The sequence below is a fragment of the Brassica napus genome, chromosome C4 (genome assembly GCF_020379485.1).
Source record: "Brassica napus cultivar Da-Ae chromosome C4, Da-Ae, whole genome shotgun sequence".
Lineage (NCBI taxonomy): Eukaryota > Viridiplantae > Streptophyta > Magnoliopsida > Brassicales > Brassicaceae > Brassica > Brassica napus.
The window spans coordinates 41,337,377-41,408,707 of record NC_063447.1 but is presented as its reverse complement, the minus strand read 5'-3'; the positions used below and the strand labels follow the sequence as shown (position 1 = coordinate 41,408,707).

The 71,331-nt window shown below is 42.8% G+C and overlaps 4 protein-coding genes and 3 non-coding genes across 7 annotated transcripts; 4 read left to right on the top strand and 3 right to left on the bottom strand.

Annotated features, from left to right (window-relative positions):
- The first annotated feature begins 494 nt into the window (after positions 1-494).
- On the top strand, positions 495-3,317 carry LOC106390800 (cytochrome b561 and DOMON domain-containing protein At5g35735-like). The gene is made up of 2 exons (XM_013831336.3): positions 495-1,272; positions 2,493-3,317. The coding sequence occupies exons 1-2, from the start codon at positions 649-651 to the stop codon at positions 3,081-3,083; spliced, it is 1,215 nt and encodes a 404-aa protein (XP_013686790.2). The 5' UTR covers positions 495-648; the 3' UTR covers positions 3,084-3,317.
- Positions 3,318-9,089: 5,772 nt separating this feature from the next.
- LOC125586654 lies at positions 9,090-9,196 on the top strand. Its single transcript, XR_007323190.1, has one exon. It is a non-coding gene; the product is annotated as a small nucleolar RNA R71 (small nucleolar RNA).
- Positions 9,197-52,989: 43,793 nt separating this feature from the next.
- On the bottom strand, positions 52,990-54,036 carry LOC125586078. The gene has a single exon (XM_048755879.1). The coding sequence runs from the start codon at positions 54,034-54,036 to the stop codon at positions 52,990-52,992; it is 1,047 nt and encodes a 348-aa protein (XP_048611836.1).
- Positions 54,037-57,057: 3,021 nt separating this feature from the next.
- On the bottom strand, positions 57,058-58,304 carry LOC125586077. The gene is made up of 3 exons (XM_048755878.1): positions 57,989-58,304; positions 57,702-57,947; positions 57,058-57,632 (listed from the first exon to the last, which is right to left on the bottom strand). The coding sequence occupies exons 1-3, from the start codon at positions 58,302-58,304 to the stop codon at positions 57,058-57,060; spliced, it is 1,137 nt and encodes a 378-aa protein (XP_048611835.1).
- Positions 57,986-58,094, top strand: LOC125586733. The gene has a single exon (XR_007323268.1). It is a non-coding gene; the product is annotated as a small nucleolar RNA R71 (small nucleolar RNA).
- Positions 58,305-61,954: 3,650 nt separating the features above from the next.
- LOC106393766 lies at positions 61,955-63,201 on the bottom strand. The gene is made up of 3 exons (XM_013834436.1): positions 62,886-63,201; positions 62,599-62,844; positions 61,955-62,529 (listed from the first exon to the last, which is right to left on the bottom strand). The coding sequence occupies exons 1-3, from the start codon at positions 63,199-63,201 to the stop codon at positions 61,955-61,957; spliced, it is 1,137 nt and encodes a 378-aa protein (XP_013689890.1).
- On the top strand, positions 62,883-62,991 carry LOC125586732. Its single transcript, XR_007323267.1, has one exon. It is a non-coding gene; the product is annotated as a small nucleolar RNA R71 (small nucleolar RNA).
- Positions 63,202-71,331: the final 8,130 nt, after the last annotated feature.

Here is a 71,331-nt window from a genome sequence, read left to right as displayed (position 1 = left end):
CCGTGGAGTATTACGACACGTTTGACTATCATTTTCTGAAAACCAACGAGCAATAGTTCTTATAAAGAAATTAAAAAATTCATCATGATATCTTGTGATTTATTTATATAAATAATGCTCCAGGAAATCAGAACCGAGGAACGTGGGTGTAAATTTGACGCTAATTTCCAACTAATCTACCTAATCCGCACTTCTGTTTATTAATGAAAAACTGTTTAGTATTTCTCCTTTTCCTTTTCTTTGAGAACCGAAGGAGACGTCAACCATGTTTATTCTTTCTATAACCTCCAATATATTTCATATTGACTATTATGGAAGTTCATATTTAGGCTCCAACTATAACCATCTACTTAAATCATCTAATAATTATCATTTGATAAAAAGGGTAAAAAAATAAAAGAAACAAAACCCTGAAATTATGACAAACTGTGATGTTTTTCTTACGCCACAATTGAAAAAAAGAAAGAGAAAGTAAACAGAAGGGAAAGTAATCGTTAGTCAACAAAAAACGGCTTCCGACTTCCGTAGACTTGAAAAAAGCATCCGCGTTATATATTTCTATAAAGTATCTTAAGAACCCCCGAAATTCCCAAATCTCATCCAACTTTCGAAACAGAACACAAAAGTCAAGAACATAGAGAGAAATAGATGGATCGAACAAAGTCTGCAAAGGTATCTCTGTTTGCTGTTTGGACAATACTCCTTGTCTTAAATGTGAACGGCCAATCAGGTTGTGATACCCACAGGTTCGCCAATAACATCGCTTTCACCTCTTGCACTCCCCTCGCGGCCCTTGGCTCGTTCCTTCACTGGAACTACAACGGCCAAAACAGTACCGTTTCAATTGCCTATCGCCACCCGGGAACTTCCTCTTCTTCATGGATTGCTTGGGGACTTAACCCAAGCGGGGCTCGGATGTTGGGGACGCAAGCTCTCGTCGCATTCACCAATTCTAGTGGACAATTCCAAGCATATACCTCTTCGGTCGATGACCTCAACACCCAGCTGCCACCTGGAAGCCTTAGTTTTGGGGTCAGCCTCGTCTCCGCGACTCTGGTCAACGGAGAGGCTACCATTTTTGCGACTCTTGAGTTACCGGCCAATTTGGTCATGACCAACCAGGTTTGGCAAGAAGGTCCGGTCGCTAATGGTGTTCCTCAGATTCATCAAAGAACAGGAGATAATATCAGATCGATAGGTAGGATCGATTTCAGGACAGGTCAGTCATCGGCTAGTGGTGGAGGTTCTGGTAACAGGCTGAGGAGGAGAAATGTAAGTTCAACTTTCTTTCTCTTTGGCTTCACTTTTTCAGTTCGCTTGTTTGATTGATAATTGCACGGATCATTAACAAATAACAACGAACCAAAACAATATTTAAATTTATAATGAGTATACCAAAAAATAGTTTTAGAACGCCTAAGTTGATCAACATATGATAAAAGATCCCAAAAGGTTTAGTTCCAAATGTTTTAACCATTTTGGGGAAAGTTACAAAATAACAATACATTTAGGTTTTTATATAAAGGATTCCTAAAATTAAATAATTTAATCTTTCTCCAAAAAAAATTAGTCTTAACATTTTATCCAATATTGTTTAAATTATTTGTTTTTTTCTTCTAAATTCGAATGATTTATAAGAAACTTTAAATTTTTTATACCGTTTCGATGGTAAACAAATTTTGTTGATATTTTGAAAATAGCCTATTAAAAATACCTAATATATGATAATTGTGCGCATAATATATTTGAGTGTAGGAGACGAGTTTTAAATTTAATGAATACTTATATAAGACAAATTGACGTGTTTGTCAACAAACCAATCACTCAAGATAATGAAATGATGGCGTATTTTAAGCTAAGCATTAAATCTAATTATTAATTTATTTCTTTTAAGTTATCAGTCAAATATCAACGACGCATTTGCTAGACTTTCGTTGAAAAAGAAGTGGCCTTCTCGTCACGGGTTTCACTTTCACCGAACTTAAATATCTGTCTCCACTTTCCAAGTGTCTAGTATTATTTTACCACAAAAAAATGTTTAGTATTATTTTACCACAAAAAAATGTTTAGTATTATTTTACATTTTACCCCGAAAAAAAGTTTCCATAATCAAAATGATAATTGAAGACTTATTTCTAGAATTAAATGATGCAAAAAAAAAAAAAAAGAGAAAACTTTTTCAAAAAAAAAAGAAAAAAAAGAGAAGACTTATTTCTAGAATTCATGAAAACTCAGTTACGGGTCCTTATTTATCTCTCACAAGTCTTTAAAACAACTTTTGTTCTTTGTCGACAACCATTGAACATTCTGAGCTATTTTAATTGACGAAATTAGACAAAACTAAAAATGATTTTGTATAAATCGACATATAATTTGTGTTATTTGCTAGAAACCCGTAATTTTCAATTACTTCCCTTATTTTTCTCTTCATTTCTGAAATATGAAATTTATCTCCAAAACTAACCAATGTTAATAACTAATTGACATAACAGACACACGGAATACTAAATGCGGTTAGCTGGGGAGTGCTATTGCCGATGGGAGCAATGATGGCTCGGTACATGAAAGTCTTCACCGCCCCAACCTGGTTCTACCTCCACATCGTCTTCCAAGTCTCCGGCTACGTCATTGGTGTATCCGGCTGGGCTACAGGTATCAAGCTTGGCAACGATTCACCAGGCACATCTTACTCAACCCATCGTAACCTTGGGATAGCGCTTTTCACATTCGCTACACTTCAAGTATTTGCTCTGCTTCTAAGGCCAAAGCCAGACCACAAGTATCGATTCTACTGGAATGTGTACCATCACACAGTGGGATACGCAACAATTATCCTATCCATTATTAACATCTTTAAAGGATTCGATATCTTGGATCCAGAAGATAAATGGCGATGGGCTTATATTGGAATTCTCATCTTTCTTGGTGCCTGCGTCGTGATTCTTGAGCCACTTACTTGGTTTATCGTTCTTCGCCGTAAGAGCCGTGGAGGTAACACAGTTGCTGCACCGATTTCAAACAAGTACTCCAGTGGCGTCAATGGTACCACTAGCACCACCGGGCAGCATCACCAAGACGCCTAGTTTCACTTTTCTTTCAGTACTTGTTTGTTCTACTTCTACCCATTTTTGGATTTTTTTTTTCAGTTTGAGATCTTTTAGGCCTATGCATGTATTATGATTTTATTCATTGTGTTAGAGGTATATTAATTTACTGTGTAATTAATCATTTATATGTGTGTTTCGTAGTTGTTCTGTGCTTCATGTATACTTTGTACTTGAATAACGTTTTGAGATTATAGTACTTGAGTGTTTTCTGTTGCGGTGTACTTTAATTTGAAACCAAGAAATAAAGCCTTAAAGGCATTTCATATCAAGCTAACAATCATTGAAATTCCCTGTTGGTTCAAATTTCTCTTCAAAAAAAATAACAATTAGTAAAAACCTTCGACTTAAGAGATAATTTTTTTTTTTTTAAAACTAGCCGTCAGCAAAAAAGAACCAAGATTATTGGCAACATTTAACCAAATTTTGTTCTTGACTGCATCATTAATTTCTTTTGTAGTCGTACTTGTCACATCATATTTTCTAACTTGTTAAATTGTCGATCAAGAGCGCTTTCTTGATGCAATATATCCTATCAAATTTAATATTATTATCTTTGATAGACGATATTGAATAAAAATATTTAGATAAAAAAAAGATAAATTACATCATCATAATCAAAATAAGACTCATAAGGATTTTATTTCCTAATTCAAATCATGTAGTATTTTAGATGTCAATTCATTTCTAAGTGTTTCAATTCAATGAGAATACATGTTCATACTTAACCTAAGTGCATTCAATGTAATGAAGTGATTTGAGTAAACTAACAAGACTCTAACACAATTAACTAGCAACTTTCAAGCAAATGGATAAAGGAGGAATCATGGGTATATGAATTTGATTTCGAATGACTAAGATTCAATCTAGAATGACAAGGTTTCAATCAACACATTTCCTTAAGTCTAGATAACAATTCTAAGCAAGTTCTTTGTCAAGAAAAATGCTCATTTACTCTCATTGATCAAACATCAAATGCCTTTGGTTTGTGTCAATCAAGCAATCATTAAGGACAAATCATTCAACTTTCTAAACTCCCATAACATCAAATGCCTTTGGTAGCGTAAGCTAAGAGCATGTTGAGTTGGCTCAGACATTTCATCGAACACCTTTCGGGCAATGAAATGTCTAGATTTCTAATCTAAAATGGCCAACTCTAGATTAGCATTAAGATCACTCAATCAAGCAAGGAAACATATTAATCTAACTCTAAACACTCTAGATCATCACTTAATCATCCTAATCATCCTAACCCATGAATCCAAAAGAGTAATTACTCACTAATCATCTTAGTTACACTTAAACCCATGATAGATATAAGCATAATCAAGATTGAAAATGAGATAATCACAATAAAGGAAATACTAAATTGCATAAACTCCAAAGATCCCAAAAGTTTTTGTGTTATACAATAGATAAAAGGATGTTCTTTCTCAACAAAGAGAAGTTCTATTTATACTAGGAGGCTAAAAACTCGAAATCTTCTTAGGTTAAGTGAACGTAGCGGCCTTTGTTGAGCCAGCTAGGGTGGCCGCTAGGTGCTGAGGGGCGTAGCGGCCCTTGTTATGGCCGCTAGGGTGGCCGCTAGGTGCAGAGGGGCGTAGCGGCCTTTGTTATGGCCGCTAGATCAGACCGCTGTGCCCCGGATTTTCATGGAATTAAATGGAGTTTTCCTCGGATTGATTTGGAGTTTCCCCAGCGGCCTATGCAGTGCCCGCTAGAGGTGGCTGCTACGGATAGGTGAATCTAGCTGCCTTTATTGAGGCCGCTAGACGTGGCCGCTACGAGCTCCTCCGACTCTTAATTCTTCATTTTACTCACTTCATCTCTCCAAATGCTCCATTTTGCATAAGTACGTGCTCCAAAGGTTCCACAATGCAAATGCAAATGCAAAGATACTAAACACACCTAAATGCAAGCTAATTGGATGAATACATGAGAAATAACAAAACTAAAACTATGCAAAATCACAATACATCAACTCCCCCAAACTTGACATTTACTTGTCCACAAGTAAATTTTCAAGGCCAAGAAGGAGATGAGGTTTGAAGGAGAGAGCATATAACCAAAAGAAACACTTTCTAGCCTTCAATATGACATCCTAAAGAAAATATAGCAAATAGCATGAGCAACTCTCTTAGTGCACTCTAGCTTCTCAAGGCTTATCAAAGCTCTTATCCCTCTACACAAGTTGTAATGCCATTCAATCAACAAGTTCCTTAGTCAACCCTCACATTTATTCAAACACACAAGTGAGTTCTTGAAAATGGATATTTGATCACAATCATTTGGCTTGGTGAGGAAGATGGTCTAATGTGAAGAAAAATGGGTTTCAAATGCATTTTTTTAATAGTGACTCACACTCAAGAATAGGAGCAAGATTATTATGCAAAATTTATCTAAGAAAATGAGCAATTCATGCATACAATGTCTTGTTCTCATCATTCTACCCTTTTCCTAGATGATTTCAAGTTCTACCCCTTCTTTTTCATCATTCTCAAACCCAAAATACACCCACTTTCATCTCTCACCCAACACTCTTTTCTCTCTTTTGATTTAAACCAACTAGAGACAATCTTTTTGATTTTTACTTAGCTTAACTCTTTTCTTTTTCTTTTCTCCACTCATTTATTGTTTTTTTTTCAAGGGGTTCTATTGATACTTAGAGCTTTTTCTTTTCTAATTTTCGTTATCCCTAGAAGTTTCTTTCTTTAAGCACTCTTTTTGATTCATTTTCTTTCACTCAATCTCTATCATTCCCAAGATCAAAAGAATTTAAACTCACAAACCTAACAACCATCCTAGAGGCTAGCCTACATGAGGTCCTAATGCTAGCCAAAGATGAGAACAACCCATTGTCGCTCCTAATACTCTCAAGATTTTGCACATGACATGCTATCAATAAAAGACCTCACTCAAGCAAATTAATGTTGGTTTCAAAGAATGGTTAGGGTTAATGGGTATGAGAGTGTCATTTGGGTTAACAAAGATTGGTACAAAGAGAGAAATATAACCCAAATGTGTATAATATCCATGATCAAGTATGCAAATGTCCATATGCAAGAGATATTAAGTTCATTAAGCCTTAGTTCATTTGAAGTTGGTTTCAAGAACAATGCCAATCATCAAGCAAGCAACAAGTTTCAAGAAGAGTTTTCAAGGCTCGAAGCTTACAAACTTTTTCAAGATATGCTTAAGCTACTTGATATGCTTAGCTAGGATGTCAAATTGAGTTCTAGACATGTGTTCTTGACAAGGTTTCTCCCTATGCATGAATGCAATCTAAATGCTTCTAGACTCAATCCTAAAGATGCAAATGATGCAACTAAATGCTTCTTTTTTGTGATTTTCGAAAATTTTCAATTTTTGTGGGTTTTCTATGCAAATAAATATGCACAGTGGAATGCATGGGACTCAATGACAAGTAGACAAAACAAAACACAATCTGAGATAGTAGTCTATCCCCCAAACTTACTTCACACAGACCCTTGTGTGAGAATAAACTCAAAGAAGAGATCTAAAGGAAAGACATAAACATGATAACTAAGTATTTACAAAGGTAGAATGCACTTACTTGAAGTTGGCTTTGATGATATAAGGGAAATGAGGAGGGAGGGCTTGTTGTCACCTTGGAATTTTCGACATGATTTTTGGGAATTTTTGAGAATTCCCCCAAACTTGGCCCTAAGCTCATTCAAACACACTAAAACAAGAAAAAAGATATATAGAAATATATACAAAGGATACCATGGGACTTTCTCCCAAGTGAGCTTGTTTTAAGTCTCTAGCTTGACTTTCCTTCCAATTGGCTAGTGAAGAGGATGATCTTTCCCACCTTCAAGGGTGATGGTGAGGACTTGAGAGAGGAGCCCTTGGAGTTTGATTGGGTCATCTTGGAGCTGAGGAGTGATGATGGCCTTTGCACTTGAGAATGGTGTAGACTTTCCTTTGTATTTGATCTTGTACTCAATAGCTCCATCCTTTAACTTCATTGGGTGAAGAGTGAGAGTGTGTGGCAGCTTATCAAGAGGTGGAGGGTGAGGTTTTTTCATCATCTTCTTCTTGTCATGAGCAGCCTTTGAGGCTCTACTCACCTTCTCCGTTGTAGCACTTTCCAAGTGCTCATCACACATATCTTTAGATGACTCTCCATCAAGACCTTCTTTTCCACTAACAACCATTTCATCCTTGATCTTTTCAATGGAAGGTTCCCTACAAGTGATGGTTCCACAATACTCAACATTCATCATTGGAGACTTGATTGGATAGGAGACAGCTTTGTTCACATTGAGGAGTGTGACCTTCTTGTTGGCAAAATCAATGCAAACTCCTACTGTTGTGAGAAATGGTGTGCCAAGGATCAATGGGACTCTCTTCTCAATTGCCATCTTCAAAACAGTGAGATCAATATGGGTGGTGCAGTTTCCAATCTTCATAAGATAGTGCTTGATTAAGCCTAATGGAGTTGTGAAGAAGAGTCTCCAAACATGAGTGAGGATGTGTTTGGCTCCATGTTCTCAATCCCAAGACTCTTTCACTATCTCTATTGAGATCACATTCACACTTGCACCAGAATCAACAAGAGCATCATCAAGTGTGAACTTACCAAGGGCGCAAGACAAGGTGAATTTCCCTTGGGTTTCTAGTTTTGGAATAGACTTTGGTGTGACTGGTGGATCAAGCTGCAAAGTAGAGATGTCAGAAGCTCTACTACTTCTTCTTTGTGAGCTAGAATGTCCTTGATGAGCATCATTTGGACATGAGCATCACGCATATGTGAGATCTCTGGAAGCTTGACTCCTACAGCACTCATGTCCTTTCTGAACTTGGAGATCACCTTCTTTTGAGCTTTGGTGAGGACCCTTTGTGGAAATGGGAGCTTATCATAAGGTGACTGCTCAACCTCAGTGGTTCCTTCCAACTTAACTTCCTTTAGCCTCTGCACAGCCTCTCTTTCAACTTGTTTCTCAGCGTTGTGCTCATCTCTTTTCAGAATATCTGCTGCAACCTTCAGTTCAGCTTGTGCCTTAACCCTCTCCATAGTTGTGTTCAGTCTTATCCACAAGTTGTGCTGCAGCCTGGGAAACAAATTATGTTCCATACAAGAGGCTTTCAATCTGATCCACCTCTTTCTCATGAACACTCAACTCAATCTCAGAAGAAGTAGTAGAGAGGATAACATTGGATTACTCTTTGGGATTCTGCTCTGATTTATTTGGTAGAGATCCCATTGGGAGCTTGGAGGTTGAAGGCATAGAGGCAAACTGATTCTCCAAAGCCTTGAAGTGAGAGGCAAGGTTTGAGAATTTGTTGTTGAGATCTTTGTAGCTTCCATCAACTTTGGTGTGAAGGTTCTTCAACTCATATCCAATGTGCTTCTCACTTCTAGTTTGGGACTCCAAGATCTGTTTCAACATTGCATCAGTGCTACTCTCTCGTGGAGCAGAAGTAGAAGATCCGGGTTGGCCTTGTGTAGACTGATTTCCTGTGGAGGAGAAACCTTGAGAGTAGTTTTGTCTAGCTTGGTAACCACCTTTTTGGTTGTTGTAGAAGGGCTTTTGTTGGTAGTTGTTGTACTAAAAGTTAGGCTCCTTCTTGTACCATGTCCCATTAGCATTCACAAAGCACAACTCTTCTTGACCTTCTAGACCATCAACTTCATTAAGCACATCAATCTCTTCTTGTTTCTGCTCACCAACAAAGTTCACCTTCTCTTGTTTAGCTCTTTCTAAGAGAAGCATATCCATCTTGTCTTGTAGAGCCTTTAACTCTTTCTTTGTGTTTGTATCATCTCCTCCACTGCCTCTGTTGCTTCTATCATGCTCATCACTGTAGACTGAATCACTCTTAGCCATATTCTCTACAAGCTCCAAAGCATCTGCTTCAGTTCTCCCCGAGAAGAAACCATTGCTAGTAGTATCAAGCTGGCTTCTAAACTTAGGCAAAGCACCTCTGTAGAAAGTACTAAGCAAACTCTCCATATTGAAGCCGTGATGAGGACATTGAGAGATGTAGCTGTTGAACCTTTCCCATGCTTCTCCAAAGCCTTCAAGATTCCTTTGATGAAATCCAGAGATTTCATTCTTTAGCTTAGTAGTTCTTGAAGTAGAGAAGAACTTGGTGAGGAAAGCTTTCTTGCACTCATCCCATGTAGTGATTGAATCTCTTGAAAGACTCTTCTCCCATGTGTGAGCTTTGTCTCCCAAAGAGAATGGAAACAGTCTTAGCTTGAATGCATCTTCAGAGACACCATTGATCTTTGTTGTTCCACACAGCTTATCAAAGTTATCCAAGTGATCTAGTGGATCCTCCAAAGCAAGACCATAGTACTTGTTGCTCTGGATCATGTTTATCAATCTTGACTTGATCTCAAAGTTGTAGTTTTCCACAGCTGGTGCTCTAATGCCAGCTCTATGCCCATGGATATTGGGCTCATCATGGGTGCCAATAGCTCTAGCTTGGTGCTGTGGGTATTGTGGCCTAATGTTTGCAGCTCCTTGGCCATTACCCTCTCCATCTTGAGGATGATTCTGATGTTGATCCATCACAAACCCCAATCTGTCTAAGTGAGCCTGTTGCTCTTCTTCTCTTCTCTTCCTTGCTATCTCCCTTTCAAGTGCTCTAATGTCTTCAACTCTTGGAACTAGGTCTGTTGGTCCTCTGCTCCGCAAGTTCATACACCTGAGATACAAAAGGGCTAGGAGAGAGAATCAGTAACTAGATACAAGAAAAAATAAGACTTAGTCTCAAGTAAGGACCAAATCTCAATGTCAAAATAAACTTAGAATTGGCAATGGCGCCAAATTTGATAAGGATTTTATTTCCTAATTCAAATCATGTAGTATTTTAGATGTCAATCCATTTCTAAGTGTTTCAATTCAATGAGAATACATGTTCATACTTAAGCTAAGTGCATTCAATGTAATGAAGTGATTTGAGTAAACTAACAAGACTCTAACACAATTAACTAGCAACTTTCAAGCAAATGTATAAAGGAGGAATCATGGGTATAGGAATTTGATTTCAAATGACTAAGATTCAATCTAGAATGACAAGGTTTCAATCAACACATTTTCCTAAGTCTAGATAACAATTCTAAATTCTAAGCAAGTTCTTTGTCAAGACAAATGCTCATTTACTCTCATTGATCAAATATCAAATGCCTTGGGTTTGTGTCAATCAAACAATCATTAAGGACAGATCATTCAACTTTCTAAACTCCCCTAACATCAAATGCTTTTGGTAGCGTAAGCTAAGAGCATGTTGAGTTGGCTCAGACATTTCATCGAACACCTTTCGGGCAATGAAATGTCTAGATTTATAATCTAAAATGGCCAACTCTAGATTAGCATTAAGATCACTCAATCAAGCAAGGAAACATATTAATCTAACTCTAAACACTCTAGATCATCACTTAATAATCCTAATCATCCTTATACCCATGAATCCAAAAGAGTAATTACTCACTAATCATCTTCGTTATACTTAAACCCATGATAGATATAAGCATAATCAAGATTGAAAATGAGATAATCACAATAAAGGAAATACTAAATTGCATAAACTCCAAAGATCCCAAAGGTTTTTGTGTGTTTACAATAGATAAAAGGATGTTCTCTCTCAAAAAAGAGAAGTTCTATTTATACTAGGAGGCTAAAAACTCAAAATCTTCTTAGGTTAAGTGAACGTAGCTGCCTTTGTTATGGCCGCTAGATCAGGCCGCTGTGCCCCGGATTTTCATAGAATTAAATGGAGTTTTCCTCGGATTGATTTCAGGCCATTGTGCCTATGCAGTGCCCGCTAGAGGTGGCCCCTACGGATAGGTGAATCTAACTGCCTTTGTTGAGGCCGCTAGACGTGGCCGCTACGAGCTCCTCTGACTCTTAATTCTTCATTTTACTCACTTCATCTCTCCAAATGCTCCATTTTGCATAAGTACCAGCTCCAAAGGTTCCACAATGCAAATGCAAAAGCAAAGATACTAAACACACCTAAATGCAAGCTAATTGGATGAATACATGAGAAATAACAAAGCTAAAACTATGCAAAATCACAATACATCAGAGACTAAAAGAGATTCATAGTTGTATTGATATAAAAACATGAGTTAGAACAATCAAATGGTTAGCTGGTTCATGATTCCCTTCTGGAACCATCTTAACACTGGTGTTGTCTTCATGTTGTTCTTCAGTATCAGCATCGTGGTGAAGTGTGTTCCCCTCGCAATCAACGTAAGTTATGATTTAAAATAAAAGTTGATGAAAACCCTAACTCTGGAAAATTATAAAGTTAGACTGTCATAAGTTATTAAGTCGTGAGCAAAGAAAATATAACTATAGAAAAGTTTAAGAGGTTTTCGTGTGCAAGTTGTGAATGAAATCTTCATATATCATCTTTCCTTGATTCCGGAATAGGTTTAACCAAAGAAAAAGATCTATCTTTATTTGAAGAACTTTTAATGTGTAGGCAATGAAGATGACTTGAGCCCGTTGTGACGCGGAAAAGTACTTCGATTGTTAAAAGCATGGAACAAGATTATTGGCAACATTCAACCAAATTTTGTTATGGACTTTTGTAGTGTATTTGTCACATCATATTTTCTAACTTGTCAAATTGTTGATCAAGAGCTTATTGTGACTTTCTTGATGCAATGTATCATATCAAATCCCCTATATATTAATTGAGAAACATTTGAAAAGATGTAACCTCAATTTTGTATTAATTAAAATAGGCTCCAATGTATATTATAGGAGGCACTCAATTAGGTAGTCAATTACATTCAATTGAAAAATAAGTAGGTCCACATTCGATTTTTATATGTTGTTAGATACATAAGTTGGTCAAACTATATGATATAATGATATGATATGCTATTTTCTTTCCTTAAATAAAACCTACGGAATTACCATAAATGACTAATATATATATGACAATTAATGATTTTAATAATAAATATTTGATAACAATTTATATCTCCTCCATCATTTTTTGTTTAATTTTATATTATTAAAATAAATTAAACAATCAAATTAGATATAAAAGTAAAATTTAGATTTTTTCGTATATGTTATATTTTGAATTTTTAAAAACGACAATAAATGACTAAAACTATTAAAATTATTATGTTAAAAATTAATGATCAATGGTTTAACATTTTTATTATAATAAGATACACATGATTTTAAAACCATATGAGTAAAAAATATCATTTAATAATAAAATAAATAAATATATATATATATATAGATTAAACACTATATACCATAAGATTACATAAATATTTTAATATTAAAACTTTCAATGAATTTTCAAGAACATTTATAAATTATAAACTTATTAAAGATTTCAGATTGAAAATTTTGTTATCGATGATTTAAATATTTTGTTATAAAATGATATGAATGATCATAGAACCGTATGATTATAAATTCTTATTTAATAAATAACTATATAAAATATACTATTCTTAGAAAAATAGGTTGATCCATCTTAACTTAGATTACACTTTTTTATTAAACTAACTATCGAATTGATAAATAATGTACCAAAATATGTTTTGCACTTTCCTTAAATAAAAGCTATGAAATTACCTAATATGATTAAAATATATGTGAAAATTAATTATTATGAATAATAAATATTTGATAACAATTTTTGTATCTTAGTTCTTTTTTAAAATTTTGTATTATTAAAAGATATTAAAATCACATTAAATATATAATAAAAACAGTTATATTTTTTTTATATGTTATATTTTGAATTTTTCAAAACGTCTATAAATTATTAGAAATTTGAAGATCCCCACTCTTAAAATTTTGTGATCAATAGATTATTTTTTTTGTCATAATAAGTTAGAAATGATCATAAAATTGTATTAATATGAAATTTTATTTAATATTATAAGAAGATACACATGATTTTAAAACCATACGAGTAAAAAATATCATTTAATAATAAAACATATATATATATATATATATATATATATATAGATTAAACTACATACCATAAGATTACATACATATTTTAATATTAAAACTTTCAATGAATTTTCAAAAACATTTATAAATTATAAACTTATTAAAGATTTCACATTGAAAATTTTGTTACCGATGATTTAAATATTCAGTTATAAAACGATATGAATGATCATAGAACTGTATGATTATAAATTCTCATTTAATAAATGACTATATAAAATATACTATTCTTAAAAAAATAGGTTGGTCCATCTTAACTTACATTATATTTTTTATTAAACTAACTATCGAATATTCGAATTGATAAATAATCTACCAAATTTTGTTTTTGCACTTTCCTTAATTAGAAGCTACGAAATTACCTAATATGATTAACGTATATATAAAAATTAATTATTATGAATAATAAATATTTGATAACAATTTTGGTATCTTAGTTCTTTTTTTAAATTTTATATTATTAAAAGATATTAAAAAATCACATTAAATATATAATAAAAACATTTATATTTTTTCTTATATGTTATATTTTGAATTTTTCAAAACGTATATATATTATTAGAAATTTGAAGATTCTCACTCTGAAAATTTTGTGATCAATAGATTATTTTTTTTGTTATAATAAGTTACAAATGATCATAAAATATAACGCATATGAATTTTTATTTAATAAATATTCAAATTAAATAATATATATATATATAAATACTAATGATTTAAAGCAACAAGATTGGCTGATCAATTTAGTTGTCCAGTTGAAATCTTTCAAAAGTACGTGAAAGATTAAAGTCAAAGTAAATATGGATTTAGAATAGTAGTTATATTTTACTAACCAAAATACCGAAAAAAACCGAACCGAACCGAACCAAAACCAATCCGATATCTGGATTGAACACCCCTAATCCAAATGAAGCCAAACTATTGTTTCATTCTCCAAAATATAATAAAAATAATAACTTAATTCCGCGCAAGGCGCGGGTCTTATCCTAGTTTAATGTTATTATCTTTGATAGACAATATTGAATAAGAAATTTTAGACGAAAAAGAGATAAATTACACATACATAATCAAAATAACAATGTGGAGACTAAAAGAGATTCATAGTTGTATTGATATAAAAACATAAGTTAGAACAATCAAATTGTTAGCTGGTTCATGATTCCCTTCTGGAACGATCTTAACACTGATGTTGTCTTCATGTTGTTCTTCAATATCGCCATCCTGGTGAAGTGTCCCCTCGTAATCAACATAAGTTATGATTTAAAATAAAAGTTGATGAAAACCCTAACTCTGGCAATTATAAAGTTAGACTGTCATAAGTTATTAAGTCGTGAGTCTAATGAAAGAAAATGTAACGACCCTGATTTTTCTCCTTTTGGCCTTTATTAAAAATTAAAGCATAATTCCCTATTTTACTTTGTCCCACATTGGAAGTTTAGAAAATCTACCTCCATTCCCTTCCCATATATAAGAAACTCCATCCCTTTTCTTTATTCTCATCAAGTCAAAGTATTTCTTTGTGCGTTGCTGGGGTCAAAAACGGACACGACGAAGTTAACATCCAAATATCCGTAAAAATCGGCATGAACGCTTTTACGAAAAAGTAATCTTCGTAAAGAAATCTTTACGAAGAACCTTGCGGTGAAATTTTGCACTAGTCTCGGTTGATCCATCAAAACTAAACACCCATAGCCCAAGAACACGTTCATAGAACGTAAAAAAAAAATGATCCAAACAAGGTCGTCACGTAGCGACCGGTCCGCTAACGAGCCGGTCGCTGCGTAGCGACCAACCAAGCCATTCGGTCGGTCGCTACGTAGCGACCGACCAAGCCCCTCGGTCGGTCGCTACGTCGGTCGTTCGCTACGTAGCGACCGACCCGCAAACAAGTCCGTCGCTACGTACCGACCGACCAAGCCATTTGTTCGGTCGCTACGTAGCGACCGATCCAGCGCGGATCAAGTCTCTACGTAACGACCGAACTCTCTCGAACGTCGATCAACGGGTACGACCCAAATCCGTGAATTCTCGTATGTTCCTTAATGCTAGCTCCTATGTACCGCAACCATATCATTTCTCACTCCCATCGATTGGAGTTATCACTTAAACTTTATGTTAAAAATCGCAGAAAGTTTATTTTTATCGATAAAAATCGTAATAAACGTTTCGAGTCGAAAGACGGCCCAAATTGGTCTAAAACGTGATTAGAAACCCACTTACGATTTCTTAAGGAAAATCCCATTGATACTATGGCGGTTTATACTTAGTCCGCAAGAAAAGATAAATATCAAATTTCCGTAGTTAAATGTTAAGTTTCCGCGGATAATCACGAAGATCGAAAAAAATGAAATATCTCCATTTTCGAGTTTAACGGCCTAAGGGTCGAAGAGGAAAGCTCAAACCGACCTTGGAGGGAGTATATAAGGAGTCCTAGGCGAGAGGCACAAGCGTGAACTTTTCCAGAGCAAACTTAGCACTTAGAGCAATTAGGCAACTTTCCTTTTTTTGTTATTTCGAGCTGCGACTCAACTAGGTTGTGCAGTCTTAGGTTATTAGAACTAGGGAACTCGCCGATAGCTCTTGCAGCCGAGGCTCCTACCTTGTTGTAAACGCTCATACACAAATGCGGAATAAGACTTCTTTTTGCTCTCTTTTTACGATTTTTTATTTTTCTCGTCTTTATTTCGTGTTCTGATTGCTTGGCGTGTGGTTTAGCAGATATCCGGGATCTATGGGAAATTAGGGTTTTCCTAACTTTCCTAATTTAAACGAAAATCGACAGTGCGAATTTTGGTTCCCACAGTTTGGCGCTAGAAGGACGGGGGTACGGATCAATCTAACTCTCAGCCATATGACGCTCAACTAGACATGAAAACTGACGACACGAATAACCTGCAGACTCCTCTCAACGGAGGAAGCAACACCAATCTCAACACTCCAGCGGCGGATGTCTCCCTGGCCAACGCACCAGCCAACGCCAAAACGCTCGAGGAGTTCAAAAAGATGTTCACCACCTATGAAAAAAGGTCGGAAGAACATGATAAACTCTTGAACACCTTGACTAAACAGGTTGAAACCTTAACAGCAAGGACTCGAGCAATCCGTCCCCGCAGAACCACAAAGATTCTCGGGAAAAGACTTGACTTCACAACTCCACTCGACAGGTTTGGAACGTCGCGGGAACGTCCTTCGGGTCAAAACCCCAGCGAAACATCCCCTACTGAGAAACAGAACTCTGAAAACCCTCTACCTCCCGCAAGGGTGATAGACTATGGATTGACTCATTTTCATCCATAGTTTATAGGTGTTTTTACTAATAATTATATTATTATAGAGTCTATTTATTATATTTATAAGATCAGGAATGTTTTGGAGATAAGTGATGATTTTGGAGCATTTTGGAGATATTTGGAGCAAGCATCCGAGATGACTATCGAGATCGACTATCGGTCGATATTCGAAAGCTAGAATCGATCGATACACAAGACATGGTGTCGATCGACAGCAAAGCGCGCAGGAAGCATGTTTGGTCACAGCCAACTTGAAGCCCAAGATTTCACTATTTTACAAGATTGCCCCTGACGAGTTTTTACCCTAATAATATAAGCTTTGCCGCCATGTTAGAGAAAAAGTGTGTTTCTTTGTGTTTCATTGTTTTATTGATAAATAGGAGAGAAGATCCAAAGTTATAATTTGTGATTGAAACTCCATTGATATCTATATTATTATTCTATGAAATTTTTATACTTAACTGCTGCTATGAATTGCTTAGCCATGTCTGAGTAGTTCTCTTGTTAGATTTTAGGGTTTAAATAGGTTAGGAGGGATTAGCCCCAACTATAGATTGCTGAGTTGTGATAATCATCTTTAGGATTGTTCATTAATGCATGTGTCTAGATTAGCTACATAGAACCTACCCTTGGATTGATTGATAAAAGCAATAGCTTAATTCTCATCCTGAAAACATTCTAATAGAACTATGTTTCTTGCTATGAGCAAGGCGAGAGCTGATCTAGTGAGCTTAGTAAGCATTCATTCAACTTGCGCATAAAGCTTGACTAGAACGCGTCGATCGATATCACACTTGAATAATCGATCGACGGTGCAAAAGGTGTATCGATCGATACGCCCATTGGAATATCGATCGACACTTTCTATAGATCAATATAACGAGAGTTGAGATCATAGATCTAGTTAATAGACAACAAGTCAATGCCCGCAAGAGCCGAAAGACTTATTGATCAAATAGTTGAGCTTTACATTATCATGCATGCAACTCATTAGGCATCTATAGGATTATAATTCCAACTTTCCTGAATACAAACCCTAAGTCTAGCTATTTCCTTTTTAAGTACCAAAACCCCAAAAACCTGCTATTGAACAAACACTTGTTCAATATAAAACTGCAATTTACTTTTAAAACTCTTAAAACATCTTTGCTTAACAAATCATATTAGAATCCTTAAGTTCCCTAGCTTTCTGTGAATTTGATCCCTAAGTACTACAACTCGACCTCTTATTTGAGAGAGAGTATAAATCACTCCTTAGGGTAATTTGAGTGGTATCAAATTTGGCGCCGTTGCCGGGGAGCTTTGATCGCCTATTTTCTAATTTTTGTTAAGTATTCTGGCAGAAAATTTTTTCTTGGATTTTCAGGTACATGCCCAGCAGTACCCGAAGCAACAAGGAATCTCAATTGATATTCTCACCAGATCCTGCAAGTTTGGAACGCATGATCCGTAAGGAAGCACGCTCCCTATCGACCGACAACAACACTTCCGTGTCGCTCGATTCCGCTCAACCACCATCGACCCAGACACCAGTCCGGTCGACCGATTCTCGCTCACCCCTGTCGATCGACAACACAAACCTTCCATCTACCAATACCCTTCACCCGAAATCGATCGACATTCCATCTCGGACATTGATCGATACTGAACCGCGAGACATGGTTGCGCCTTTGATACTTGTTCGGGACAACAATGGAGACCTGCATGACCAGGAGGGTCATCTGCGTAATACAGCAGGTCAGAGAATAGATGCTCAGGGGGCTGCAATCCCTGAGCCTGATGCCACTACTACAGGTACTACCTTACCTGTAGATGGGGCTGCGCAACCTAGGACGTTGGCTGACTACAACCGTCCAGATCGCTACTACACCAACAGATCAGATCCTTCCTCCCACCATTGAGAGGGATTTTGAGTTGAAAGCGCAATACTACACACTTATGGGACAGTTACCCTACCATGGACTATCCCACGAGCATCCTATGGACCATCTGGAGAGGTTCGAGGATCTGATTTCTGCTATTAGAGTCGAGGGAGTCTCTGAGGACTACCTATTATGCAAGATTTTCAGATATTCACTTGCTGGAGAGGCTCTGCATTGGCTCAAGCAGTTACAACCAGGATCTCTTAAATCCTGGAGCGACATCAAGAATGCATTCTTATGCAATTTCTTTGATGAGGCGCGTGCTGAGGACTTGAGGAGCAAGATTGCTGATACACTAGAAATAGGTCCTTGCTACTGTCAAGTTAACAGTGGTAATTGTAATATTTGAGATTCAATCTAGAGGACCAGTTTACTCTTTACTCTTATGAGTTCAATACTAAGCTGGGAAACAAGTGGAGTTTTAAATTCAATGGTGACGCAAGTAACTAAAATACCTAGAGATTCAAATTCGATTTAAATGAAAGCCGGCTTAGGGTTGTTCATCGGGTGTCAATGCGGAACCAAACAACTACTCAAGTGCAATGAGGTGCAGTCTAGAACTCGGATCACTCGGCTAGAACAATCCACTATCGTGGACTTGTTCCCTTTGCTGATCGGTCTTGAGTCCTAAGCTCTCACTTGGAACAAGACGCGATAGCAAGCCTTAGAGATCATGTCCGATTAGTTCACTTAATACCCTAATATCTACTCTCGCTGATTAGAGATATGAAGCTCATTCAATATATGTAAATTTATCTCCTAAGCGATTAATTAGCTAGGTGATTAAACTAGAGATCGAACATTAAGTGATCAATTCAATGCAAGCAGTAAGAACAATATGAATGAAGAACAGTTAAAATCACTTATTTGCGTTTAGCTCATGCAATTGACACCCAACCCTAAGCAAGCTTAGCCGACTACTCAATCATAAAGCAAGATGACACATACATGATTTCTGAATAATACTGCATAAAAAATAAAGTAGAAAGACAAGAGTTCAGGATGATCTTCTCTTGAAAATGAGAGATGAAGCCTTCTCCGTTACAAGTTGCTAAATCCAAAATAGTTCTCCGGTCTCTTGTAAAACTAGCGTAAGAAATTAGAAATGATAGCATAGGTTTTTTATATGGAGGCGCCAGTGGTAAAGATAAATGAGAGAAAATCTAGGGCAAACCCCTGAAATCTTGGAGGTTTCCTTAGTAGTCGGGAACAATCAGTCGCTTGCTCTCTTTGGGAACAACCTTTGGATTGATCCGATTGGCTGTTCTGCGTTAGATATTCCAAAATGACTTCTTCCTTCATGGCACTCTCTTCTTTACTCTTTCACCTGCTCAAAACCTGGAATGATATCAAATAAACACGAATTAGGACTGAGAATTAATTCAAAGAACACATATAATGGTATTAAAAACACCATATATCAATTCCCCCATACTTAGATCCTTGTTTGTCCTCGAACAAGGCCAAGCCTCAAGAACAGGGAGAAAGGTTTGAAAGAGTGGAAACTCGCTTGACCTCAATAACCATACTCTTACCACACATTTCTGAACCATACACGCTGTAGACTCAGACCACATACCCTTACCAGAACACCCATGATTGCTGTTCGAAAATCAGCTCCATACTCTGTATCTCATACCTGAAAAAGGGTACACTATCGAGACAGAATCCTTAAATTCAATTAAGAACAGCGTGAGCTTCTCATCACAGGCACTATTCAGGGTAGACGGGCTAGGTAAGGAACATGCTATTTCATAGTGGAGCTAAAAGTGTTTAGGGGTTACCAAATTTAAGTGGATGCAAGATATCACGCAAAATAGTAGGAGATGACGGAACCATTGATGTCCACAGTCCTTACTCGTTTCTGCTTCACGGGTGCAGTTGTTCTCTCCTTCTGATCAACCGTGGGACTGTTCTTCAGTTCTTGACTTCCCTTGCCTACTCCTCAATAATTGGTACCAACTCCTTGCTCAACCTTCCCAGTGGCGTGTGTTTATATATATTATAATTTTTTTTTTTTTTTTTTTTTACATACAAGGTGATGGGGTTGCGAGGGAGAGGCAACAAAATGAATGTTTCGCAGCCACTGGTGGTCTATTCTTTTGTTTCTCACTGGTCACCATTGTTCCTTTGGTTAGAACATGCACTCATAGACTGTTCTCTTGTTAGAGCATGGTCTCATCGACTGTTCTCTTCATGCCTCTGGTTAGAACATGCACTCATAGACTGTTCTCTTGTTAGAGCATGGTTTCATCAACTGTTCTCTTCATGTTTGATCTCTCTTCTCTGAGTGTATGGCATTAACGAGTAAGAGGCTGCGTCGATCATTTCCTCTCCGATCCTTTTGCACATATCTGCACATATGACACTGAAAAACAGAGTGCATGAGGGTAAAAATAAAGGCTTAGGCGCAAGGTGGGAACTAGCTAAAGATGAGCTAGCCACTCAGGATCAGCAAGATTGGTAAAAGGAGTAAGAAGTCATGAGTGTAAGTCTCGTTTCCCTGATCTGGTTCCCATAACAAGAAGAATTTCAGTCAAGATTAGGTTAAGTTTAGGTGGAGTTGAGTCTACCCAGTGTAACTTGATCGGTTGAGAGCTTCTGGAGAATCAAATGAGATAAGTCAGGGGTGTTCCAGGTCCAAGTGTGGGTCTTTCATCACTGCTAAGGTCACTGGATAAGAAAGTTAGAGCACGAGGTGGTTAAAAGATTATCACAACACTAGGTCCTAATTCCCACAAGAGTTTTAGCTGACTCGATCCTAAACTGACTCAATAAAACATCCAAATGACATAGGGACTGACTCAGAAATAAAGACATAGAGTATCTGCACACAACAAGTGCTTCCCCCAGACTTAATTTACACCATCCCTGGTGTGAAACCAAATCGAGGTCAGCCAAATAACAACACAAAGCATAAAAATAAAGAGTTCAGATGGATAAAACAATGAATAGAGTATAGTCCTTGTGGGCTCAGTCGGACTCGCCGCTCTCGGCCGGATCAAACGAACGGCTGCTGCGCGAGCGATGAACCTCCTCTGTTGAAGTGTCTGTTCCCATAGGCGCCTTTCCAGGACGGTGCGATCGTGGAGTCTGCTCTGCTGGTGACTGTCACTGGTTACTTCCGCCAATGCAGACGCCGGTAACGAGATGGAGGATCCGCCGCATGAGACTGTTGTTCTTCTGCTGCGAGTCAACCATCCAGCGTCAGTAAGCCTGATTGTGGGAACCGAAATTCGCACTGTCAATTTCCGTTTAAATTAGGAAACTAGGAAAACCATAATTTCCCAGAGGTCCTGGATATCTGCTAATACCATACGCTAAGCAATCAGAACACGAGATAACAACGACAAAAGTATAAAAATCGTAAAAAGAGAGCAAAGAGAAGTCTTATTCCGAATTTGCGTATGAGCGTTTACAACAAGGTATAGCCTTGGGCTCGAGAGCTGTCGGCGAGATTCCTACTTCTAACAACCCTAAGACAGCTAAACCTAATTGAGTCACAGCTCGAAATAACAAAAACGGAAAGTTGCCTAATTGCTCTAAGTGCTAAGTTTGCTCTGAAAAAGTTCCTCCCATGACTCTCGCCTAGGACTCCTTATATACTGGCTCCTAGGTCAGTTTACGCTTTTCCTCTTCTGCCCTTAAGCCGTCGTAGCATAAAAATGGAGATATTCCATTTTTTCCGATCTTCGTAATTATCTTCAAAATTTCGTATTTATCCGCGGAAACTTGACATTTATCTTTCCTTGCGAACCAAGCATAAACCGTCCTACGGTTTATGGGCTTTTGGTTAAGAAATCGTAAGTGGGCTTCGAGTCACGTCTTAGGTCTCTTTGGGCTGTTGTTTGACTCAAAACGTTTATTACGGCTTCTTTAGATAAAAACGAACTTTCCGCGGTTTTTATCGTAAAGTTCGATTGATGGCTTCAAATGACAAGAAACATGAAATGGGTTGGCTACGGTCTTCGGGAGATAGCATTAAAGAGTAGACGAGAATGCATGGATTTGTGTCGTATCGATTTGTAAGAAAGCACGGTCGCTACGTAGCGACCGAGCTTTGGTGAGAGCTCGGTAGCTACGTAGCGACCGAGCCGTGTACGTGCTCGGTCGCTACGTAGCGACCGAGCTTCGGTGAGAGCTTGGTCGCTACATAGCAACCGAGCCGTGTACGTGCTAACCGAGCTCTCACCGAAGCTCGGTCGCTACGTAGCGACCGAGCTTTGTTGAGAGCTTGGTCGCTACGCAGCGACCGAGCTTCGGTGAGAGCTCGGTAGCACGACCGAGCTTCGGGGAGAGCTCGGTCGCTACGTAGCGACGAGCTTCGGTGAGAGCTCAGTCGCTACGTAGCGACCGAGCTTCAGTGAGAGCTCGGTCGCTACATTGCGACCGAGCGTGTACGTGCTCGATCGCTACGTAGCGACCGAGCTTTGAGGAGAGCTCGGTCGCTACGTCGTAGCGACCGAGCACGTACACGGCTCGGTCGCTACGTAGTGACCGAGCTTCGGGGAGAGCTCGGTCGCTACGTAGCGACTACGTAGCGACCGAGCTTCGGCGAGAGCTCGGTTAGCGACCGAGCCGTGTACGTGCTTGGTCGCTACGTAGCGACCAGCTTTTACGCTGGTTGCTACGCGGCAACCTTGTTCGAGTCTTTTTCCAATTTTTCGTAAATGTGTTTTCTCCGCAAGATTCTTCGTAAAAATAAATCTTTTTCTAAGATTTATTTTTCGTAAAAACGTTCATGCCGATTTTTACGGACTTTCTGACATTGATTCCGTCGTGACCGATTTTGACCCCAACAGTTAGCCCCCCAGCTCGTTAGAACCATGAGCTTCTAGCGTGAGGTTTTAGCTTGTGGCTTGGCATTTTAGGTGAGTTAGGCGGAATTAATGGTCGAAAAGGTTCGTGGTAAGTGGTCTTCTCGCTCTTCTAAGAGTAGAATGCGATAAGATTGGGGCTGCGCCTTATGACGGCTGCCTACGTACCCTTGTTGAAGGGATCAAGCCTTTCGTAGTTTGTCTTGGAGTTAAGGTTCTTATGACTTGTTTTCCAGCGAGACCTTTACGGTCTAGTTTTTGTGTAGCGGTTATCAGGCGTGTTGCTACCGATGGCATCTTATATGGGTGTAGAAGGAAGACTACGAGTTGTCATCTCGTAATCTAACTCTGTGTGAACTGCTATATCCGTGATCTGTTTCGAGAGTTTTCCGCAGTGTGTAAATCTTGCGGGATTTCGGAAGACGCTCGAATATTGGCAAAGAGACAAATTTTGGGATCTCGTATCAAGGTTTTTGATACTATGCCTAGAGATGTTAGAGACCAGTGCGCTGGGTTTAGGGCAAGACCTAGGTTTACTCCTGGTTTTAGAGGGTGTGATGACTAATTCGACTTACGTATCCCGTTTCAGTTTTATCCTGATTCCATACCGATTTAAAGTCCGCGATAGGTTCTCGGCTTATACGACTTGTATGGTTGGAACCGAGCATCTCTCCAAGGACAATTTTTATGCCTCCTGGAAGTGCTGACCAAAAATTTTGGGTTTCTTTTATAGCGCTATTATCCTTGTGTCTGATGTACGAGAGTCATCTCCACGAGATGGGTAAGTCTGTTTAGGACGTTAAGAGTTCGTTGTGATCAGCAACAAACTTAATGGTAAAAAATACCATTTCGAGTCTTCGCGAAGGATATGTTTTGAGAAGATGTTAGTGCGTATGACTGTCTGGTCTTCCAAGAAAGTGTTTTTATCGAGGAAGGAAATTTCGTCGAAGAACAAATCTTCAGGCGTCTGCGACGTCTCGCGAGGCTGAAGATTTGTTATTCTTTCGTATGCCGCGTTTCGTGCTTGAAATGTTCGCGGGCTTGAAGATGTTTTGCGATGTTGCAAGGGTTTAGTCTTAGCCCTGCGTTTGAGAAACGTTCTTGTTTGACTGCGGATGTTCACAGCCAAAATTGTTGTTCCTGTTTGGATGCTAATAATTTGATTTGTGATCGAGGAATTAGGACTGAGGTGTCGCGTAAATTTTTTCATGGGAAGGAGCGTTTTCCTTCATAGTGCTTTGTGAAGTGTTGGCTTTCCGAGATCAATTTCGTGCATTTTTGAGGATGTTTCGTATAGCTCTAGAAGCTTTGTTACAAATTTTTCCTTACATGCCGCGTATTATGGGTAAAACGTTGCGAGCTTAAAGTGCATTGTGGAGCGTATTGAACTCGGTCAATTTTCGAAAAGTTTGGATCTTCCTTTAACTATTTGGTTGTTAGGACTGAGTTTCGTTACGAAGAATTTATCATATGACTTCCGACTGTAGGCTATACGATAATTATTCTCTTAATAGTCACACGACGTTTTAGACAAATCGTAGATTGTCGTTTAGCCGTTAAGTGATGGAGCTATGGTTTCTCAAATAGTTTGGCTTGGCGTGAGGGATGTGTTCACTCAGATAGCCAAGGATGTTGTAGGTCAAGGATTAGACCATGGTACTTTAACATTTAAGGTCATGTTAGTTTACGATCGTCCTTAAAGGGGATGGCAAATATTGGTTTGGACCTTTAGTGGAAGTCGTAATTGACCGAGGGCCAAAGAGCGCTTGTCGAGATTGATAGGCCAAGTTTGCCGGGGTTATCCATGCTAATATGGCCGCTAGTCGTAGAAAACGATTCTCCGCTCTAGGTTTCAGTTATACGACAAATATTTCGTATAATGTGACCTATAGTCTTATGAAAATTGAATCTTTTTTGCCTGAGGAAGACGAAGCCCAGGAGGTTTGCTACATAACCAGTGTGGAGTCAGTGGCAGGACGACTGCCTTCTCGGATGTGACCGAGGGAAAAGAAAAGCAGAAGCCATCGAGCCGCATGGTTCTTCATAAAGCCTGTTATGTTAACTTTAGAAAGTTTCTTCGTAAGAATTGGTCTGATTGTACGAAGGATTTTTCGCGTAAGTAACGGGGACCGGTTTTACGAAGGTTGTAGATCGGTGATATGTAAACATATGTTAAAGTAGCGTTGTTTCTGTGGGTTTCACGAGAAACGTTTCTGCTGTGATTTCGATCCTAGGTGAAAGTTGCTTGGAGTTACTCATGGAGTGTTACCGAAGTTTATTTCATTACGATCTAGTTGCAAAACATTTTTCATAGGTTTTATGAAAGGATTCTCATGACACATTCGTTTCTGGAACGAATTGGTCGACCAGAGGTGGATCTAGCCACCATCGGGAGGAAAGCGTCTCTTTGTGCACGATGCTACATCTATTCTCGAGTTTTTTTTGTCATAAATGTTTTTGATGCTTTTCCGTGACTCACTTGGTACAACGGAAACTGAAAGAAATGCTTTGGTGATTGAAGATTTCTCGTAGAAATTTTTAAACGAAACTGGCTTTCTAAAACTGGAAAGGGCTTCAATACTTTGGCTAATCGTCGAGTTTCAGTTTGAAATTGGTATATGTTTTCTGTACGCATGATTGCGACAAGAAATGATGTATAGTCTTTGAGATTATGTTCATGATCGTCTGGATATGTTGCTAGCGTTTAGACGAATTTAAGAATGTCGTTTGCCTATTTGAGACGATTTGCTTTGACAAAATCGTTTTCTTGACGATTTGCAAAAGTTTTTGAAGTTTGAGAGTATACGAGTATAGTATACGTACCTACTCCTTTTTTTTTTTTTTTTTACGAAAGAAAACAGTTGAACCGATACTTTGAAGGGTTGTGTACGTTTCTTCTTCTAAGGTTTGAAATGATCAATAATCCTGGACGATTTAAAGACGACACTTGGACTGTGATTTGGTTTGTTTCCACTTTGACGACTTGGAATATGTCGGTTCCGAGAAAATTGCTAGAAACGAATCGGTTTTAAGACGACGTTCATGTCTCTAGTTTTTTCTCTCTTTAGGAAGCGAGATTGATATGCGTGGCGATTGTTTCTCGATTTTCGGAGAGTTTAGATCGGTTTGCAAGATCTGGCTTGTGGGAACCGAAATTCGCACTGTCGATTTACGTTTAAATTAGGAAACTAGGAAAACCCTAATTTCCCAGAGGTCCTGGATCTCTGCGAGAGCCAACGGCAAGTGACCAAATATATGCGGAAATCATGAAAAGATAACAAACGAGTTTAGAGAAAACAGTAGATCTTATTTCGAGTCCGCGTAAGAGCGTTGCGATCATTACAAGAGATCATAAAAGCTTTGGCCGCAAAGGCTGTCAGCGAGTTACCTAGTTCTAGCGGCCTAAAAGCTCAAACCTAGTTGACTCGCAGCTCGATAACAAAAGACAAAGAAAGTACAGAAAAGGTTTTTGATTGATTTCGGACTGAATCTTATGAAAGGCTGCCTACGTACCCCTTTCGAGGATCAAGCCGAACGTAGTTCAAGAGTGAACCAAGAGATCGAACTGCTTGTGCGCGTTCGTTTGGTAATCGGGTGCCAGTCATGGAAACAGAGCATGTCGAGAATAATGCCTCAGAGTTTTTAAGTGCCGAGAGTTCTGAGTCTCAAAAAGTAGCCCCTCATGCCTCTCGCCTAGGACTCCTTATATACTCGCTCCTAGGTCGGTTTACGCTTTTCCCCTTCTGTCCTTAAGCCGTCATAGCCTAAAAATGGAGGTATTCCATTTTTCCCGATCTTCGTAACTATCTTCAAAATTTCGTATTTATCTGCGGAAACTTGACATTTATCTTTTCTTGCGAACCAAGCGTAAACCGTCCCACGGTTTACGGGCTGCTGGTTAAGAAATCGTAAGGTGGGCTTCGAGTCATGCCTTAGGTCCCTTTGGGCCGTCTTTCGACTTGAAGCGTTTATTACGACTTCTTTCGATAAAAACGAACTTTCCGCGGTCTTTATCGTAAAGTTCGATTGATGAGTTCAAATGACGAGAAACATGAAATGTGTTGGCTACGGTCTTCGGAAGATAGCATTAAAGAGTATATGAGAATCCATGGATTCATGTCGTATCGATTTTTAAGAAAGCACGGTCGCTACGGAGCGATCGTACACGGCTCGGTCGCTACGTAGCGACCAGCTTTTGCGCTGGTTGCTACGCGGCAACCTTGTTCGAGTCTTTCTCCCATTTTTCGTAAATGTGTTTTCTCCGCAAGATTCTTCATAAAAATAAATCTTTTTCTAAGATTTATTTTTCGTAAAAACGTTCATGCAGATTTTTACGGATTTTCAGACATTGATTCCGTCGTGACCGATTTTGACCCCAACATGGCTGAACGGTTATGGAACGATATATCGAGACAAGAAAAATCGCCTAAGATTTAGTTCGCTAGACTATCCACTTAGGTTTTACGTTCCCTAAAGTTCTATGGCAGTCTCAAAGGCATTTTTTTTTCTTAGTAATTTCCTACGAAAATTCCAAGTCTGATTTCAAAAATTTCAAGTCGGAAATGCCTTAGTTCTCTCGAAGACGCAGTTTTGTCTCTTCTTAGTTTTGCTTGCTTATTTCCCCTTCCTCTTCTCGTGTATGTTCGCCATTTTCGATATTGGTCTTTATCCCTTAAACTTGACATTTATCTTCCGAACTTGGCTGTTATCTTCTCCTTAGATACGACGTCAATTTTTATAAAAAGGTTCAACGTAATCGTATAGTTGAGGCGGCTAAGGTGTTAAGTTAACCGTTGCCGTTTTATACGATTAATCTGAATCCAAGCGAGAAAAACAAGTCTTTGCGGTTTTTTTATCGTAAAGTTTCAACGGTAACTCCAATTAAGACGAAACAAGAGAAGTTTCGATCGAGATTTGAAGGAGAAAACAAAGATGGAGGTAAGGGCGAGTAGGAGCAAGCGAAGGAGTTTAGACGAGTCTTACTTGTTTTTGTCGTAAAATCTCAACGGAAACTCCGATTGAGACGAAACGAAAAGCGTTTCGATGAGGATTCAAAAGAGAACCTAAAGGAGGACCTTTCTGAGGTCTGACAGGTCGCTATGTAGCGAGTGAAGGTCTGACAGGTTGCTACGTAGCGAGTGGAAGCAAGCCAAGAAGAGTTCCATTTGTTTTCGACGTAAAATCTCAACGGAAACTCCGATTGAGACGAAACCAAAAGCGTTTCGATGAGGATTCAAACGAGAACGCAAAGGAGGACCTCTATGAGGCCTGACAGGTCGCTATGTAGCGAGTGAAGGTCTGACAGGTCGCTACGTAGCGAGTAGAAGCAAGCCAAGAAGAGTCCTACTTGTTTTCGTCGTAAAATCTCAACGGAAACTCCGATTGAGACGAAACAAAAAGCGTTTCGATGAGGATTCAAAAGAGAACCTAAAGGAGGACCTTTCTGAGGCCTGACAGGTCGCTATGTAGCGAGTGAAGGTATGACAGGTCGCTACGTAGCGAGTGGAAGCAAGCCAAGAAGAGTCCTACTTGTTTTTGTCGTAAAATCTCAACGGAAACTCCGATTGAGACGAAATGAAAAGCGTTTCGATGAGGATTCAAACGAGAACAGAAGGGAGGACCTTTCTGAGGCCTTGCAGGTCGCTACGTAGCGACCGAGCTGTGTGCGTGCTCGGTCGCTACGTAGCGACCGAGCTGTGTGCGTGATCGGTAGCTACGTAGCGACCGAGCTGTGTGAAGGCTTGGTCGCTACGTAGCGACCGAGCCTTGTGCTTGCTCCGTCGCTACGTACGACCGAGCTTGGCTAGAGCTCGATCGCTACGTAGCGACCGAGCTGTGTAATCGATTTGCTGCGCTTCCTTTTTCTGCGATTAACCTAGGGGTTTTCTGCGGTTTTTGGGAGAACAAGTTTACCTTCCGAAAAGTTTTCGGAAAACGTGTTTTGGTAAAACCCTTACGCATTGAAACTTCTTTAGCTCGGAAATGAGCCAAACTTAAGGGATTTGATAAAATTTATCATTTTCCTTTATGTTTAGACAGAGAAATCGCAAGCTCGTTTTGTTGCACTTCCTGTTGGCGAAAAGTCGCGGCTAGGTTTTTTTTTTCGATTTTTTGTTTTTGTATTTTTTAGGCACTATGGCGTTTGCAAAATCGTTGGCCATATGCGCAGTGGCGGCTGGGGTTGTCTTACCTGCGTTGTTGAGAACTGCGATTTTGTCTTTCGTGTTTCCAGACATTGTTTTGATCAAGCGTTTTGTGGCTGAGAGTTAGATTGATCCGTATCCCCCCTCCTTCTAGCACCAAACTGTGGAAACCGAAATTCGCACTGTCAATTTCCGTTTAAATTAGGAAACTAGGAAAACCCTAATTTCCCAGAGGTCCCGGATATCTGCTAATACCACACGCTAAGCAATCAGAACACGAGATAACAACGACAACAGTATAAAAATCGTAAAAAGAGAGCAAAGAGAAATGTTATTCCGAATTTGCGTATGAGCGTTTACAACAAGGTATAAGCTTGGGCTCGAGAGCTGTTGGCGAGATTCCTAGTTCTAGCGACCCTAAGACGGCTAAACCTAATTGAGTCGCAGCTCAAAATAACAAAAACGGAATGTTGCCTAATTGCTCTAAGTGCTAAGTTTGCTCTGAAAAAGTTCCTCCCATGACTCTCGCCTAGGACTCCTTATATACTGGCTCCTAGGTCGGTTTATGCTTTTCCTCTTCTGCCCCTAAGCCGTCATAGCATAAAAATGGAGATATTCCATTTTTTTCGATCTTCGTAATTATCTTCAAAATTTCGTATTTATCCGCGGAAACTTGACATTTATCTTTCCTTGCGAACCAAGCGTAAACCGTTCTACGGTTTATGGGATTTTGGTTAAGAAATCGTAAGTGGGTTTCGAGTCACGTCTTAGGTCTCTTTTGGCCGTTGTTTGACTCGAAACGTTTATTACGGCTTCTTTCGATAAAAATGAACTTTCCGCGGTTTTTATCGTAAAGTTCGATTGATGAGTTCAAGTGACAAGAAACATGAAATGGGTTGGCTACGGTCTTCGGGAGATAGCATTAAAGAGTAGACGAGAATACATGGATTCGTGTCGTATCGATATTTAAGAAAGCACGGTCGCTACGTAGCGACCGAGCTTCGAGGAGAGCTCAGTCGCTACGTAGCTGAAGGACCCTAAGATCAGCTCACTCGAATGGATCAGATTTGGATATGAACTCCGGATGGAGAACTGAATGGATTGAAGGGTCGCACGAAGGTTGCGGAAAGGCCTTCGATATTCCCGACTCCAAATGGTGCTTGATATGACTCACAAGACAACCAAGTGAAGGATCTCTCGTTGTTGCTTGATATGACTCACAAGGCCAACGATTTGGGAAAGTGTTTACTTGGATATGACTCACCAAGAAACAAGACAAGTTCTTAAACGAAGAACAGAGAGTTTAACTCAAAAGCTTTTGACAAAATCGATTTCTCCTTTATTAAAAGGAAAGAGTTTCATACTTATAGAGTTTTGTAGATCTAGGAATTAAATAGAAAAGTAGATCTAGATCTAGATCTAGTCAATACACGGAAATAAAGAGAGAAGACTAGACAAGGTGACTGTTCGGTTTCTGTCCAGATTCGTTGTATCCTGAAGCATGAACCGCGGTAAGGAGAACGACGGATGTGGGACTGTCCATATGAACCACCATGTCCGGATCATGAACCAGACTGGACCAAGTGCGTCCTATGTCTTCAGAAAGGTGAAAGATCCTTGCCTTAGTGAGATTTGGCTGATCAAAGTGCATGAACTGATCAAAAGGGTCGATCAGTCCATCAGTACGGTCGTCGGTACGTGAGTATGTGCCAATCGAGCCAAAAGAGAGAAGTCTCGATCATTTTGTGAAACCTCATGATCCAAGTCAAGTCTGACATGATCTTTCTCAAGTCTGGCATGATCTTTCTCAAGTCTGGCATGATCCTTCTCAAGTCTGGCATGATCCAAGTCAAGTCTGGCTTGGCTTTCAGTCTTGGCTTGTCGAGTTGGCCGGGAGAGACGGGCTTCAGTTCGGTCAGTTCGAGCATCTGGTCGAGGATCTGGACGAAGCTCCAATCCGGACGTTCGCGGGTCGAGCCGATAGACCCGGTCGATCTGTCTGATCTGATCGGTAGGATGAACCTCAGCTGGGACGTCTGGAACGTTCTGATCGGTCTGGTCCAAGGACTGGGGCACATCATTCCCTCCTTCTTTAAAAGGATTTGTCCACAAATCTGGATCATCTACAAGAAAAGGAGAAAGATCAGACACATTAAAGCTTGAAGAAATATCATACTTACCTTGCAAATCAAGCTGATAGGCATTGTCATTGATCTTTCTAAGGATCTGAAATGGACCATCGACCCGAGGCATAAGTTTAGACTTTCTTTCTTCTGGAAACTGTTCCTTCCTCAAGTGAACCCAAACAAGATCACCTTCCTCAAAGATCACCTCCTTTCTCTTCCTGTTGGCATATCTTTTGTACCCTTTGGTTTTGGCTGCAATGTTTGCATGAACCTGCTCATGTAACTTCTTGATAGTGTCTGTTTTCCTTTTGCCATCTATGCTAACTCTTTCACTCAAAGGTAAAGGCAAAAGATCAAGTGGAGATAACGGATTAAAGCCATAAACGACTTCAAAAGGAGAGAACTTAGTAGCAGAATGCATAGCATGGTTATAAGCAAACTCAACATGAGGCAAACATTCTTCCCAAAGCTTAAGGTTTTTCTTAACCAGTGATCTAAGCAATGCAGACAAAGTTCTATTCACTACTTCAGTTTGGCCATCAGTTTGTGGGTGACAAGTCGTAGAGAACATCAATCTGGTTCCTAATTTAGACCACAAAGTTTTCCAAAAATAGCTAAGGAACTTAGCATCACGATCAGAGACAATGGTCTTAGGCATTCCATGCAATCTAACAATTTCCCTAAAGAACAATTCAGCAACTTGCACAGCATCATCAGTTTTATGACATGGAATGAAGTGAGCCATTTTCAAAAACCTATCCACAACCACAAAGATGGAGTCTCGGCCAGTTTTAGTCCTAGGCAAACCAAGAACAAAATCCATAGAAATATCTACCCAAGGATGAGAAGGAATGGGTAGAGCCGAGTACAAACCGTGATTAGATGTCTTGGTTTTGGATTTCTTGCAGATCACACATCGGCTACAAATCCTCTCAGCGTCCTTCATCAAGCTTGGCCAGTAGAAGTGATCAAAAACTGTCTTGTATGTCTTCTTGACTCCAAAGTGTCCCATAAGACCTCCTCCATGAGATTCCCTGAGAAACAACTCCCTTAAAGAACATTGGGGCACACACAAGCGGTTATCAAAGAACAAAAATCCAGAATTTTGATAGTATTTTCCATAAGCCACTTTGGAACATTTCTGAAATATTTCTTTGAAATCCGGATCAGTCACATATAAATTAATCTTTGATAAATTCAAAACCAAGTAGATTAGTTTCAAGGGCTGAGAGAAGAGTATACCTTCGGGACAAAGCATCAGCCACAACATTTTCCTTACCTTGCTTGTACTTGATAACATAAGGAAATGTCTCAATGAACTCAACCCAACGTGCGTGTCTCTTGTTCAGCTTCTATTGACCCTTAAGATGTCTCAAGGACTGGTGGTCCGTGTGGATAACAAAATCCTTAGGCCAAAGATAGTGTTGCCACGTTTGGAGAGCTCTCACCAAAGCATATAGCTCCTGGTCATAGGTGGGGTAGTTGAGTGTGGCGCCTCCAAGCTTCTCACTGAAGTAAGCAATGGGTTTCCTATCCTGCATCAAGACAGCACCAATCCCAACTCCGGAAGCATCACATTCAATCTCAAAAGTTTTAGAAAAATCAGGAAGTACAAGTAAAGGAGCATGAGTCAACTTCACTTTTAACATCTGAAAAGCTTTTTCTTGGGCTTGTTCCCATTTGAAACCGACGTTCTTCTTGATCACTTCAGTCAGCGGAGCAGCAATGGAACTGAAGTCTGGAACAAACCGTCTATAGAAACCGGCCAGACCATCAAAGCTTCTTACCTCGCCCACGGTCGAAGGACTCGGCCAGTCTCGGATAGCTTTGATTTTCTCCTCATCCACTCTAAGTCCATCAGCACCTACAACAAAACCTAAGAACACCACGTGATCTGTTCCAAAAGAGCATTTACCAAGATTGGCAAAGAGTTTTTCTTTTCTAAGAACTTCAAGAACAGATTTTAGATGCATCTTATGATCTTCAAGGTTTTTGCTATAGACAAGAATGTCATCGAAGTAGACAACAACAAAATGACCTATGAATGATCTCAAGACATGATTCATCAAACGCATGAAAGTGCTAGGTGTATTAGTAAGACCAAATAGCATAACAAGCCATTCATACAATCCTAACTTGGTTTTAAATGCGGTTTTCCACTCATCACCTTCCTTCATCCTAATCTGGTGATAGCCACTTTTCAAATCAATTTTAGAAAAGACACATGATCCATGAAACTCATCAAGCATGTCGTCTAGCCTAGGGATGGGATGCCTATACTTTACCGTGATGCTGTTGATGGCACGGCAGTCCACACACATGCGCCAAGAACCATCCTTTCTGGGCACGAGAAGGACAGGAAAGACATAAGGACTGAGGCTTTCCCGGATGTAGCCTTTCTCAAGAAGGTCACCAATCTGTTTCTGAAGTTCCTTGGTCTCCACCGGATTGGTACGGTAAGCTGGCCGGTTTGGTAGAGACGCGCCAGGAACAAGGTCGATCTGATGCTCAATGCCTCGTACTGGTGGCAATCCCTTAGGATTCTCATCTGGAAAAACATCAGAATACTTCTGCAAAACATCTAAAAGTTCACTCGGAATCTCCGGTGCAAGGTCAGAAGAAGCCATAAGAGATTCTTTGTACACAAGTAAAAGAAATGGCTTTTGAGAGTAAAGAGATCTCTTGACCTGACTTTGTTTGATATAGAAATTGGAGTTCCATTGGGATGATTCAGGGTCATCTGGCTTGGGTTCCTTGTCACGGTTCCTCTTGAGCTGGATCTGATCTTGATGAACCTCCAAAGGTGTCAAAGGAACAAGCGTGATCTTCTTCCCTTTATGATCAAAGGAGTGTCGATTGGTGAAGCCATCATGCACGGCTCTCTTATCAAATTGCCATGGCCGGCCCAAGAGAATATGGCATGCGTCCATAGGAAGAACGTTGCAAACGACCTCGTCCTCATATCGGCCAATGGTAATAGGGACAGTGACTTGCTCTTTCACATACTGTTCTCCAGCCTCGTTTAGCCATTCCAACCTGAAAGGACGAGAGTGTCACTAGCAACATTAGTACAACTCCCTCCATCAATAATCAAAGAGCAAACCTTTTCAGAAACAAAACATCGAGAATGAAAGAGATTCTCCCTTTGTTCCTTTTCATTGTTTTTGGGTTGGACACTCAGAGTTCTTCTTGTGACAAGTAGAGGACCATGAGCTGGATAGTCAAAGCAAGGCTCCTCATCATAGATCGGGTCGGACTCATCATCAAAGGCTGGGACGGAACCATCGACCGAGCGGCCGTTCGTTTCATCGAAAATAGACTCGACCATGCCTTTCCTAGCAACGAGTAGTGGCCAGTGATGCGGATATCCAAAGGACTCGTCCTCTTCATCAAAGATCGGACCAAGATCTTCTTTGTTCTCCTGCTCATCCTCAGATTCAACTTCTCCATTCTCCATGAGAATCATCACTCGTTGGTTGGGACAGTTTTTGGCAAAGTGTCCTAGACCTTGACATTTGAAGAACCTAATGTCTCTTGCTCGGCCAGAAGCATCAACTGCCTTTCCTTTGTCATCACGAGCAAGGGCATTAGTTTTAAAAGCATTATGTGTTGTGGAAGAAGACTTACCGTTGTCTTGGTAGCTTGGCTTAGGAGCAAAAGACGGTTTGGGAGAGTAGGTCGGTTTAGAGGTAATGGCCGACTTTGAGAAACTCTTCCTCTTAACTTGTTGCTCAATCAAGATGGCCTTGTGTAGCATCTGTTCCACACTACCATACTCTTGAAGCTCCATGCGGTCTTGGATGTCTCGGTTAAGGCCAGAGAGGAACCTAGCCATAGTGGTGTCCATGGGCTCGTCTACATCAGCCTTGATCATCAAAGTTTCCATCTCCTGGTGGTAGTCTTCCACGGACTTAGTGCCTTGAAGCAAGCGTCTGAGTTTCTGGTGGAGGTCTCGGTGATAATGAGCAGGAACAAATCGTCTCCTCATCAGCATGGAAAACTCATCCCATGTCTGAATTGGTCTCTCACCTGTTCTCCTCCTGTGGGTCACAACTTGATCATACCAATTAATAGCATACCCAGAGAATTCAGTAACAGCTAGTCTAACTTTCTTAAGTTCAGAAAAGTTTTGACAATCAAAGACATGTTCAATTTTTCTTTCCCATTCAAGAAAAACATCAGGATCATTTTTACCCTCAAAAGGTGGAATTTTTAGTTTCAGTCCACTTAAGCTATCATTAGTACGTTCATTTCTAGCAAAAGGATTGACATCACCTGGATCTCGGGTTCTAGGACCTCTTCTTAGACGGTATGCTGATCTGGCCTCGTCCTCTTGATCGTCCTCCTCTCGGATCTTATCGTCGGACCGAGTGTTCCTACGCGGATGGTCTCTTCTTGCTCCGGCTCTAGAAGGAGCTTGGCTGGCCTGAATCTCATCAAGCCTCTGGTGGATCTGATCTAAACATGCGTTCAACATGTTAGACATAGAATCATTCAAGGCACGCATTTGAAGGTTAGACAATCCAGCAACTGAGTTTCCGGGACGGTTCCGTTCATCATCACTACTCATGGTTCCTGAAATTTCTTAAACACAAAACGTTAGATAAAAATCCTCACTCTCTCAAGTGTTTGATCCTCACCCACACACGTGTTTCTCTCAGAATTTTGATGGTCACAAAACAAGTTTTCACTCAAAATTCTAAGAAGAACAAATCAAAGAAACTTCAATGGACAAAATCCAAGCAAACACAAGGGAATTTTAAAAGAGAGAAAGATAAGAGATTTTTGGTTTTGGGAATCCGTTTTAACCACCTCAAAGGCTGGATTTCTCCTCAGCCAGCAGACTTTCTCTTCCACCACCAATCCCCAAATGAAAAACTTTTCGAATTTTTTTTATTTATTTTGATTGATCTTTTTTTTTTTTTTAGATTGGGGATGGTAATGAGGGGTCCAGATTCAAGATAGATAGATGAAGAGTGTTTATGAAGAAATGGAAGATGAGAAAGATGAAAGATTTAGAAGATACCAAACGAGTGGCTCTGATACCACTTGAAGGACCCTAAGATCGGCTCACTCGAATGGATCAGTTTTGGATATGAACTCCGGATGGAGAACTGAATGGATTGAAGGGTTGCACGAAGGTTGCGGAAAGGCCTTCGATATTCCCGACTCCAAATGGTGCTTGATATGACTCACAAGACCACCAAGTGAATGATCTCTCGTCGTTGCTTGATATGACTCACAAGGCCAACGATTTAAGGAAGTGTTTACTTGGATATGACTCACCAAGAAACAAGACAAGTTCTTAAACGAAGAACAAAGAGTTTAACTCAAAAGCTTTTGACAAAATCGATTTCTCCTTTATTAAAAGGAAAGAGTTTCATACTTATAGAGTTTTGTAGATCTAGGAATTAAATAGAAAAGTAGATCTAGATCTAGATCTATTCAATACACAGAAATAAATAGAGAAGACTAGACAAGGTGACTGTTCGGCTTCTGTCCAGATTCGTTGTATCCTGAAGCATGAACCGCGGTAAGGAGAACGACGGATGTGGGACTGTCCGTATGAACCACCATGTCCGGATCATGAACCAGACTGGACCAAGTGCGTCCTATGTCTTCAGAAAGGTGAAAGATCCTTGCCTTAGTGAGATTTGGCTGATCAAAGTGCATGAACTGATCAAAAGGGTCGATCAATCCATCAGTACGGTCGTCGGTACGTGCAGTATGAGCCAATCGAGCCAAAAGAGAGAAGTCTCAATCATTTTGTTAAACCTCATGATCCAAGTCAAGTCTGACATGATCTTTCTCAAGTCTGGCATGATCTTTCTCAAGTCTGGCATGATCTTTCTCAAGTCTGGCATGATCCAAGTCAAGTCTGGCTTGGCTATCAGTCCTGGCTTGTCGAGTTGGCCGGGAGAGACGGGCTTCAGTTCGGTCAGTTCGAGCATCTGGTCGAGGATCTGGACAAAGCTCCAATCCGGACGTTCGCGGGTCGAGCAGATAGACGGCCCGGTCGAACTGTCTGATCTGATCGGTAGGATGAACCTCAGCTGGGACGTCTGGAACGTTCTGATCGGTCTGGTCCAAGGGCTGGGGCACATCAGTAGCGACCGAGCTTCGGTGAGAGCTTGGTCGCTACGTAGCGACCGAGCTTCGGGGAGAGCTCGGTCGCTACGCAGCGACCGATCTTCGGTGAGAGCTCGGTCGCTACGTAGCGACCGAGCTTCGGGGAGAGCTCGGTCGCTACGTAGCGACCGAGCTTTAGTGAGAGCTCGGTCGCTACGTAGCGACCGAGCTTCGTGTACGTGCTCGATCGCTATGTAGCGACCGAGCTTCGAGGAGAGCTCGATCGCTATGTAGCGACCGAGCTTCGGTGAGAGCTCGGTCGCTACGTAGCGACCGAGCCGTGTACGTGCTAGGTCGCTACGTAGCGACCGAGCTTCGGGGAGAGTTTGGTCGCTACGTAGCAACCGAGCCGTGTACGTGGTCGGTCGCTACGTAGCGACCGAGCTTCAAGGAGAGCTCGGCGCTACGTAGCGACCGGGCCGTGTACGTGCTCGGTCGCTATGTAGCGACCGAGCTTTGTACGTGCTCGGTCGCTACGTAGCGACCAAGCTTTGGGGAGAGCTTGGTCGCTACGTAGCGATAGCTCGGTTAGCGACCGAGCCGTGTACGTGCTTGGTCACTACGTAGCGACCAGCTTTTGCGCTGGTTGCTACGCGGCAACCTTGTTCGAGTCTTTCTCCAATTTTTCGTGAATGTGTTTTCTCCGCAAGATTCTTCGTAAAAATAAATCTTTTTCTAAGATTTATTTTTTCGTAAAAACGTTCATGCTGATTTTTACGGACTTTCAGACATTGATTCCGTCGTGACCGATTTTGACCGCAACACTGATCATCTGTCACATCCGCCAGCTCTCCGAGGTCGTATGATGGGTCAGCTTCTGCGGTAATGTCCTCGACATCCTCCATATCCGCATCAGGTGCAGCAGCACGAGGATCAGTGCATAGGAGCTCGGGTGGTGGGAGGAAGCGTATGTTGTCGAACACGCTGAGCCTGGTGATCTCGGGGTGAGGCAGCTTGGTGAACAGCTGGGTACCCTCCTTGTCGAAGAAGTTGTAGGTATCCTCATCTCGCATGATGTGGCACGCCATAAGGTACTTGATGTCGAGGTACTAATCTCCGTGTTCACCTTGTATTTGCTGAGATCAATGCCGAAATGCTTGAAGAGAGGCGTGAGCAAGCTACCGCTTATGTCCTTCTTGTTCGTGCCGTGCATCAGACAGAGCCTCCTCTCGCAAAGCATGGTGATGAAATGAAAGCTTGGGTTCGTCTTGACCTTCTGAATTGGAATGCCAGACCCTGAAGCGCGGATCTCATCCTCAATACCTACATACAGGGTTTGCAGCTCCCCGTTTGTCACTTTGGAAGTCTGATCCTTGGCGAACAGGAGGTTTGAAATGATCTTTGCAATGACTCTAAGTGTCGGGTTCCTGATCTGCGACTGGTAGGCTTTGCCAGGTGTGAAGTTCCCATTCGCGATGAAGTCCCAGAAAGTATTTGATGGGACGAACTTTTTCGCCACTGCTACCCCTCTCGGCTCATTCGCGATCTCATAGATTTCGTTGAGTTTGTCGAGGGACAGTGAGCAATACTCTCCATCATCCATGAATGAGAAGGAGCAGTTGGCGTAGGAAGGAGCAGAGAAGTCCTCATAGCTGATGGTGGCAGTGGCGAGCACTTGGCGGACAAGGTCAGGGTAGAGCTCGTGCGTAGCGTAACAAAGGGGAGCAATCCCCATCGCTTGCAGCGTCTCGAACACATCCTCGTCGATACCAAGCTCAACGAGAGTCTCGGCGTGGCAAAAACGGGTAGGTAGTATCTCTGCCTTGAGGAGAGTGTTGTACCGACTAGCTGCCTCCTTGTCCCACCCTTCGCAATTGAAATCTAAAAGCATAGGGTCATCGAGATTGATTGGCTCGTCCTCCTGTTCTCGCGGCCATGGGTAAGAGGCAGAGGTTGGTTGTTGTGCTCGGTGTGGGGGCGTGTTGTTTGTCTTCCTTATTCTATTGGCTGATTGCTTGGTGCGTGGAAGCATCTGCAAGGCAAACAAAAGTTTTTCATTAGTTCCATCCTCGGTTGCATAGAAGAAAAGGAGTCAAACTAATCCTCTTTTAGGAACTATTCCTTTTTCCTTCTAAGCAACCCGCCTTCAACAAACCTGAACATCAACTCGCCAAATCAGATCATTTCAACTTTTCACAATCGCAATTCATATGAGCAATGTATATCGAGATGCAACATTTTGTCTAAATCGAAACTTGCTCAAACAAAGGGGAAACGAAACCGCGATTCTCTAGGGCTAAGAGACAAAAGTTCAGCTTCTAAAATCAACCCTAACAGCAAAAGGAAATTTCGGATCAAGCTATTTCTAACAAGAATCGAACTATCAAAGCGGTTTACAAGGGTAAGCTTTTCAAACCAAAACCGCGATTGTGTTTTGATTGCCGAGCCTTTTACCGTGATAATCGGAGCAAATGGACTGTAAGAACAAAGAGAACTTGAAAATCCAATTGGATTAGAAGCAATAATCAATTAAAAAGAGTGAGAGTTTAAGTTTTGGTGATGGCTTCAAAATCGCAAGAGAGGGAAGAGTGTACGGTTGAGTGAAAGGGGAAAGTGGAAGGGTGGGGCCTTAAATAGGCGAAAACCTAACCGGTCTCCATTATCTCTCTCTCTTTTTTATTATTTTATTATTTTTATTGTTTTTGGGTCCGGAACACTTACCTGGAACAGGCGATGGGTTGTTCCACCAGAAGAACAGTCCTTCGGTTGTTCTGACTGGAGTGTTCGGTTTTTCTTGTGTTTGACCTGCAAACTAAATCTGAAAAGAGATAAAATAGACTATAGAAAACAATATATACACTCACCAGTGGGTTGCCTCCCACCAAGCGCTTAGTTAAAGTCATTAGCTTGACTTGGCTCAGCCGATCAGGCTGATGGGGGATCGCTTAAGGGAATTTCTTCACCCTCTGCGATAGTGGAGTCAGCAAGGTAATTCTTGATGCGCTGACCATTGACGACGAACTCGTATCCCTTTCTGTCCAGCAACACAACAGCTCCGTAAGGGCGGGCTTCCTTAACAGTGAAGGGTCCGGACCATCTAGATTTCAGCTTGCCTGGGAACAACCTAAGTCTGGAGTTGAAGAGCAAGACCTTATTGTTTGGTTCGAAACGTCTGGCAATGATTCGCTTGTCATGGTAGGCTTTGGTCTTCTCCTTATAAATTTAGGAACTCTCATAGGCGAGGTGCCTTATCTCTTCCAGCTCATGGACTTGGATCATGCACCTCTCAGTTGCTGGCTTGATGTCGAAATTCAGTAACTTGACCGCCCATGCAGCCTTGTATTCGAGCTCGACAGGAAGATGACAAGCCTTACCGTAGACCAGGTGATAGGGGGTGGTCCCTAGCGGCGCTTTGTAGGCTGTTCTGTAGGCCCAGAGAGCATCGTCCAGCATAAGCGACCAGTCCTTGCGCGAGGTATTGACAGTTTTCTGTAGAATGTTCTTGACTTCCCTGTTGGAAACTTCAACCTGTCCACTCGTCTGGGGGTGATAAGCAGTAGCCACCTTGTGTTTCACCCCATTCTTCTTCTACAGGCCCTGAAATGTCTTGTTGATGAAGTGTGTTCCGCCATCGCTAATGACCACTCTAGGCACCCCAAATCTCGGAAAGATGATGGAGCTGAACATCTTAGTCACCACTTTTGCATCATTAGTGGGATTCGCCACTGCTTCTACCCACTTGGAGAGATAGTCAATGGCGACCAGGATGTACTTGTTCTTGAAGGACGGAGGGAATGGTCCCATGAAGTCGACTCCCCAACAGTCGAACACCTCAACTTCTAAAATGTAATTCTGAGGCATTTCATTCCTTTTGCTGATGTTCCCAAGTTGCTGGCATGCATCGCATCGAGCTATGTAGGCGGGAGCATCTCTGAACATAGTTGGCCACCAGAAACCTGCTTGGAGGATTTTGGAAACCGTTTTGAATGTGGCGAAATGTTCTGCATAAGAGGAACCATGGCAATGATGTAGAATCCCTGGAATATCTGCCTCTGGAACACACCTTCTGAATATGCCATCCTTGCAATGTTTGTACAGGTACGGTTCATCCCAAACATACTGCCTCGCCTCTCTTAAGAATTTCCTCTTCTCGTTTCCAGTGAACTTAAGTGGTTCAGCAGCTAGGATGTTCGCAATCTCAGCAACCCAGGGGAGGTGAGAGTACTGCTTTTGGATCACGGCTACTGGTTGTTCCGGTACGCGAGAACAATCGGATGTTATGCTCAGGGGTTGTTCTGCAAAGCGTAGACCAATCGCGTTGACGTGTTCCACTGTGTGTTCTTCATCAAGAGTTGTGTCGTCCTCAATCTTTATTATGGACAACTGGTCTGCAACCCCATTCTCGACTCCCTTTTTGTCTTTTATCTCGAGATCAAATTCTTGGAGAAGAAGAATCCACCTCAACAACCTCGGTTTTGCATCCTTCTTTGTGAGCAAGTACTTAAGAGCAGCATGGTCTGTGTGCACAATCACCTTTGATCCCACCAGGTAGGATCTGAACTTCTCAAATGCAAAAACAATAGCCAGGAGTACCTTCTCAGTCGTAGCGTATCTCCATTGAGCTTCATCCATGGTTTTGCTTGCGTAATAGATCACATGAAGTTTCTTGTCCTTGCGCTGCCCAAGGACTGCTCCAACTGCAAAATCGCTAGCATCAGTCATGATCTCAAAAGGGAGATCCCAGTCTGGCGGTTGTACAACAGGTGCGCTGACTAGAGCTCCTTTGATCGTATGGAACGCAGCTAAGCACTCGCTGTCGAAATCAAACTTGACTCCTTGCAGAGCAGTCTGGTGAGTGGTCTCGCTATTTTTGAGAAATCCTGGATGAACCTCTTGTAAAACCCTGCGTGACCCAAGAAGCTTCTGATAGCTTTCACAGTTGTTGGTGGCTGCAAGCTCATCATCACCTCGACCATTGCCTTATCTACCTCAATGCCTTTCTCGGAGATCTTATGCCCTAGAACAATCCCATCTCTGACCATGAAGTGACACTTCTCCCAATTGAGCACCAGATATTTCTCCTCACACCTTTTGAGTACCCTGCACAAGTTTAACAAACAGACACTAAAGGAGCTTCCATAGACACTGAAATCGTCCATGAAAACCTCCATAATGTCTTCAATCAGGTCAGTAAAGATCGACATCATGCAGCGCTGAAATGTTGCTGGCGCATTGCACAGGCCGAATGGCATTCTCCTGTATGCATATGTTCCGTATGGTCATGTGAACGTCGTCTTCTCCTGATCGTCCGGATGGATAGGGATCTGAAAGAAACCTGAATAACCATCTAAAAAGCAGTAATATGGGTGGTTAGCCAATCTCTCAAGCATTTGATCAATGAAGGGAAGTGGAAAGTGATCCTTTCTAGTGGCTGCATTTAATTTTCTGAAATCAATGCACATGCGATGTCCTATCACTGTTCTAGTAGGGATCAATTCATTCTTTTCATTTGTGATAACAGTGATCCCACCTTTCTTAGGTACTACATGAGCAGGGCTAACCCACTTACTATCAGATATGGCATAGATCACACCCGCTTCAAGAAGTTTCATTATCTCTTTCTTAACAACATCTTTTAGATTCGGGTTTAACCTCCTCTGATGTTCAACATAAGTCATTGATTCATCTTCTAGGTGTATTCTATGCATGCATAAATCAGGTGAGATGCCAGGTATGTCAGCTAGTGAATATCCTAATGCCTTACGATACTTCCTAAGCTCACACAAAAGCAATGCAGTTTCCACATTTTTGAGTTCAGCGTTCACAATGACAGGGTAAGTGGAATTCGGACCTAAGAAAGCATACCTGAGCCCCTTGGGAAGGGGTTTTAGCTCAACCTTGGGAGCCTTCAACTTGCTCCAGGGATCATCAGCTAGGTTTGGCGAGTTCGGTAAAGGGGTCGCTCCAGTTGGAGTGTTCTCGTCCTTGTTGCTTTCTTCCCCCAGACTTAGACTCGCCACCATTCTTCCCATACTCCTTGCGGAGTCAAGCATCTTAGCATACCCGTCTGCGTCAATGTTCTCGACACTCTGCTTGGCCTCAGCTCTTACTAGTGTAAGCTCAACTGGATCTTCTGTAATAATCTCTTCGATCATCCCGTTGCGAGGTTGCAGCGGATCAATCCCTTCATCCACCTCGAAGGTCTGTCCATCCAGCATCGGCTTCTTCAACAGCTCATCCATCTCGAACTGCATGACTATGTCTCCCAGATTGAGATCAATCTTCCCTTGCCGCACATCAATGATGGCTCCAACAGTACATAGGAACGGTGTTCCTAAAATGAGAGGATCTTTGGATTCCTCTTCCAGCTCTAGAACTACGAAGTCTGCTGGAACAGAGGTGTTCCCGACTTTTACTTGAAGATCCTCTAGAATACCAACTGGGGACTTAACTGATCTATCCGCGAACACCAAGGACATCCTAGTTGGTTTGAAATGCGTGTATCCTAGACGTCATACTACAGAGTAGGCCATGAGGTTTACGCTGGATCCCAGATCAACCAAGGAGCATGAGAAAACTGTCTTTCCAATCTGGATAGAGAGGGCGAACTTGCCAGGGTCTCCTCGCTTCTTTATCTGCCTGTTCTGAAACACTGCGCTGCAATCCTTAGAGACAGTCATGAATTCGCTCTCCTCTGATATTTTTCCTCAGATCAATCCCTTCATAAAGCTGCGCATGGAGGGCATCATCTGGATCGCGTCCATCAAGCGGAATTCGGACGGTTAGGTCCTCCAGCATCTTTCTGCACTTCATCTCCTCTCGGTCCTTACGAGTAGCCTTTGCTGGAACAGGGTAAGGGAATTTAGGAGTGTATTCGCGAGCAGGAACAGGCTCTGGGATCGGGCGGGCAGCCTTAGCTGGTTGTTCTGGTCCTGGCGAATTGGTTCCAACTGTTGGTTCCCTCTCCTTCTCAGCTACCGGGTGTGGGAACCGGAATTCACACCGTCGAGATTTGTTAATCGGAGGAAAGCCAAGCTAACCTAGCCGTCCCTGAAGGTCACGGTTATATGCTGGGCCATGCATAACACAATCAATATGAAAGAGTCGAAAGTAATAAATCGTAAAAGAGCGAAAAGAGAACAAAGAGGTCTTATTTACGAATTCGCGTTTGAGCGTGAACAACAGGTAAGATCCTAGGCCACGAGAGCTGTCGGTACGTTCGCTAGTCTAGCAACCTAAGTTCTAACCTAGTCGAGTCGCAGCTCGGTAGTAAAAATGGAAAAATGCCAAAATTGCTCTAAGTATTAAGTTTGCTCTGAGAAAGCTCTCCCTTGCTCCTCGCCTTAAGCCCTCCTTATATACTCTCTCTAGGTCGGTTTGCACCTCTTCATGGGCCGGATTCGTCGCGAGACAGGCTTTACCATTTTTCGTCACCCTTCATGATTATCTTCGGAAACTTGACATTTATCTTTTCCTGCGAATAAAAAATAGACCGTCATATCAGCCTTATGATACGACCAAAATATGGATCACTCTTTCGGTAAGGTTGATATGAACTCAGATCCGAGAGGATTGAGAACTGATGGATCGAGGGGTGACACTAAAGGTTGTGGAATAGCCCAAAGATACTACCAGACTTCGATCGTTGCCGGATGTGACGCACCGGTCCAACAAAAGAAGGATCGGGACTTGGAGATAACCTCACCAAGAAACTAAGAAGTGTTCTAAACAAAGAACAATGAGAGAAACTCATAAAAAGGGAAAAAAAATCTGTTTTATTTCGTGGCTCTAAGGCCTTATTTATAGGATTACAAGTTGTAGAGATCCAAAGAAAAATGTGCTAAAAACAAGACATTGGAAATAGAAACAAAGACTTGACTAAATAAAGTCTTTGACTGAAACTTGGACTATCCCTTCATATAGCCACGACCAGGACTTTGAAAGGTGAAGAATATACTCCTGATATGGGCCAAGACATGTCCCTTTGAGGCCTGGTCGAAATCCATCTTTTCCCTTAGCCAATATTTATCGGTTTCTCCATTTGGCCCAAACAAGCTCGGGTTTTGAATCTTTTTGAAAACCATCAAGCCCAATGCTTTCTTGAACATTTAGAACATGAATAATAACCTTTGTCATGATTGAATTGACCGTTGGTTCATCAGAAAGAAGGTTAGCCATTTCGAGCTTCTCGGGTGGTCTGAATTCGCGAGAACTGAAGATCACCTGATTTGTAAATAGCATAACTATCACATATGAACTCCGTTTGATCTGATTCTTCTTCAAGGAGCTCCGTAATTGAGTTGAGAACATTCTCCAAGTAATTTCATGCGTAGAAGCCTCGTGGTTTGGAAGATATGAGTCAAACAATGAACATATATCTTTACTGCTTTCCATGATCAAGCCATGCATGCCTGTTTTCCCCGGTGCGCTGCCCCACGGCACATCATTCCCTCCCTCTTGAAAAGGATTTGACCTCAAATCCATTTCACCTTTATCAAAAGGAAATGAATAAGAGAAAACGAATTTTAAAATCATATAAAATTCAATGAAGGAAAAGTATGGACAGAAAGTTCCTTGGAGTTTTGGACTTGTTTTCCTCAAGTACTTCCAGTTCCATGTCCCTGATACATAAGAACTTTGGCGTTCACAAGTGTTTTCTCTCCTTGGGAACTGATCGTACTTATCCTGTACTTTCAAAACAACTAGGGAAACCACATCAAATCTGCGAGAGAAATAATCAAAGAGTTTCTCTATCCTTAGGACATCAAGAACATGATCCAAGCTCTTAGGATAATCATCAAAGAATGTGTTGTAAACCAAGATGACATCAAAGCTCAAGACAACACAATTTTCAAACATTGGTTTCAAATTATGCCAAGGTTTATCAGTTTCAACACACAAGTTATCAAGCTTCAAAACAGAATCAAAAATAAAATCGGTTTCAGCTCTATGTGATTTTTGTTTCAGCAACTTCTTAACCAAAAATTCGTCCAAGGCACAAGTGGATGCAAATAAATTACCAGTGATCAGTTCATGTCTATAAGGGCTCAGATTAAAGTCATTTTCTTTGAAGACAGATGAATCAAACGATTTTCTAGCACAAAAATCAGACTGTTGCAAATCAAGCTCAAATGACTTTTCAAGATGATCAAAACTTTTGCTATGTTTCAAAAACTGATCAAGACTCAAAACAAATCCAAAATGGATGTCATTGCCATTTTGAAAACGTTTTTGATCAAGAATTCCGTCAAGTTCAAATTTCTCAGAAGAATGAATCATGTTATCAAAAACAGAATTTGAAACACAAAATTCTTTAACTTTGTCAAAACCAAAACGATTTACAACAGGAGAACTGATCTTAACAAACATTTCAGGCAGAGAATTAAGTAAATAAAGTTTCTCACAGTGCTTTTTAGGCAAAGGCGTAGAAGTTGTGCCTGGATCAAAGCAAAGATGTTTCTCTATGATGATGGATGATGTGCTTGGTGCTTCCTCATCAAAGATTGGATCAAGCTCGTCTTCTTCATCAAAGATGGGACTAAGATCATTGTCCAAGGGTCTCCTAGTCTCAAGACGTGGTCCTTGATGTTGGTAGTTCAATGGTTCTTCCTCAAAAACCTGTGAAACTAGAACAAGACTACTCGGATGCTCCGGTTCAAAACAGGTTAGTCCATTAGTCTCTTCATTATCAATATCAAACATAAGATCAGGTTTTGGAGAAGGAAGATCACATTCATCCTCACAAGTGATCCAACTTTCCATTAGCTCTTCATCATACTTATCAAAAATTGGTAAAGAATCTGAAAAATCTTTTAGATCTTCAAGGTTGTTTTCAGATTTACCTTTGGGTTTTTCACTGATGAAAATTGATGGCTCAGCTACTGGGGCACGTGTGGGTGTGCTCTTCTTTTGGCTCTTGCTGACGTCCTTGAGGGCTTTGTCCACACCCTTCACAAAGTTATCACAAAATTGTTGGACATCAAACTGAAAATGTTTCCTTTTTGATCAGCTTCGCCTTTGGACGTTTTGAACTGCTCTTTGCACCTCCTGTTCGGCATATTATGTGGTCTTCTTTGGGCTAGTCTTTCCTGCACAGGAACAAAATCATCAAAAACATTCAATGAATTTTGAGATGAAGATTTAAAGTTAGCCTCTCGCTGGAATTTCTTCTTGCTACTTCCCTTGTGAAGACCAAACATCTTTATCCTGAAAAATTACTTAACACAAAAGGGTTAACAGATAAAATAATCCTCACACTCTCAAGTGTTTGATCTCACCCACACAAGTGTTTCTCTAAGATTTTAGTGGTCACTCATGAGTCTCCTCTCAAAGTTCTAAGAGAACAAATCAAGTAACTCAATGGGTTTCTCCAAGCAAGCAAGAGATGAAACACAAGATAGAAAGATAAGAGAATTGATTTTGAAATCCGTATTAACCACTCCAAGGCTGGATTTCTCCTCAGCCAGCAGGATTTCTCTTCCACCACCTAGCCAACAAATCAAATTTTTGTGTTTTTGTTTTTTTTTTAACTAGAAGAATGGCGATAGGTAAGGTAGTGGCCCGGATTTGAAATAGAAAGAAGAAGATGAAGTGTTTAGAAAATGAGAGATGAGAAGATGAACAGACAATACCGGAAGAGTGGCTCTGATACCACTTGATACGACCAAAATATGGATCACACTTTCGGTAAGGTTGATATGAACTCAGATCCGAGAGGATTGAGAACTGATGGATCGAGGGGTGACACTAAGGGTTGCGGAATAGCCCAAAGATACTACCAGACTTCGATCGTTGCCGGATGTGACGCACCGGTCCAACAAAAGAAGGATCGAGACTTGGAGATAACCTCACCAAGAAACTAAGAAGTGTTCTAAACAAAGAACAATGAGAGAAACTCATAAAAAGGGAAAAACAATCTGTTTTATTTCGTGGCTCTAAGGCCTTATTTATAGGATTACAAGTTGTAGAGATCCAAAAAAAAATGTGCTAAAAACAAGACATTGGAAATAGAAACAAAGACTTGACTAAATAAAGTCTTTGACTGAAACTTGGACTACCCCTTCATATAGCCACGACCAGGACTTTGAAAGGTGAAGAATATACTCCTGATATGGGCCAGGACATGTCCCTTTGAGGCCTGGTCGAAATCCATCTTTTCCCTTAGCCAATATTTATCGGTTTCTCCATTTGGCCCAAACAAGCTCGTTTTTGAATCTTTTTGAAAACCATCAAGCCCAATGCTTTCTTGAACATTTAGAACATGAATAATAACCTTTGCCATGATTGAATTGACCGTTGGTTCATCAGAAAGAAGGTTAGCCATTTCGAGCTTCTCGGGTGGTCTGAATTCGCGAGAACTGAAGATCACCTGATTTGTAAATAGCATAACTATCACATATGAACTCCGTTTGATCTGATTCTTCTTCAAGGAGCTCCGTAATTGAGTTGAGAACATTCTACAAGTGATTTCATGCGTAGAAGCCTCGTGGTTTGGAAGAAATGAGTCAAACAATGAACATATATCTTTACTGCTTTCCATGATCAAGCCATGCATGCCTGTTTTGCCCGGTGCGCTACCCCACGGCACATCACCTTAGGCTCAATCCTGTTCTAAAATCGTAAGTGGGTCGTTTAGCCGCGGTTCAGGCCCGTTTTGGGCCGTTTTGGGACTTAGACGTTTTTACGATTTTTCCTAAGAAACAGCCGTTGGTTTTTCCGAAAGGATTACAATTCCCCATATAGTTAAGGCAACTGGTGTTCAAGCTAACCATAGTCGTTTTATACGGCAGGAAGGAATCCATTTCGACGACCAAGTTTTAACTTTTCCCGAAGTATTTCTTTGATAATCCTAAGCGAGACGAGACATGGGTATTGCGTCCAAGGGCCCGAGGATTGTGTTACGGGAACTTAGACGAGGATGCACGGTGTCGGGACAGGAGGTCGGTCCTCGCCCATGGGCGAGATGGCCTCAGTGCGGGTCGTCCTCGCCCATGGGCGAGGTGACCTCGGCGCGGGTCGTCCTCGCCCATGGGAGAGGTGACCTTGGCGCGGGTCGTCCTCGCCCATGGGCGAGGTGACCTCGGCGCGGGTCGTCCTCGCCCATGGGCGAGGTGACCTCGGCGCGGGTCGTCCTCGCCCATGGGCGAGGTGACCTCGGCGCGGGTCGTCCTCGCCCATGGGCGAGGTGACCTCGGCGCGGGTCGTCCTCGCCCATGGGCGAGGTGACCTCGGTGCGGGTCGTCCTCGCCCAGGGGCGAGGTGACCTCGGTTGAGACGGTCCTCGCTTACGATCGAGACCTCATCCAAACTGATCCTCTTCTCGACATTCCTCGGTTCGCATCCGCGAAAAACTGTCTTTTACTTGATTAACCGTTTTCCTCTCTTTCTTTACCTTTGTGTCAAAGTTATTGTCTTTCAAAAAATGACTTCAAGAAAGAGATCCTCTAAGAAAAAGACTTCCCCTCAATCATCTTCTGGCAATACTTGTACCAATGAGGAGATTGTTCCCAAAGAGGAATTCAAGGTCGAGCAAGAAGAGAAGGAAGCGTACTGGAACTCTTTATGCGGTTCGATAACTCCTCCGCCCGAAGTCTTCTATCCCACAAGACCCGCGACGCAGCTTCATCCTACCCTTCCGAGCAGGACCTCTCCCGCCTATCTTAAGACCCTTCGGGAGTTTTACAGAGTTTCGAGCGGGGTTGTGTTTCGAGTCCCGGTGCATGGGGAGAGTGCAGAGGATCCCCCAGAAGGATTCTTCACATGCTACGAAGCTTTCTTGACACGTTTTCGCATGTTTTTCCCGATTCCTGAGGCCATCGTCCGCGCACTCGACCGTTTTGAGCTGTCGATCAGTCAGCTAAACGTTGCGGCGTTGCAGAATTTTCTTGGCGTGTTGATCCTGAGCTACGAGCTCGGAATGGACCTCAGCCCCGACGACTTTGAAGGGCTATCATCGAAATGAAAGACCTCGATTGACTACTCATACCACATGGCTCCTAAGAGACATATGTCGATAATCCAGGGGCATACTTCAAATGCCAAGGGATGGTTCGAGCGTTTTTTCTATGTTCGAATCGATGGCGCATCCGTCGAGGAGAACTGTCTCCCCTTGTTCCGTGGCAAATGGAACTTTCTTCGTGGTACGATGGTTGGAAATTTGGTTCGTATAGATACCCGGAGGTATCTAACGCTTTTTTTTGTAACGAACAGTATACTCTCCGCGATCCCCAGGGACCTGTTTGCTAAGCGCGATCTTCTCCGCAATGGTCAATTCTTTTGGGATTCCTTCACCCTAGACAGGATCCGGAATGCACTGTCGCTCTACCAATCGCGAGGCATCTCCCGACCTTTACGTGCATCAGACTTGGACGAGCCACACCCCGACGCTGTTCCCGATCAGAGGGAGAGAGTTAGGCCCCGAAAGGACAAGGGAATCGCTCTCGAAGACAGAAACTTTGTCTCAGAAGATCTTCCTCTACCCGGATGGAACCCGGGTTTCACCCCGGGTGATGGGAGTGGAACCAGCGACGCTCCTCTTCCGGACGACTTTTTTGCCAACCTTCCTCCCGGTTTTACTACTCCAGCGTCATTGGATGAAGCATCGAGGAGAGAAGTGGTCGCGGAAGGTTCTCGGTTGATCAACGAGGTTTTAGTCTCTGAAAAATTATTTTATTTGGCGAGCCTTCGTTTGTTGCTTCCATGTTTGACCCTTGATTCGTGTAGGGAATGCGGGTCTTTAATTCAACGCTTGACGGAAGTTTCAGAGAGGCGTGTCTTTTGCACTTCAAGGCCGAAGAGATCGAGAGGAAATTCATCCGTTTTGAGGACGAGGTTGCGGAAAGAAAGCGCAGATAGGCTGAGTCCCATTCCCGAGCTCTCATTCGTGCGGAGAGGAAAGGGAGGAGGACGATTGCTGCTGAGTTAGTGAGGATAGCTACATTGTTTGATGCTGAGTTCAGGAGTTTCAAGGACGCTCAAGACTACGTGGGTGACTTCCGCGAATGTCGCGGTTCGGTTGGTACCCTTTGGAAGTCGTAGAACGCTATTTCTCTTTTCTCTCCGAGGTTGCTGAGATGTCGGGCCTCATGGATGGGTGCGCCCAGGCCGAGTCGATGGTTCCTCCAATCGGGGGAGGATCCGAGAGCTTTGGGAACCCATCGAGGTTTCGGAGGACACGACGGAAGCGGGAGCCGATGCTGCAGACAAGGGAGGAGAATTAGATCAGCCTGCGGACTCATTTGGAGTCTCGATGTCCGGGTATCTTGACCTTGATCTCTGATGGTCGTCGGGATTGTTTTCCCTTTGCCTTTATCACAAGATTTCGTGTGGTGTTTTAGGCCGAATGTGCCCGTTTGTTATTTGAGTGTGCTATGGCCTTGCAAGGTCATTTGACTATGTATGCGGGACTGGCCGTTGGTGGCTTCAAATCCCAGCCGCTCTGCGGCCTTTTTATATATAATGAATGTTCTTTTAGCATTCTATGGGTTTTATTTTATACTTTTGCCAAGTGTCGAGGGAAAGACACGAGTAGTCACTTCGTATCTTAACTCTTAATTTGTCATTTTTTTTCGTTTGCTCTTTCGAGGGTATTTGAAAACGTTTAGGATTTTTACGAAGTTTCGTGAGCGTTTTAGATGTGGACGATGAGACATGTTTTAAGATCTCGTATCAGTTGCGATATCATGCCTTGAGATTTTAATGACCAGTAGGACTGGGTTTAGGGCAAGACCTAGGTTTACTTTCGGCTCTAAGGCTATGAGACGACTAATCGGCTTTCGTTTTGCCCGTTGGCGATTTCTACCTGATTCTTTCCGATTAAAGTCTGCGACTGGGCGCCGTCTTATATGACTTGTGTGGGAAGAATCGAGAACTCTCCAGAGAACGTCTGGTGTGCTGACCAAAATTTCGGATTTTCTTGTATGGCGCGCTATGGTATCCTTGTCGGATGTAAGAGAACCTTTAGTTTTTATGAAAGGTTTGACTACGAGTTCTTTTTTAGAGAACATTTTGGACTTGTCCGTCGGGGCCAATCGACGGGCATTTTGTATTTTTAGAGTCACGGATGGACTGTGTATTTGGATAATATCTTTCGAGAAATATTTGCGACGTCTCGCTTTCTCGAAGATATGTCTTTTGCTGTGAGATGGCTACGATCTTCGTTTTTATAGAAGATGTGTTTTTCCGGTCTTGCTTGACCATGAGTATGTGTGAGTTATGTAGGAATTATTTTTCGTCCAAGGTCGGCTTAGACGGTATGCCCTTATCTTGGCGTTTCTTAGGACAACCTTAGATTACTATGACTTATTGCAAGTGAATCGTAAGGTTGGAAGAAGGTAGAATTTATTGAAAAAGTTTCGAAAATATCGAGTACATTCATGGATATTTCGGACTTTGTGGGAGTATACGAGTATACGTACCCACCCCCGTCCCCCCCTTTTTAACGAGGGGGATAGCTGAACTTGTCGATATGACAAGCTGCCTACGTACCTCTTTCGAGGATCAAGCCATCTCGTAGTTCTGCTTGTTGCTGCGGGTGTTCCTACTCGCTGGATGGGATCGTTCCGGTTACTTCAGCCGTTGGGGCTTCAGTTGGATCGACGACCGTTTCAGGAGTCGGGCTGTCCGCTGGCAAGGTGATGGACTCGGGGACTATTTCGCTGTCTGGAGTCGTTGCCTGGTCGGGTGATTCTGGATCACTTTTTATGGAGCTCTCGGGAGCGTTTTTAGCTTTCTTAGCCCACTTCGGGTTGACCGCGGGGGTGTTTTGAGTTTTTCGTAGTTTATGCTCGGCCAAGAAGCAGAGCCTAGACTGTTTCTGGCATCCCCAGATTACCGCTGTTCCGTTTGGAGTTGGGAGCTTGATGCCAAGGTGGTAAGACGACGGTACCGCTTTCATGGCATTGATCCAAGGAGTTCCCATGATGACATTGTAGATGGCCGGGTTATCGACTACCGCGAAGTCAATGATTTTCGTCACCTCTTTAGCCATCACTGGGAGTTTGATTGATCCGAGGGTCATTGACGTTGCACCTGAGAAACCGGTGAGAGGTTTTGGTTTTGGGACGACTTCTCCGAGTTTGATGTTCATCCTCCGGAGGGTATCGCGGATGATGACGTTGACTGTGCTTCCCGTGTCGATAAGGATCATTCCCACTTCCAGGTCTCGGATTACCAGATCGATAACCAATGGGTCGCAGTGAGGTTTGTCGATTCCGATGGTTTCCCGCTCTTCGAAGACGATCGTATCGTTAGGGGCATCGTCGGTTGGGGACCGAGCCAGCCAGCTTGAACTCGTCTCAGCCTTCCGTCCATAAGCTTTGATCGACGAGATCGAATCGCGATAGAATTGCGATCCCCCAATGATCATGCTCACCCTTCTACGGTTGCTGTCGTTTCCTCGGTCATCCTGCCTCCTTCCGCGTTTCTCGCCCGACTGATTTTCGCGGGTGTCGTTTTCGGGGGACTCTTTATCAGGTTTGGGAGGGCGATCGGAATCCAAGAGGAGGTCTTTTATGCCTGTGACCTTCGAAATTTCGCCGGCAAGGAGCTTCGCAGCAAGCCTTGCGCCGAGAACCTTGCAGTTCATAGTGGAATGACCTCTGGTCTGGTGAAACTCGCAGTAGGAATTATCTTTGAACTGGTTCCTGGTCCAGGTATTTCCGGAAGTCTTTCTCTGTTCGGAGTTGATAGCGTAATTATGCTCGCCCTGGAGATCTTCTCCCTCGTGGTGGACATACCTGTCGTTACGAGGGTTTTTCCTTCTCGCGGACGTCTTCTGCGGGTTGTACTTCTGGGAGAGGACTTTCATCTCTTCTTCCATCATGATGAAGTCCGTTGCCTTGTGAAGAGTGTCCTGGATTGTTCTCGGTTTTTCAAGGGATATCCATTGTCGGAGTTTCGACCTGTACCAGAGAGTTTTCCGCAAAGCGTCGACTGCCACTTTGCCGCTGATTCCAGTGACCCTTGCCATTACCAGCTTGAACCTGTTCATGAATTCGCGGACTGGTTCATCTTCTCTTTGAGATAGACTCCAAAGGTCGATGTCTGAGGTTTCCCTGTCCATGAACATGGAATATTGTTTGAGAAACTCTGAGGCGAGCTGACGGAAATTTCCGATGGAGTTTCATTTTAGATGAGAAAACCATTCGAGTGCAGCCCCTTTGAGGTTTTCGACGAAGAGGAGGCAGTAGCCAGCATCTCGTTCGCGTTCCTTGAGTTTGCACCTTCCCATCGCGATCTGGAAAGACTGCAGATGCGCCTTCGGGTCGGTGGTGCCATCGTAGACGGGAATTATGATCTTCCCAGGATCTGAGATGTTAGTTTCCGTGATTCGGGCGGTGAACGGAGTTTTCCGTGATTCGGGCGGTGAACGGAGTTTTCCGCGCTACCTCGAGAAGTCTGTCGATCTCGGGTGCAGCACTTGTCGCGTGGTGAATCTGCGACTTTACCGCCTTGACTTCTGCCGCAGTTTTTGCGATGTACTCGCGGAGATCATGGATCTCATCAGGATTTCTAGCAGCCTTGCGAGCCTGTCGGCGTTGGCTGCGGTGGATCCGAGCATGATTCTCGGCAAGTTATTTCTTCTCTACCCAATAGAGGTTTTCTTCTTCCTCTGTCATGGGCTTTTCGAACGACGCGTCCTGCCGAGTGAACTGGCTTCGCGTTCTTCTTGGATGGACGTCGGCACCTCCGTCCGAGTGATCGGACTGGTCGCTTATGTCTAGATCGATCCACTCGAAATCGCCTCCTTCGTTTCTCCCGGCGGGAGGTGGAAGGTTCTCCGCGGTCGGTTGTGCGCCGGGTGGGACTATTTCGTCAGGGTTCTGACCTGAAGAATCCTTGTCTGCCCGTGTGGCCCGATCGCTCGGAGTCTCGAAATTGAGTCTTCTGCCGCTGCGGGCTCTTGTGGCCCTGCGCGGGTTTTTACTCTTGGCCTTCGCCGTTAAGGTTTCCACCTGTTTTGCGAGAGAGGCCACGAGCTTTCCTTGTTCGTCCGACTTTTTCTGAGCGGAGGCGAACATTTCTTTCATCTGGTCCAGTATCACGGCGTTCGTAGTGACCGTGGATATGTTTCCAGCTGGAGTTCTTTCAGCGTAGGCATTGACGGAAGTCCCGTCGTGCGTTTGCTTTTCTTTTTCAGCATCGATCGTCATACCTGACTGAGCGTGCGCGGTTGCGTGAGAGATAGATCCGTACCCCCTCCTTCTAGCGCCAAACTGTGGGAACCGGAATTCACACCGTCGAGATTTGTTAATCGGAGGAAAGCAAAGCTAACCTAACCTTCCCTGAAGGTCTCGGTTATCTGCTGGGCCACGCACAACACAATCAATATGAAAGAGTGAAAAGTAATAAATCGTAAAAGAGCGAAAAGAGAACAAAGAGGTCTTATTTCTGAATTCGCGTTTGAGCGTGAACAATAGGTAAGATCCTAGGCCACGAGAGCTGTCGGTACGTTCGCTAGTCTAGCCACCTAAGTTCTAACCTAGTCGAGTCGCAGCTCGGTAGTAAAAATGGAAAAATGCCTAAATTGCTCTAAGTATTAAGTTTGCTCAGAGAAAGCTCTCCCTTGTTCCTCGCCTTAAGCCCTCCTTATATACTCTCTCTAGGTCGATTTGCACCTCTTCCTGGGCCGGATTCGTCGCGAGACGGGCTTTTCCATTTTTCGTCACCCTTCATGATTATCTTCGGAAACTTGACATTTATCTTTTCATGCGAATAAAAAATAGACCGTCATATCAGCCTTAGGCTCAATTTTGTTCTAAAATCGTAAGTAGGCCGTTTAGCCGCGGTTCAGGCCCCTTTTGGGCAGATTTGGGACTTAGACGTTTTTACGTTTTTTACTAAGAAACAGCCGTTGGTTTTTCGAAAGGATTCCAATTCCCCGTATAGTTAAGGCAACTGGTGTTCAAGCTAACCATAGCCGTTTTAAACGGCAGGCAGGAATCCATTTCGACGATCAAGTTTTTATAACTTTTCCTGAAGTCTTTCTTTGAAAATCCTAAGCGAGACGAGACATGGGTATTGCGTCCAAGGGCCCGAGGATTGTGTTACGGGAACTTAGACAAGGATGCACGGTTTCGGGACAGGAGGTCGGTCCTCGCCCATGGGCGAGATGACCTCGGTGCGGGTCGTCCTTGCCCATGGGCGAGGTGACCTCGGCGTGGGTCGTCCTTGCCCATGGGCGAAGTGACCTCGGCGCGGGTCGTCCTCGCCCATGGGCGAGTTGACCTCGGCGCGGGTCGTCCTCGCCCATGGGAGAGGTGACCTCGGCGCGGGTCGTCCTCGCCCATAGGCAAGGTGACCTCGGTGCGGGTCGTCCTCGCCCATGGGCGAGGTGACCTCGGTGCGGGTCGTCCTCGCCCAGGGGCGAGGTGACCTCGGTTGAGACGGTCCTCGCTTAAGATCAAGACCTCATCCAGACTGATCCTCTTCTCGACATTCCTCGGTTCGCATCCGCGAAAAACTGTCTTTTACTTCATTAACCATTTTCGGGGAATGTCTAGTTTTCAAGGATTGATCGAGAGTTGGTTTTCCGGGAGCTTTCGGGCATTGATTCCGTCGTGACCGGTTTTGACCCCAACACCGGGGTATCGGCTGGTGGTAGTTCCTACTCTTTCTGCTTCCCCTTCTCAGCCGCAGTGAACCTCTTCTTTACCGGTTCCGACAGTTGCTTTCCACTTCTCAACTCAACTGCATTGCACTCCTTAGGGTTTTTGTCGGTTTTTCCAGGTAGAGTACCTTGTTGCCTCTTGACGCTCTCAGCAGTCTGAGCAATCTGAATGTCCATCTGTCTCATATGGCTCGCGACATTGTCGTACTTGGTGCTCAAATCGCTGAACATATGGTTCATTCTGGTATTGATCTCGGTAGTAACCTGGTTTAGAGCCTTCCCTTGGAGCTGTTGTCCTTGGAACAGCTGCTGCAACATAGCTTTTGTCTCATCTTGCGGAACAACAACATGAGCGGAGGTAGCTGGCTGAGTGTTCTGGTGTTTCTGCATCTGAGGTGGATTGTTCTTTGGTTGGCTTAGAACATAGGTCCGGGGTTGGTAGTTCTTTTGATACCTGGCATACTGACCTTGGTTACTCTGTGCAGGATCAGCTGGTTTGTCTTGCTTAGGCCAGAAAAGCTGTGGGTTGTTCCTCACGTTGGGGTTTGGGTGATAGTTTTTGAGCTGCCATCCTTGCCCATTCACGTAGCTCACCTCTTGCTAATCGTCTCCTGATATTTCAGCATCAAACGCCAGGTCACCGGCACTCTTCTCAGGAGCTGCTTCTTCCATTATGAACACTTGGCTTTGGTGTCCCTTAAGCAGTTGGTCCACCTTTGCAGCGAGATCATCTATGCTTTTCACACTCTTCGAGCGGTCATGCTCCTTTTTCTTGTTTAGTGAACTTGAAGCCATGTTCTCAATCAGCTCGAACGCACCAGGTGTTGTTTGATTCATGAAATATCCATTACTCGAAGAATCAAGGGTGTTTCGAAACTCATAGCTCACTCCATCATAGAACACCTCCAATATATAGTCATCGTCAAACCCATGGTGCGGGCACTCTCTCTCTGGTACTCCTTGTACCTCTCCCAAGCTTCATGAAAAGGTTCATCAGACTTCTGCTTGAAATTGGACATCATGTGCCGTAGAGCCGCGGTTTTAGACTTCGTGTAGAAGTGGCTCAGGAACGCTGATCGGACCTGGTCCCATGAGGTAAGAGAGCCGGTTGGCAGAGATTGGAGCCAGCGAGAAGCTTTCCCTTCAAGAGAGAATGGGAACAACTTGCATTTGACATAGTCTGGTGGCACTCCGTTAGAGCGAGAGAAATTGCAGATTCTCTCAAAGGCTTCGATGTGGTCCATCGGGATGTCAGTAGTGAGACTGCTGAACGTGCTCTTCTGTACCAGACTTATCAGTGCAGGTTTGATCTCATAGTCTTGCTGAGTGCAAGGAGGAGGGTTGATGGGGGAGCGGTTAGTAGCGAAGTTCCGCGGAAGGTTCCGCTCCCCAATAGGAGCACCACGCTCTTCTCACGCGGCGTTCTCAGCTGCTTCTTGAGCAGCTTGTTGCTGATTTTGGATGGTCTACTGCATCTGCAACATCTGTTGTTGCTGAGTCTGCATTTGTTGTTGAATGATTGCCAATGCAGCAGTGAGGTCATCCTGATTTCAGTGATCACCCATGTTGGTATCGGTTGTTCTCGGCTATTGACGGTTCTGTCTTTCTAATCTTGTGAGTTCGTCGTTGGTCAGTTGATGTAGTGGTCCTTGTGCGTTGCTCCGAGTATGTCTACTGGTCATGCACTTGGATCATCTGTTCCAACAAAGAATTAAAAGCAAGTTAGATATCTCAGACAAAATATTAAACCAAAAAATAAAGGTAAAAGCCTGGTCCCCGTCGCAACGACGCCAAAACTTGATACACTAGAAATAGGTCCTTGCTATTGTCAAGTTAACAGTGGTAATTGTAATATTTGAGATTCAATCCAGAGGACCAGTTTACTCTTTACTCTTATGAGTTCAATATTAAGCTGGGAAACAAGTGGGGTTTTAAAATCAATGGTGACGCAAGTAACTAAAATACCTAAAGATTCAAATTCGATTTAAATGAAAGTCGGCTTAGGGTTGTTCATCGGGTGTCAATGCGGAACCAAACAACTATTCAAGTGCAATGAGGTGCAGTCTAGAACTCGGATCACTCAGCTAGAATAATCCACTATCGTGGACTTGTTCCCTTTGCTGATCGGTCTTGAGTCCTAAGCTCGCACTTGGAACAAGACGCGATAGCAAGCCTTAGAGATCAGGTCTGATTAGTTCACTTAATACCCTAATATCTACTCTCGCTGATTAGGGATATGAAGCTCATTCAATATATGTCAATTTATCTCCTAAGCGGTTAGCTAGGTGATTAAACTAGAGATCGAACATTAAGTGATCAATTCAATGCAAGCAGTAAGAACAATATGAATGAAGAACAGTTAAAATCACTTATTTGCGTTTAGCTCATGCGATTGACACCCTAAAACCCTAAGCAAGCTTAGCCGACTACTCAATCATAAAGCAAGATGACACAGACATGATTTCTGAATAATATTGTATATAAAATAAAGTAGAAAGACAAGGGTTCAGGATGATCTTCTCGTGAAAATGAGAGATGAAGCATTCTCCCTTACAAGTTGCTAAATCCAAAATAGTTCTCCGGTCTCTTGTAAAACTAGCGTAAGAAATTAGAAATGATAGCATAGGCTTTTTATATGGAGGCGCCAGTGGTAAAGAGAAAGGAGAGAAAATCTAGGGTAAACCCCTGAAATCTTGGAGGTTTCCTTAATAGTCGGGAACAGTCAGTCGCTTGCTCTCTTTGGGAACAACCTTCGGATTGATCCGACTGGCTGTTCTGCGTTAGATATTCCAAAATGACTTCTTCCTTCATGGCACTCTCTTCTTTACTCTTTCACCTGCTCCAAACCTGGAATGATATCAAATAAGCACGAATTGGGACTGAGAATTAACTCAAAGAACACATATAATGGTATTAAAAATACGAATTAACTCAAAGAACACATATAATGGTATTAAAAACACTGTATATCAATTGCTACATTCACTCAGGAGCCTGCATAATCATTCAGAGGCTCTTGAATCAGATTCAAGTCCTACCAGAGAGACTGTCCACACCACGGATTCAATGAAGTACAACTACTCAGTACTTTCTACAGAGGCATCGCGGTGCAGTACCAGATGGCTCTTGATGCTTCCAGCAACGGAAACTTCAACACCAGGAATCCAGAGGAGACAGTCAAGGTGATTGAAAACCTAGCATCCAGCAATAGCACCAAGAACACTAATTTTCAGAGGAAGAGATCTGCCACCATCCTTGGGAATGATCAGATGGATGAGGTGAAGGCAAAACTGGACAGTGTTCACAAGCTTCTCAAGATGCAGGTTAGCTTTGCTGAAGATGCAGAAGCTGTAGAGGGTAGAGCAAAGGAAGAAGAAGTAAACTATATTGGTGGAGCTGGATTCCAAGGAAACCAAGGTGGAAACATAAACTCCTATGGAAATAGGAGTAACTTCAACCAAAATTTGCAGTACCAGAAACCCTACAACAACACCTACAACAACAACATGAATTTTGGAAGTTCCTACTGCCAGAAGCCACCGCCGCCTACTCAAGAGAGCAAGATTGAAGAGATGCTCGATAGGGTTCTTGAGGCACAGCAGCGAATGACTGTGGACTTCAATGGGAAGATAGATTATGTCTACACCAATATGAACACAAAGTTTGAGACTTTGAGCTCTCATGTGAAGAAGATGGAGATACAGGTTGTGCAGACAGGAGATGCTATTAGGAGGCAGGAAGCTTCAACAAGAGGAGTAGGGGATGATGTGATGAAGCACCACGTGAATGCCATTATTGATGATGACTTTTGGCAAGTGGTAAAGGAAGAGAAGCTGCAAGAAGGCGATTTCGAGGTAGAAGGTTTGATGAGTTTCGGCGGGTCACATTGGTGTCGATTGACACCAGACACCGAGCATCGATCAACATACACCAACTCAAATCGATCGACAGGAGTACCAGAGCATCGATCGACAACGCCTACGGAGTCAACCGCATCTTGCAATGCCATGAAGATTCTAACTCAAGAGGATTTCGCGGCAAAACACCCACATCCGTCCAACCCTGACAATGTCTGAATCGATCGACATGCCAACAACAACGTCGATCGACACTCAGAAGCTAATATCGATCGACAACCATCACCGCTTATCGATCGACGTGCACCTATTACCTACCGAGTGCAGATGCCGAAGATAGATGCTGCACGACTTAATGCACTCAGGCCTAAACCTTAACCTTCAGAACAACCACCGGAGCCTGTCAGGACTCCATTTCGACGATCAAGTTTTTATAACTTTTCCTGAAGTCTTTCTTTGAAAATCCTAAGCGAGACGAGACATGGGTATTGCGTCCAAGGGCCCGAGGATTGTGTTACGGGAACTTAGACAAGGATGCACGGTTTCGGGACAGGAGGTCGGTCCTCGCCCATGGGCGAGATGACCTCGGTGCGGGTCGTCCTTGCCCATGGGCGAGGTGACCTCGGCGTGGGTCGTCCTTGCCCATGGGCGAAGTGACCTCGGCGCGGGTCGTCCTCGCCCATGGGAGAGGTGACCTCGGCGCGGGTCGTCCTCGCCCATAGGCAAGGTGACCTCGGTGCGGGTCGTCCTCGCCCATGGGCGAGGTGACCTCGGTGCGGGTCGTCCTCGCCCAGGGGCGAGGTGACCTCGGTTGAGACGGTCCTCGCTTAAGATCAAGACCTCATCCAGACTGATCCTCTTCTCGACATTCCTCGGTTCGCATCCGCGAAAAACTGTCTTTTACTTCATTAACCATTTTCGGGGAATGTCTAGTTTTCAAGGATTGATCGAGAGTTGGTTTTCCGGGAGCTTTCGGGCATTGATTCCGTCGTGACCGGTTTTGACCCCAACACCGGGGTATCGGCTGGTGGTAGTTCCTACTCTTTCTGCTTCCCCTTCTCAGCCGCAGTGAACCTCTTCTTTACCGGTTCCGACAGTTGCTTTCCACTTCTCAACTCAACTGCATTGCACTCCTTAGGGTTTTTGTCGGTTTTTCCAGGTAGAGTACCTTGTTGCCTCTTGACGCTCTCAGCAGTCTGAGCAATCTGAATGTCCATCTGTCTCATATGGCTCGCGACATTGTCGTACTTGGTGCTCAAATCGCTGAACATATGGTTCATTCTGGTATTGATCTCGGTAGTAACCTGGTTTAGAGCCTTCCCTTGGAGCTGTTGTCCTTGGAACAGCTGCTGCAACATAGCTTTTGTCTCATCTTGCGGAACAACAACATGAGCGGAGGTAGCTGGCTGAGTGTTCTGGTGTTTCTGCATCTGAGGTGGATTGTTCTTTGGTTGGCTTAGAACATAGGTCCGGGGTTGGTAGTTCTTTTGATACCTGGCATACTGACCTTGGTTACTCTGTGCAGGATCAGCTGGTTTGTCTTGCTTAGGCCAGAAAAGCTGTGGGTTGTTCCTCACGTTGGGGTTTGGGTGATAGTTTTTGAGCTGCCATCCTTGCCCATTCACGTAGCTCACCTCTTGCTAATCGTCTCCTGATATTTCAGCATCAAACGCCAGGTCACCGGCACTCTTCTCAGGAGCTGCTTCTTCCATTATGAACACTTGGCTTTGGTGTCCCTTAAGCAGTTGGTCCACCTTTGCAGCGAGATCATCTATGCTTTTCACACTCTTCGAGCGGTCATGCTCCTTTTTCTTGTTTAGTGAACTTGAAGCCATGTTCTCAATCAGCTCGAACGCACCAGGTGTTGTTTGATTCATGAAATATCCATTACTCGAAGAATCAAGGGTGTTTCGAAACTCATAGCTCACTCCATCATAGAACACCTCCAATATATAGTCATCGTCAAACCCATGGTGCGGGCACTCTCTCTCTGGTACTCCTTGTACCTCTCCCAAGCTTCATGAAAAGGTTCATCAGACTTCTGCTTGAAATTGGACATCATGTGCCGTAGAGCCGCGGTTTTAGACTTCGTGTAGAAGTGGCTCAGGAACGCTGATCGGACCTGGTCCCATGAGGTAAGAGAGCCGGTTGGCAGAGATTGGAGCCAGCGAGAAGCTTTCCCTTCAAGAGAGAATGGGAACAACTTGCATTTGACATAGTCTGGTGGCACTCCGTTAGAGCGAGAGAAATTGCAGATTCTCTCAAAGGCTTCGATGTGGTCCATCGGGATGTCAGTAGTGAGACTGCTGAACGTGCTCTTCTGTACCAGACTTATCAGTGCAGGTTTGATCTCATAGTCTTGCTGAGTGCAAGGAGGAGGGTTGATGGGGGAGCGGTTAGTAGCGAAGTTCCGCGGAAGGTTCCGCTCCCCAATAGGAGCACCACGCTCTTCTCACGCGGCGTTCTCAGCTGCTTCTTGAGCAGCTTGTTGCTGATTTTGGATGGTCTACTGCATCTGCAACATCTGTTGTTGCTGAGTCTGCATTTGTTGTTGAATGATTGCCAATGCAGCAGTGAGGTCATCCTGATTTCAGTGATCACCCATGTTGGTATCGGTTGTTCTCGGCTATTGACGGTTCTGTCTTTCTAATCTTGTGAGTTCGTCGTTGGTCAGTTGATGTAGTGGTCCTTGTGCGTTGCTCCGAGTATGTCTACTGGTCATGCACTTGGATCATCTGTTCCAACAAAGAATTAAAAGCAAGTTAGATATCTCAGACAAAATATTAAACCAAAAAATAAAGGTAAAAGCCTGGTCCCCGTCGCAACGACGCCAAAACTTGATACACTAGAAATAGGTCCTTGCTATTGTCAAGTTAACAGTGGTAATTGTAATATTTGAGATTCAATCCAGAGGACCAGTTTACTCTTTACTCTTATGAGTTCAATATTAAGCTGGGAAACAAGTGGGGTTTTAAAATCAATGGTGACGCAAGTAACTAAAATACCTAAAGATTCAAATTCGATTTAAATGAAAGTCGGCTTAGGGTTGTTCATCGGGTGTCAATGCGGAACCAAACAACTATTCAAGTGCAATGAGGTGCAGTCTAGAACTCGGATCACTCAGCTAGAATAATCCACTATCGTGGACTTGTTCCCTTTGCTGATCGGTCTTGAGTCCTAAGCTCGCACTTGGAACAAGACGCGATAGCAAGCCTTAGAGATCAGGTCTGATTAGTTCACTTAATACCCTAATATCTACTCTCGCTGATTAGGGATATGAAGCTCATTCAATATATGTCAATTTATCTCCTAAGCGGTTAGCTAGGTGATTAAACTAGAGATCGAACATTAAGTGATCAATTCAATGCAAGCAGTAAGAACAATATGAATGAAGAACAGTTAAAATCACTTATTTGCGTTTAGCTCATGCGATTGACACCCTAAAACCCTAAGCAAGCTTAGCCGACTACTCAATCATAAAGCAAGATGACACAGACATGATTTCTGAATAATATTGTATATAAAATAAAGTAGAAAGACAAGGGTTCAGGATGATCTTCTCGTGAAAATGAGAGATGAAGCATTCTCCCTTACAAGTTGCTAAATCCAAAATAGTTCTCCGGTCTCTTGTAAAACTAGCGTAAGAAATTAGAAATGATAGCATAGGCTTTTTATATGGAGGCGCCAGTGGTAAAGAGAAAGGAGAGAAAATCTAGGGTAAACCCCTGAAATCTTGGAGGTTTCCTTAATAGTCGGGAACAGTCAGTCGCTTGCTCTCTTTGGGAACAACCTTCGGATTGATCCGACTGGCTGTTCTGCGTTAGATATTCCAAAATGACTTCTTCCTTCATGGCACTCTCTTCTTTACTCTTTCACCTGCTCCAAACCTGGAATGATATCAAATAAGCACGAATTGGGACTGAGAATTAACTCAAAGAACACATATAATGGTATTAAAAATACGAATTAACTCAAAGAACACATATAATGGTATTAAAAACACTGTATATCAATTGCTACATTCACTCAGGAGCCTGCATAATCATTCAGAGGCTCTTGAATCAGATTCAAGTCCTACCAGAGAGACTGTCCACACCACGGATTCAATGAAGTACAACTACTCAGTACTTTCTACAGAGGCATCGCGGTGCAGTACCAGATGGCTCTTGATGCTTCCAGCAACGGAAACTTCAACACCAGGAATCCAGAGGAGACAGTCAAGGTGATTGAAAACCTAGCATCCAGCAATAGCACCAAGAACACTAATTTTCAGAGGAAGAGATCTGCCACCATCCTTGGGAATGATCAGATGGATGAGGTGAAGGCAAAACTGGACAGTGTTCACAAGCTTCTCAAGATGCAGGTTAGCTTTGCTGAAGATGCAGAAGCTGTAGAGGGTAGAGCAAAGGAAGAAGAAGTAAACTATATTGGTGGAGCTGGATTCCAAGGAAACCAAGGTGGAAACATAAACTCCTATGGAAATAGGAGTAACTTCAACCAAAATTTGCAGTACCAGAAACCCTACAACAACACCTACAACAACAACATGAATTTTGGAAGTTCCTACTGCCAGAAGCCACCGCCGCCTACTCAAGAGAGCAAGATTGAAGAGATGCTCGATAGGGTTCTTGAGGCACAGCAGCGAATGACTGTGGACTTCAATGGGAAGATAGATTATGTCTACACCAATATGAACACAAAGTTTGAGACTTTGAGCTCTCATGTGAAGAAGATGGAGATACAGGTTGTGCAGACAGGAGATGCTATTAGGAGGCAGGAAGCTTCAACAAGAGGAGTAGGGGATGATGTGATGAAGCACCACGTGAATGCCATTATTGATGATGACTTTTGGCAAGTGGTAAAGGAAGAGAAGCTGCAAGAAGGCGATTTCGAGGTAGAAGGTTTGATGAGTTTCGGCGGGTCACATTGGTGTCGATTGACACCAGACACCGAGCATCGATCAACATACACCAACTCAAATCGATCGACAGGAGTACCAGAGCATCGATCGACAACGCCTACGGAGTCAACCGCATCTTGCAATGCCATGAAGATTCTAACTCAAGAGGATTTCGCGGCAAAACACCCACATCCGTCCAACCCTGACAATGTCTGAATCGATCGACATGCCAACAACAACGTCGATCGACACTCAGAAGCTAATATCGATCGACAACCATCACCGCTTATCGATCGACGTGCACCTATTACCTACCGAGTGCAGATGCCGAAGATAGATGCTGCACGACTTAATGCACTCAGGCCTAAACCTTAACCTTCAGAACAACCACCGGAGCCTGTCAGGACACCTTCAGATGATGGAGATGATCCCATGGAAGAAGATAGGGTTTCTACTGGAAGAACCCTAAGGAGAAGAAAGGAAAAAGTGGCGAAACATCTGAAGAGGGGGGTTAATGAAAAGGAAAAGGAAAATTTTAAAAGAGAGTCTTCAGGATTCCTCTACATAAGCCATTCGAAGAAGCTTACTACAGCCACAGATTGTGGATGTTCTTCAGAGAAACCAGAGAGAAAGAAGAAGACATTAGGAGAATGTTCTGTGAAGCTAGAGAAAAGATGAGGAGAAAGATTACATTGAAAAAGAAGAGTGATCCTGAGATATTTGCAATACCATGCACAGTGCAGGGTATTGAATTCCCACATGCCTTGTGCGACACAGGAGCATCAGTCAGCATCCTACCTAGGGTTATGGCAGACCATCTGTGTAACACCCCCGAACCGTTCTAGGCATAGGTCGAACCACCGGCCAACAATCAAACAAGAACATGACCGACGACCCGACCGTCTACCGAGATTCGGGAGCGCTACATGACGGGTTAACGGGTAATCCAGCCAAAGTTACAAAAAGTGCAATTCGTAACTAGGCCAGGCCGCCCACTAACACGTCCCATCAGACCAAAGCCTAAGGCTTCTCAACCCGTACTCCGATCTGACGTTGTGTTAGCTCGGACAAGCTAATATCAGAACAACAAGGCATTTGCACAAAACATTCGCTTTATTTATCTTATATAATATCTGGTTACAATACACAAAATATTATACAAGTGGTGGCATGCCAAGAAAGCGAAAGTACATACTTATAGTCTGAAAGCGTCTTAAGCAAAAAGATGCAAATCTACACCAGCCAGCCTAGCCTTCCGCGACCTCTACAAGCTTGCTACTGGTCACCTGAAACAACAACGAGTGAGGAGTGAGTAATCTAGCATTACTCAGCGAGTTACAATCCCCAACTAACAAATACAACCCCTCACTATCCCAGCCCAAACAATCTAAAGCGAGAGAATCACCTAACAACACAACTCAATAAAAATAAGCAATATCAGAAATACGCAGCGGTAAACGATAGCAAGATAACTAGCATTATGCTAATTACTAGCTCATCACCAAACTCAAACTCGACTTAAACCATGGTTCAATAATCCGAAACACGATATAATATATATAACAAACTCGGGCCCTGGTGACGTTATGTTCCTCCTTCACTATCGGCAATATCCTATCTTCCTACCACAAAGGCCAGAAGAAGGAACTTTCAACCGACCGCGGCCCACAGCCCTTCGGGTCACCGCGCGACAGCCCACAGTCCTTCGGGTCACTGCCACATTACACCGTCGTGTAATCACTTAGCCATAGGCCATGACCCCGTCTATCTGAGTTTTCCCGATCCAGTGAATAAGGGATTTCCTTGAACTCGCCGGGTACGAGGTCTGAAGGAACACTAACTCACCCCAATATGCCTAGCATTGTGGGTTACACAAATGCTATCAACCAATATACGATTAATACTAAACCCGGTAAAAATAACACAAGGTTCCTAGTATTAATCACCACACAATCAACACATTCCACCTCAAACATGCCTAGCATTGTGGGTTACACAAATGCTATATGGCCAAAATATGATTAATACTAAACCCGGTAAAAATAACACAAGGTTTCTAGTATTAATCACAAATTAACACAATCAATCATATTCCAGAATCTAGCATAAAGACTAATTCCAGAATACCTAACTATCCACAACTTAGCGATATCATCTAAGCATTCCGTGTTCGCTAACTAACCAATCAACCTAACCATTAGCATGCTACTACGGTTCTCAAGCAATAACAAGCATGCCATCCACTCAATCAACATAACCTCAATTATTAACTAGTCAAACCGTTACTCAGTTAGACCCGGCCTCCTGCCATGATCCAACTTCCCAGTAACGGGACCCTGCATGAAAACAACTCAGCAATCAATTGATTATAACTCACAGATTTTGGTTGACCGTGGCCTTGACCCCAAACCCGACTTCTGCGATCCGAACCCTTTCTCGACCTTCTCAAGTAGACCCACGTCCAGACTGGTCTTGAACTGGTCTCCACTAGAACTGATCTCTCTTCACTTGAACAGAACCTTCTCCAGGTGCTGACTCAAAATCGGCAGAATAATTGTTCTCGAAAACTGCCTAAATCGCTCGAAAACAATCGAAACTCGATCTTTCTTTCTTTGCTTTCTCTCTCACGTTTTGAACTGACTTTCAAGTGTTCTGAATGTGTTCAAATGAGAGGGTGTCGTGGGCTATTTATAGGAAACAGCAACCAATCAGGAACAAGCTGTGTGGCAGCCCGTGTGTCGCTTCGTATGGCTCCGGACGCATGCGCGGCGACACCTCGTGCTCCACATGGCTGGCTGCATGTCTCAGCCTCATGCAGGATGACACCACGCCCTCTACCTGTCTGGATGCATGGCCTGCTCACATGCAAGGTGACACCACGTCCTCCACATGTCTGGCCGCATGGCCCGGTCGCATGCATCGTAACACCTCGTGCTTGGCCGTTCCACCTCATGCTTCTATGTGTCACTCCGCATGCTGTGATTATTTGTACTGAAACAGCTCGTGCTTCCCTTGCCACATACCATGCCAGGCAGTTTCCACCACGCCCTGATCTGATAGATCGAGCCACCTCGAGCTTCTCGGTCCATTCGTCCAATTTTGGCCTTTCCGGTGAATTTTTTGTCCCGCGATCAATCCCAATATTTTTGACGCCCGTTTTGATGATCTGATTATTTTTAATAAACTCCAAATGAATCCTGACTTGATGGAAAATATTTCCCGAGTTTTCGGCTTCTTCGAAAAATTCCATAATACCGAAATTTAGGGTTTTTCGCCCAATTTCCGGTCTTCCTGTTGTGCTTCCAAAAGTGTCATGCTTCAAACGTCCTTCGAGTAAATATACCACATTGTCTAACCATTGTCTAGTGGGATACTTAACTCATGGTTCAGACAAAAACAATCTGATCGTCCGTGACTCGACCACCCAAAAGATACTCGACCATTCCATTTTTTTTTAATGGGTTTCTACATTATGGGTCTGCAGGTGGAGCCTTCGCAGGAATTGTTCACTTTTGTGGATTGTTCCCAGAAGAACTCAGGAGGAATTGTGAGAGACCTAGTGGTGCAGATTGGCAATGCCCTAGTTCCAGTTGATTTCCATGTCATGGACATCAAATTAAACTGGAACTCTTCTCTACTACTTGGGAGAGCCTTCTTGTCAACAGTGGGAGCAGTATACAACTTGCAAACCAACCAGTTGTGTCTAACACTCATCGATCCTAATGCCCACTACGACCCTATCCCAGTCAAGAAGCCACAGACGATCTCCAGAAGAATCAATGATGCAGGAATCATTGCAGCTTGCCACTGTGGAACCGAGTACGAATCTGACTACTCGGAATCGATCGACACTAAACCTCAACAACGATGCCGAAAGTGAGCATCGACCGACACTTCCTACTACAAATCGGTTGACACTGATTTCAACCGTGTGCGAGATGGAGACTACTCAATTGGTAGTTGGGCAGATGAACACCACCACGAGAGCTTTGCAGTAGAAACAGTAACCTACACACCAGGAGCAGATAAACTACAAGATAGTTTCACAGACGAGGAACTGCTCAACATGCAAAAGCGCGATAATACAGATCAGATTCAAGCAGAAGCTGCTTGGGAAAGAACTCGATCGATCGACACTCGTCACCAGAAATCGATTGACAAGCTTCCTCAACAGTCGATCGACACCAACAATACCACGTCGATCGACAACCATCCAATACCGAAAATCACTGTAAGCGAAAAAGATAAATTAGATAATTAGTATCTAACTCCAGATGAATTTGGTATTTTCAGGGACCCTAATGGCTACGCAAAAGCCATAGACGGCCGCACACTACACGTATCTCGAGAAGATATCGCAGATATCCTTCAAACAGCCAATGGAGCAGACAACCTGTTTATGCATCAACGCAGCAACCGAGAACAGAAGACTACAAAGGAGTTCTATGACACAGCTGGTGGCATAGAAAACAGCTTCAAACAACTATCTCGCCATACAACCTATCCATCGATCAACATAGACATCCCAACGGTCGCCAGACAGCCAGAATTTGGCAAAAGAGCTTATGACCTTTATGGTAACAGGAAATTCTACTGGGAAGAGAAAGATGAGTATGGAGTCTACAGAGATGATCGAGAATTTGCCAGAGATCTAGATGGACACACCATTCCTGTTCACACCAAGGATATCAGAAGACTTCTGGAAAGAACTTCAAAAGATGACCCAGCCTATATATGTCTTCCTGAACATGCTAGCTCATTCACACAGACGAAGTTGGTACCAGATATCTACACCAAGGACGAGATCAATGAGATGTTTTATGGAGTCTGTGGTGAATATGAGAAGAACAAAGAAGCCTTCCAGATGAAGCTTGATGGTGTCTACTATCCATTGAATGATAGTATAAGTTGGCTAACCACTTGCATGGAGGAGATGAAGCAAGACATAACCAGAATTTAGAACGCGACCGACGTTGCTCGACCTCCATCGATCGACAGAAGACAACCCCAATCGATCGACAGCAGACAATCACCATCGATCGACATACACCATTACGCATCGATCGACACCAATCCGCCACGCCCACACACAATGAAGTCTCAACCAGAGTTCCACACCAGAGAAGTGGTAGATCAGTTGGTAGAAGGGATCTAAGAGCTCTGGAAACTACAGAGGAGAGGCTTGATGGGAGATATGATGACATCTATTTCCCAATGGATCTTACCATCAGTGCATTGACCTCCAAGGTCGAAGCTATACAAGGGGAGTTGGTGGAGATTCAGAGTTACATTGCGCGTCGACCAAAAGCATCGATATCGATTGACAGACGCAAAAACAAATCGATCGACACCAACCATTCAACATCGATCGACAGTGATACAAACTGAGGCCGGCTAGTACCAAAGACGACATCCGACATGTCCAACACACCTTACCATGGAAAAGAGATCTCAGCTGACACTTACGCCGCACTTACCAGACATCAATTCAACCTTGAGAGTCTTGGTGATAAA

What these genes read in the sequence shown, in the direction of transcription:
- LOC106393766 (XM_013834436.1), bottom strand. Translation starts at nt 63,201, where the DNA reads ATGGACCACATCGAAGCCTTTGAGAGAATCTGCAATTTCTCTCGCTCT. An exon ending in AGAGAGTGCCCGCACCATGG is followed by an intron (nt 62,845 to 62,885) that starts GTTTGACGATGA and finishes TCTATGATGGAG; the next exon opens with TGAGCTATGAGTTTCGAAAC. An exon ending in AGCTCCTGAGAAGAGTGCCG is followed by an intron (nt 62,530 to 62,598) that starts GTGACCTGGCGT and finishes TGAATGGGCAAG; the next exon opens with GATGGCAGCTCAAAAACTAT.
- LOC125586078 (XM_048755879.1), bottom strand. Translation starts at nt 54,036, where the DNA reads ATGAACTGCAAGGTTCTCGGCGCAAGGCTTGCTGCGAAGCTCCTTGCC.
- LOC106390800 (XM_013831336.3), top strand. Translation starts at nt 649, where the DNA reads ATGGATCGAACAAAGTCTGCAAAGGTATCTCTGTTTGCTGTTTGGACA. An exon ending in ACAGGCTGAGGAGGAGAAAT is followed by an intron (nt 1,273 to 2,492) that starts GTAAGTTCAACT and finishes TTGACATAACAG; the next exon opens with ACACACGGAATACTAAATGC.
- LOC125586077 (XM_048755878.1), bottom strand. Translation starts at nt 58,304, where the DNA reads ATGGACCACATCGAAGCCTTTGAGAGAATCTGCAATTTCTCTCGCTCT. An exon ending in AGAGAGTGCCCGCACCATGG is followed by an intron (nt 57,948 to 57,988) that starts GTTTGACGATGA and finishes TCTATGATGGAG; the next exon opens with TGAGCTATGAGTTTCGAAAC. An exon ending in AGCTCCTGAGAAGAGTGCCG is followed by an intron (nt 57,633 to 57,701) that starts GTGACCTGGCGT and finishes TGAATGGGCAAG; the next exon opens with GATGGCAGCTCAAAAACTAT.